The sequence below is a fragment of the Quercus lobata genome, chromosome 2 (assembly GCF_001633185.2).
Source record: "Quercus lobata isolate SW786 chromosome 2, ValleyOak3.0 Primary Assembly, whole genome shotgun sequence".
NCBI classification, from domain to species: Eukaryota; Viridiplantae; Streptophyta; class Magnoliopsida; order Fagales; family Fagaceae; genus Quercus; species Quercus lobata.
The window spans coordinates 15,080,269-15,150,629 of NC_044905.1; the positions used below are offsets into that span (position 1 = coordinate 15,080,269).

General features: G+C 35.9%; 8 protein-coding genes across 10 annotated transcripts in view; 6 read left to right on the top strand and 2 right to left on the bottom strand.

Annotated features, from left to right (window-relative positions):
• The first annotated feature begins 2,169 nt into the window (after positions 1-2,169).
• LOC115959948 lies at positions 2,170-3,612 on the top strand. Its single transcript, XM_031078632.1, has one exon. It carries the CDS (start codon positions 2,170-2,172, stop codon positions 3,610-3,612), a length of 1,443 nt encoding a protein of 480 aa, XP_030934492.1.
• A 12,896-nt stretch (positions 3,613-16,508) lies between these two features.
• On the top strand, positions 16,509-21,442 carry LOC115974666 (putative pentatricopeptide repeat-containing protein At5g43820). The gene is given in 7 exon segments (XM_031095127.1): positions 16,509-17,618; positions 17,621-18,334; positions 18,549-18,795; positions 19,415-19,499; positions 20,272-20,326; positions 20,488-20,626; positions 21,030-21,442. Coding segments are annotated over 2 exon segments (1,689 nt in total). The 5' UTR covers positions 16,509-16,543; the 3' UTR covers positions 18,235-18,334; positions 18,549-18,795; positions 19,415-19,499; positions 20,272-20,326; positions 20,488-20,626; positions 21,030-21,442.
• A 396-nt stretch (positions 21,443-21,838) lies between these two features.
• Positions 21,839-36,173, top strand: LOC115974665 (epidermal growth factor receptor substrate 15-like 1). Its single transcript, XM_031095125.1, has 13 exons — positions 21,839-22,417; positions 23,529-24,627; positions 27,606-27,824; positions 27,919-28,136; positions 30,595-30,663; positions 31,377-31,448; positions 31,536-31,634; positions 32,243-32,314; positions 32,397-32,511; positions 33,422-33,490; positions 33,676-33,994; positions 34,132-34,216; positions 35,109-36,173. Exons 1-13 carry the CDS (start codon positions 22,280-22,282, stop codon positions 35,817-35,819), a joined length of 3,285 nt encoding a protein of 1,094 aa, XP_030950985.1. The 5' UTR covers positions 21,839-22,279; the 3' UTR covers positions 35,820-36,173.
• Positions 36,174-38,269: 2,096 nt separating this feature from the next.
• Positions 38,270-41,310, bottom strand: LOC115974667 (coiled-coil domain-containing protein 115). Its single transcript, XM_031095128.1, has 7 exons — positions 41,026-41,310; positions 40,576-40,693; positions 39,782-39,934; positions 39,587-39,630; positions 39,258-39,345; positions 38,942-39,044; positions 38,270-38,547 (listed from the first exon to the last, which is right to left on the bottom strand). Exons 1-7 carry the CDS (start codon positions 41,176-41,178, stop codon positions 38,517-38,519), a joined length of 690 nt encoding a protein of 229 aa, XP_030950988.1. The 5' UTR covers positions 41,179-41,310; the 3' UTR covers positions 38,270-38,516.
• A 33-nt stretch (positions 41,311-41,343) lies between these two features.
• LOC115974668 (uncharacterized protein At5g43822) lies at positions 41,344-44,296 on the top strand. Of its 2 annotated transcripts, none has more exons than XM_031095129.1 (7): positions 41,344-41,428; positions 41,755-41,888; positions 42,076-42,194; positions 42,310-42,489; positions 42,858-42,914; positions 43,489-43,553; positions 43,896-44,296. In XM_031095129.1, the coding sequence occupies exons 2-7, from the start codon at positions 41,757-41,759 to the stop codon at positions 43,937-43,939; spliced, it is 597 nt and encodes a 198-aa protein (XP_030950989.1). In that variant the 5' UTR covers positions 41,344-41,428; positions 41,755-41,756; the 3' UTR covers positions 43,940-44,296. The 2 variants fall into 2 exon arrangements, with proteins under 2 accessions (XP_030950989.1, XP_030950990.1); XM_031095130.1 differs by having other exon boundaries at positions 41,395-41,481.
• A 1,930-nt stretch (positions 44,297-46,226) lies between these two features.
• Positions 46,227-52,227, top strand: LOC115974669 (U-box domain-containing protein 44). Its single transcript, XM_031095131.1, has 4 exons — positions 46,227-46,733; positions 47,868-48,439; positions 48,540-48,849; positions 50,420-52,227. The coding sequence occupies exons 2-4, from the start codon at positions 47,885-47,887 to the stop codon at positions 51,994-51,996; spliced, it is 2,442 nt and encodes an 813-aa protein (XP_030950991.1). The 5' UTR covers positions 46,227-46,733; positions 47,868-47,884; the 3' UTR covers positions 51,997-52,227.
• Positions 52,228-54,532: 2,305 nt separating this feature from the next.
• On the bottom strand, positions 54,533-57,911 carry LOC115974670 (F-box/kelch-repeat protein At5g42350-like). 2 transcript variants are annotated; one of them, XM_031095132.1, is made up of 2 exons: positions 57,568-57,911; positions 54,533-56,766 (listed from the first exon to the last, which is right to left on the bottom strand). In XM_031095132.1, exon 2 carries the CDS (start codon positions 56,664-56,666, stop codon positions 54,933-54,935), a length of 1,734 nt encoding a protein of 577 aa, XP_030950992.1. In that variant the 5' UTR covers positions 56,667-56,766; positions 57,568-57,911; the 3' UTR covers positions 54,533-54,932. The 2 variants fall into 2 exon arrangements, with proteins under 2 accessions (XP_030950992.1, XP_030950993.1); XM_031095133.1 differs by lacking the exon at positions 57,568-57,911 and adding an exon at positions 56,877-57,078.
• A 10,115-nt stretch (positions 57,912-68,026) lies between these two features.
• The window catches only part of LOC115974671 (protein canopy-1), a 3,657-nt gene continuing 1,322 nt past the window's right edge, over positions 68,027-70,361 (top strand). The window contains exons 1-6 of the mRNA XM_031095134.1: positions 68,027-68,239; positions 68,342-68,368; positions 68,469-68,548; positions 68,962-69,034; positions 69,445-69,502; positions 70,152-70,203. Coding sequence (XP_030950994.1) covers positions 68,063-68,239; positions 68,342-68,368; positions 68,469-68,548; positions 68,962-69,034; positions 69,445-69,502; positions 70,152-70,203 — 467 coding nt within the window. The 5' untranslated portion in view covers positions 68,027-68,062. The remainder of the gene's footprint in view (positions 68,240-68,341; positions 68,369-68,468; positions 68,549-68,961; positions 69,035-69,444; positions 69,503-70,151; positions 70,204-70,361) is intronic.

Here is a 70,361-nt window from a genome sequence, read left to right on the forward strand (position 1 = left end):
ATAATATTTAACATACAAAAATTTAATTTAGATAATATTTATCATCTAAATTTTCAAAATTTCAATATTATTAAATTAATATTATTTTATCTAAATATCAAGCTACAAAACTTGATTATTAAGGGATAAGCACAATCCAAATTCTTTAAGAGGTGATTAATATAAATCTATCCCAAGAAATAGTATATATTTCCAATAATTTGATAATCTCTATCTATCCCAAAAAACAATATATATCTCCATTAATTTGATAATTTTTAAGTTGATGACATTTAAAAAAAATATATATATAAATATATATATCAAAATTCCTTATATCTATCAACCACGTTCTCTTTCTCTCTCTTTTTTAAATTTATTATTATTATTATCATTATTATTTTCATTTTGCTTATTTTCTTTAGTGTTATTATTGGTTTTTTATCTTCATGTGATTTTAATTAATGAATTCAAAACATTTGAAATATTGTCATGTTTCTAAAGGCTTCTTCTTTGTTTTTGTATTTTGTTTTTATTAAATTGATTAGGTTTTGTGTATTGGTTGCCTTTTGTTTAAACTAATTTTCTTAGCTTTGATATAATTTATATGCTTAGGGTTAGGGTCTTAGAATTAATGATAAAATATTATTAGAATTAATAGATTAATTTTAACAATTTTTTTATTTGATTTTTATGTTACATCAAATTATCAAGATGTTCTACAAATGTATTCTTGAATTATCAACTTTAATTTTAATTTATAATATTATCAAAATTATATTAATTTTAGATTTATCAATTTTTTAGTACGTTTTCTTTAAATAATTATCAATTTAAAATTCAATTTTAGTATTATCAATTTAATTTAGTTTTAGGAAGAAATCTTACCCCTTATTTTAGTGAGATAATTATTTACACTTGATAATTTTTTCTTTTTTCTTTATTGAATTTATTAAAATATATAATTATTTATACATTTATTTTATAAGCTTTTTCATAAAACCATACAATGCACGGGTCTATAACTAATATATAGAGATATATATATATATATATATATATATTTTTAAAGAGAGCCTTTCCTAGTAGTTTATCAAAAAGTTTGTCAAAAATAGCGGACACACGTCAGAAAATAATGGATATACGTCAATTCACTAGAGTTCGTCAAAAATAATGGATATATACGTCAATCGTGTAGCTGATCATTTTCCTGGTAGTTTGTCGAAAATGATTGAAAGCAACCTCAATTCTCTGTAGGTGATCCATTTGCAAAGGATCAAATTTATGGGTAGAACTTATTTTTGTACCTAGCCGAGTACCAGGCATGCATTAAAGACCCTGAGGAAGCCACGTAGTGTCCTGCCTGCATTTTGGAAGCCGCCACCTTTGAATAAATTCAAAATCACTATTGACGGGGCTGTGTTTGCTTCTCAAAAAGCTGCTGGGGTGGGTGTTTTGGTTCGTGATGCAGATGGCAAGACCATTGGCGCTCTGAGCAAGAAGATATGGGCCCCTCTTAAAGCTGTAGAAGTAGAAGTAAAGGCTGTGGAGACTGGACTGCAATTTGCGAAAGACCTCCTCATTCACGACTTTATTCTTGAAAGTTGAAGGGGCAAAATTTAGCGCAATAGACTTTCACGACATTGGGCCTGACGGATCCGAGCCCATGGGCCGGCAATGGTAGAGCCCAGTGGCCTAAAGCAGTTCCATACTCTTGGCACGCACATATGATCTCCAAGGAAACCAGAAACCTAGCGCAAAGAGCATTCCAGAAGATACGCGCGTTATTCCTCTCTACAAGGAAATGTTTTGTCCATCACGTTTGGGATTACTTAAGATGACTCCTATAAGGAAAAGACTTCCATGTCAAGGAAGAAGGGTGAACCTACTACTATAAAAACCTCAATACCCTCGCAAATCAAGGTACGCATAATTTAACCTCTCTAGTACTCTAGAGTGGAGAACAATTCTAACTTGACCGTCGGAGGGTATTTGGTCGACACCATACCGGTGCCCTCGGCGAGATCACTTATTTCTTCTTGCAGGTTGTTAGCTTGAGCGAGCGTGGACCCTGTAGCTCACTGGTGATTTTACGGCATCATCAGCTGGCACCATCTGTGGGAAACGCGAAGAATTTAAGCCAGATTATCGCCTCCCGGACATAAGAGTCACATGATATTCACTCGCTCGATGGCTACCACCAACAACGCTCAAGAAGACGAGCCACCGAGATCTACTGCGTTAGAAAGGCAGGTCCAGACTCTCATGACAGCAGTAGAACGACTCACAAAGCAGAACCATGATCTGGAGGAGCAGCTACGCCAAAGGGACGCAGGACCTAACCTTCAGGAGCAAAACCAGGAAGGTAACAGTGCCGAGCGAAGGGAGCAGGAGAAGCCAGAAGGCAGCAATGCCCCAAGCCGACTGGAGCGGCAAAACGTGAGCCTTCCGTCTCTCATGGATTTTGCTCCCCCGCCTATCATCGCAGAGATGCAGGCGATGAAAGAACAGATGGAGGTCATGATGAACGCTCTTAAAGGGCGAGTATCTTCTGATCTCGACGATTTAGTGAACAGAACCGATTCACCATTCACCGCGCCCGTCAACTCATTCCCCCTGCCACCAAAGTTCCGGATGCCTCAGATTGAAAGTTACGACGGGGTCAAGGACCCTCTCGATCATCTAGAGACTTTCAAGACCCTGATGCACTTTCAGGGTGTACCAGACGAGATCATGTGCAGGGCGTTCTCGACCATGCTGAAGGGGCCTGCGAGGGTTTGGTTCAGTAGGTTGACACCAAACTCCATCAATACTTTCAAGGAGTTGAGCGCCCTGTTCACCTCACACTTCATAGGCAGACATCGATACAAAAGGTCCACCGCGTGCTTAATGAGCATCAAGCAGCGAGAAGACGAGACACTGGGAGCCTACATAACTCGTTTCAACAAAGAAGCCCTTTCGATTGACGAAGCTGACGATAAGATACTCGTAGCCGCATTCACTAGCAGGCTACGGAAGGGTAAGTTCTTGTTTTCCTTGTACAAGAATGACCCAAAAACCATGACAGACGTTCTCTATAGGGCTACCAAGTACATGAATGCAGAAGACGCGCTGCTGGCCCGCGAGGAAAAGCCTAAGAAGAGGGAAAGGCAGGAGTACACGAGACAAGATAGGGGGCGAAAGATCGCTAGAACCGGGGATCAACGTGATGAAAAGCGCTCCAGACCCCCCACTGGAAGATTCACCAATTTCACCTCATTAACAGCCCCGATCGACCAAGTATTGATGCAAATCAAAGATGAAGGAGCATTGACTTTCCTTGGAAAGTTGAAGGGAGACCCCAACAAAAGACTGAGAGACAAGTATTGTCGCTTTCACCGGGACCACGGGCACGACACAGCTAACTGCTACGACCTGAAGCAGCAGATTGAGGCCCTAATCAGGCAGGGGAAGTTACAGAGGTTCGTCAGCAGGGAAAGAACTGATACACCGGAGGAACAGGCCCCACGACGGGAGAACGAGCGCCCGAGACCACCCATAGGAGACATACGAATGATCGTAGGGGGCACAGCTACAGCCGGATCTTCCAAGAAAGCCCGCAAAACCTACCTTAGGATGGTCCATAGCGTCTAACTCACAGGATCCGTACCAAAGATGCCGCGAATAGATAACCCCGTCATAAACTTTTCAGAGGATGACACTCGGAGACTTCACCATCCCTATGACGACGCGCTAGTAGTCAGCCTGCAGATTGGGGATTATAATATGCACTGGGTCCTCATCAACAACGGTAGCTCAGCAGACATCTTGTACTATCCAGCATTCCAGCAGATGAGGATTGACAGGGAACGATTGTCCCCAACGAATGCCCCACTCGTAGGATTTGGGGGTACAAAGGTGTTCCCTTTGGGCGCAATAACGCTAGCTGTGACAGCGGGTGACTATCCTCAGCAGATCACTAAGGAGATAACGTTTCTCGTAGTCAACTGCTCGTCCGCCTACAACGCCATCCTCGGGCGACCCACTCTCAATTCCTGGAAAGCGGTAACTTCAACATACCACCTAATGATCAAATTTCCGATGGAATATGGGGTAGGAGAACTGCGGGGAAATCAAGTAGCAACACGAGAATGCTATATCGCCATGTTAGAGATGGAGGATTAGCAGCAGACAATGTGTATTGGGAAGCAGCAAGCATTAGCAGAGCCAGTTGAAGAGCTAGAAGAAGTAAGACTTGACGACACACGGCCTGAACGAACGACTAAAATTGGCACACTAGCCAGTTGGCCAGTACGACAGACGATCACGACTTTTCTAAGAAATAACCAAGACATCTTCGCCTGGAACCATGAAGACATGTCGAGAATCGACCCTTCGGTCATGGTCCACAGGTTGAATGTGTCGCCCTCCTTCCCTCCAGTCCGACAAAAGAAACGAGTCTTCGCTCAGGAGCGGGATAAGGCCATAGCCGAGGAAGTTCGGAAGTTACTGGAGGCAGGTTTCATCCAGGAAGTATACTATCCCGACTGGCTGGCGAATGTCGTTATGGTTAAAAAGGCCAACGGAAGTTGGAGGATGTGTGTAGACTTCACAGACCTCAACAAGGCTTGCCCCAAAGACAGCTACCCACTCCTACGGATAGATACCCTTGTGGATTCGACTACAAGACACCAGCTCCTAAGTTTTATGGACGCTTTATCTGGTTACAACCAGATCAGGATTGACGAATCTGATCAGGAGAAGACCTCTTTCGTCATGAGCCAGGGGTTATTCTGCTACAAAGTGATGCCTTTTGGACTCAAAAATGCTGGAGCAACATACCAAAGGCTAATAAACAAGATGTTTGCGCATCAGATCGGCAGAAACGTTAAGGTTTATGTTGACGACATGTTGGTTAAAAGCATGCACGAAGTGGATCACCTAGACGACCTCAGAGAGACATTCGATAGACTTCGATCGTTCAACATGAAGCTGAATCCGAACAAGTATGCATTCGGAGTAACGGCGGGAAAATTCTTGGGTTACATGGTATCCCAAAGAGGAATAGAGGTCAACCCGGAGAAGGTGTGGGCCATAATGGAGTTGGAACCACCAAGGACGGTCAAGGAGGTCTAAAGTCTAAATAGAAAGATCGCAGCTCTAAACAAGTTCGTCTCAAGGGCGACGGACAGGTGTTTGCCATTCTTTTGCACTCTGAGAAAGTCATTTGAGTGGACGGATGAATGCCAAACGGCCTTCAACGACTTAAAGACGTATCTCTCGTCTCCACCACTGCTCAGTCCGTCCGTACAAGGCGAGGAACTCTACCTTTATTTGGCAGTCTCGCATGCCGCAGTAAGCGTAGCCTTGGTGAGGGAGGAGGACGGGATACAGAAACCCGTTTACTTTACTAGCCGTGCACTCCGTGGAGCGGAAGAGAGGTACCCTCATATGGAAAAGTTGGCTTTCGCGTTAGTAATTGCTGCGCGGAGACTTAAGCCATACTTCCAAGCACATACAATCATTGTCTTAATGGACAAGCCACTGAGAAAAGCCATGAATAGCCCAAAAGCAGCAGGAAGAATGGCCTTGTGGGCAATCGAGTTAAGCGAATTCGACATCCAGTACCGCTCGCGGACGGCCATAAAAGGGTAGGCAGTAGCTGACTTCATCGCCGAGTTCACACTCGGGGAGGACCAGTTGGTAGAAGAGAAGGAACAGTGAAGTATCTACATAGACGGATCCTCAAACAGACGAGCCGGAGGAGCCGGAATAGTGATCTAAACTCCGCTGGGGGACACGATACAACGCATGATCCGACTGGATTTCCCAACAACCAACAACGAGGCAGAGTATGAAGCCTTGGTCGCAGGGTTAGACCTTGCAAAGGCCGCGGGAGCAGAAAACATAATTGCTCACTGCGATTCACAAGTGGTAACGAGTCAGATCAATGGCGACTACGAATGCAATAACGATAGAATGAAGAGGTATTTAGAAGAAGTGAAGTACCGAACCAACAGCCTCGAAGTTGAATTCATTCAGATCGCAAGAAAAGAGAACGAATGGGCTGACCACCTGCAAAAGCCGCATCAGCCAAATTCATGCTGGTTCCTGATCAAGTATTATCATTCGTCCAAATATCCTCACTTATTGATGACGGAACAAATATGCAGGTGGTAAACTCTGAATATAACTGGACCACGCCATTGATCTCCTACCTAAGGGCTGGGGTGTTACCAGAGGAAAAGGGCGCCGCAAGAAAGCTGAAGGTCCAGGCATCACGGTTCGTGCTGATAAAGGACGTCCTATATAAAAGGGGTTTCTCTCGACCGTACCTGAGGTGTTTGTGCCAAGAGGAAGCAGATTACGTGATGAGAGAAGTACACGAGGGTATCTGTGGGAACCACTCGGGCGCACGATCAATAGTACACAAATTGATCCGAGCAGGATACTATTGGCCTACAATGATGAAGGATGCATAAGCCTATATCTAATCTTGCGACAAATGCCAGAGGTTTAGCAATCTCATCAGACAGCCGTCCGAAGAACTGACACCTATGACGGCACCCTGACCGTTCGCACAATGTGGACTTGATATCATGGGCCCATTCCCGACGGCTATCCGACAGCTGAAATTCTTGGTCGTCGGCATAGACTACTTCACTAAGTGGGTCGAGGCGGAAACTTTAGCCACAATCACGGAGAAAAACATTCGGAGTTTTGTCTGGAGAAATATCGTATGCAGGTACGGGATACCCAGGGTACTGGTCTCTGACAACGGTAAGCAATTTGACAACAGCGCATTCAGAGACTTCTGCTCAGAGTTAGGGATCAAGAATCACTACTCGTCACCCGCACACCCATAGGCGAACGGGCAAGTTGAGGTCACAAACCGGTCCCTGCTCAAAATAGTCAAGACCCATCTTGAGGGGGCAAAGGGCATCTGGCCAGATGAACTACCTAGTGTCCTATGGGCATATAGAACCACAGCAAGAACTCCCATTAGGGAAACACCGTTCTGACTTGCATATGGAACCAAAGCTGTCATTCCCGCAAAAGTGGGTCTCACGAGCTACCGAGTGAAGAGCTACAACGAAGATAAGAACAAAGAAGCTATGCGCCTCCAGCTCGATCTAGTGGACGAAGTCAGAGCAGCAGCAAAACAGAGGTTGGCACGCTATCAGGATATCATGGCGAAACACTACAACAATAAAGTGAGGCACAGGGACTTCCAGGTCGGGGACCTCATACTACGGAAAGTAATGGGTGCCGCTAAAGATCCTTCACAAGGAAAACTCGGCCCCAACTGGGAAGGACCCTACAGGATCGCGTCATGGCAAAGGAAGGGCACCTACCACCTCGAGACGATGGACGGACAAAAGCTGCAGCACCCTTAGAACACGGAGCATCTTCGGAAATACTACCAGTAGAGAATATGGGGAACCGGCGATTTCCAAGCTTATTTTATTCTTTTAGCTACAATTTACTAGTTTTTTTTTTTTTTTTTTTTTCACTTTTGCTACGATCTTTTTGTGCCTTTTTAAGCCCAAGGGGGCAGGTACTTTTTTTACAAACGCATTTTCTTTAAAGAAGAATATTCAGACACAACTTTGATTTTCCACATGGATGTTTATTACGAATGGATATACTATATAGGAAACAAAGTCCACAAAGTGGACGGTCACTAAGATGGTGAAAAAACTGCCCACAAAGTGGACGGATCACCAAAATGGTGAACTTATTTACAAGTCCACAAAGTTGACGGATCACTAAGATGGTGAAAAAATTGCCCACAAAGTGGATGGATCACCAAAACGGTAAACTTATTTATAAGTCCACAAAGTGGACGGATCATCCAAAGTGTGAAATAACTGCCCACAAAGTGGACGGATCACCAAAACGGTGAACTTATTGACAAGCCCACAAAGTGGGCGGATCACCCTAAGCATGAAATAACTGCCCACAAAGTGGACGGATCACCAAAACGGTGAACTTATTTACAAATCCACAAAGTGGACGGATCACCCAAAGTATGAAATAACTGCCTACAAAGTGGACGGATTACTAAGATGGTGAAAAAACTGCCCACAAAGTGGACGGATCACCAAAACGGTGAACTAATTTACAAGTCCACAAAGTGGACGGCTCACCTAAAGGGTGAAATAATCACCCACAAAGCGGACGGATCAGCATAATGGAAAAATAACTTAGTCCACAAAGTGGACGGATCACACGAAATATAATTGAACTCCACAAAGTGGACGGATTGAACGTTGGCTAGAAATACTCTCGGATAGATGAGTATTTTCTTAATCTCCCCTTCATAAGGAGGACGGATATTTAGGAAAGTTCCAAACAGTAACAGAAAGTATAAAAATAAAGTAAAGCATTAATAACGGATAAAAAGCCCAGGGGGCAACTGTCTAATACAAAAAAGGATGGATTGTTCTCATAATAAATTACAAAAGAGACAAGTAATATCAATCTACTTTTTTGGGTCGGCATCTTGGACATCCTTCGATGGGACTGATTCTCCGTCACCCTGAACCGCATCGTCACCAAAGAGGTCGTTTGTATTCTCTGAAGCGACGGGCAAAGCAGACATCTGATCTTGATCATTGACGTTTATCATTGATACATCTAGTTCAGGGTAGGCTTTTTTAAGCTGACGGAGTGTATCGTCGAAGCCTTGAAGGAACGAACCCCCCAGCTCTCTCAACAAAGCGTCGGAGTCTCGATACTCACGGACCGCATCCTCCTTGGCTTGACGGAGCTTTTCCTTCAAGTCCTTTACTTCCTTGTCTTTGGCTTCCAAGGCCTTCCCAGCTTCCTCCGTCCTCTGCTCAAGCTCTTTTCTCGTCTGCTTTGACAGATCAAACTTCTTCTCCATTGTAGACTTCCACTTATGAAGTTGACTGAGTTCATCCTCCGTCTGCTCTGCCTTTGCCCATACATGTTCCAGAGCTGCCTCACGGTTTAGGCACCGGTCCATTAGGCCCTTCATCATAACCAAGGACTGAAATAAACAAGTTAAAAGGTATTAAACAGAAAGCTGAGAAAAATAGACGGACTTAAACCGATGGATAAAGTTACCTGTGCAACGGCGAATAAACCCGTCTCCCCCATTTCCTCCGTCAAATGATTGCCCAGGTCCTCGTAGTCCTCCAAGGAAATTATTGACGAAAGTCTCTCCAAGGCAAATTTGGAGTCGTCACGGAAAAGTGGAGGAGGCTTCTCCTGGCTGGTGGACGGGGCCTTCATTAAGCCCTTGCCAGATCCTTATTTTGCTGGGGTGACGGTCTTCACACCCTCAGCCATCAACCCTACGACGGGTTCCAAAGGGACCTTCTGCTGCTTATGTGGACGGTCAGACTTGGACGGCTGCTTCCTCTTCGCTGACGACATCGTCCCCTTAGGAACCATAACCTCGCCCGTCTCCTTTTGCTTGGCGGCCTATGATTTTATCAGTGCCCTCCTCTTTGCGTCGTCCATTTCTGTAATACAGGACGGATGAAGTTATCTACATAAATTAAAACTATTTACGCAAAGTAAAAATTGACGGACTTACGTTGGTGAACTCTTTCGTCGTATCTGATGGCTTCACGGGTAGGTTTGGGACCGTCACAATACCAATGGATTGTTCGAGGATTTACCAACTTCGCCCAAGTCCGTTCTTCCGGCTTCGTCTTTTGGAAAATCCTTTCTAGGAAGCCAAACTCTTCAACGCTGACTTGGGGGCGCCGTCTACCTGCAGATGAAATAGACGGTTAAAGAAAACGACTAAAGATGACAAATGTAAAATATCAAGCAAAATGTGACAGATTCATACGAGATGAATGTAAAACCCCCCAAGTTGTGTCGACGAGCAAAAACTTCGTCTCTCCTGGATGGCTCATCCATCTGTCACCCTCTAGGAAGAAATAACGACTCTTCCAATCTCTATTTGAGTCAGGTGTTTCAAAAATAACTTTCAGCAACGGGCTCCTACTGGCAAAACTATAAATTCCCCTTGACCTATCAATCTCATCTGGATGGTAGCAATGAAGGAATTCACGCACCGTCAGCCTCCGTGCTCTGTCAGTCATCGCACCATAGAGTATCTCCATGGCTATGAAGACCTTCCAGGCATTTGGGGATATCTGGTTGATGGACAGACCCAGATATTTTAAAAGCTCTCTATGCAGTGTACTTAGCGAAAATCTAAGTCCCGCCTTCAGCATCTGTTCATACACTCCGACACCTTCCACCCCGTCGTAATAGCATTTCTCTGATACGTAGGGTAGACGGATTGGAATATAGTCAGGAATTTGAAAGTTGACCCTAAATGTGTTGAAGTGTTTCTCCTTAATGACGGAAGTGAATTTGTGCACCGTCCACTCTGGTAGCATGATGAACTCCCTAAGTCCATCAGCACAGACGACGGGTCCCGACAGTAGATCCTCGCCGTCATCAAACGATTCTTCTACTTCGACCATCTCCATATCCTCATTTATTGAGGACGAGGAAGAGGCGGACGGACTCCTCTCTTCGCCAGGACTCTCTTGGTCTTTATGACCAGATGGGTATACTTCCTCGTATTCCGTCCCGTCACGAACCATTGACTGATTACTTGACGCACTAGACATTTCCTACAATGATGGCAAAACCTAAGACCGACGGATCTAAGAGTATTGACGGTTGTATGGATCTAGCTAAATATAACTACCAAATACAAAAACTTGTACATAAGAATAGCAATACTCATCGTTCTTTGAAGTAACTGGAAGTCGACGGTTGTATGATCGACGGATTTGTATGGGCGACGGACTGTTTTGACAAAGTTGACGGTTGCGCTTTGACAATGTGTTTTGGCTGTAAAATGAAGAAATGAGGATTGAGGAGTGTTATATATATACCTGGAGTGCACGAAAGACGAAGCGACGCTTCGATCCGATATAAAATCCAATCAAAATGAGACACGTGGCATGCTCATAAATGCTTTACAATCTGCCATCAAAATAGTCGCAATCCGTCTTCTCCTGGGGAACCATCAACTTCAGTAATCATATGCCACCGTCCTAAATTTTCTTTGACCGAAAAATCCAAACAATATCAAACCGTCACCGTAAGGGTCCGTCCATATAAGACGTGACGGACCCATATGGTGAAGGGGGCAGCTGAAGGGGCAAAATTTAGCGCAATGAACTTTCACGATATTGAGCCTGACGGATCCGAGCCCATGGGCCGGCAATGGTAGAGCGCAGTGGCCTAAAGCAGTTCCATACTCTTGGCGCGCACGTATGATCTCCAAGGAAACCAGAAATCTAGCGCAAAGAGCATTCCGGAAGATACGCACGTTAATCCCCTCTACAAAGAAATGTCTTGTCCATCACGTTTGGGATTACTCAAGAGGACTCCTATAAGGAAAAGACTTCCATGTCAAGGAGGAAGGGTGAACCTACTACTATAAAAGCCTCAATACCCTCGCAAATCAAAGTACGCATAATTTAACCTCTCTAGCACTTTAGAGTGGAGAACAATTCTAACTTGACCGTCAGAGGGTATTTGGCCGACACCACACCGATGCCCTCGGCGAGATCACTTATTTCTTCTTGTAGGTTGTTAGCTTGAGCGAGCGTGGACCCTATAGCTCACTGGTGATTTTACGGCATCATCAAAAGTGATTCTCTGCTTGTGATCAATGCTCTGAAGGAACTCTCTCCTCCTCCCTTCTGTGGCTGCCATTGTATACTGTTCTTTATCAGTTTCTAGGGAGTTTAGACAAGTTGAGTTTTCCCATGTTCGCAGGCAAGGAAATAAAACGGCTCACTTACTAGCAAAATATGCCCATGGCATAGATGACTTTTCAATTTGGTTAGAAGAGAATCCTTGTTTCATTTGACAAGCTCTTCTACAAGATGTAAACAATATTTCTATGGTTTAATAAAAGTTTTCAGTATTTCCCATAAAAAAAAAAAAAGAAAAAAAAAGAGAAAAAAAAGAAGAAGGATAGTGACATCAAGTGTAAAGAGCATTGTACATTTAACACAATTAAAAGTATGTAATTAAATGATTAAATTTATCATTTTCTAATAGTTTAAAATTTTGAGACAATCGATTATTTGAGAGAGGATAATCACATCAATTCTACTTTGTGCACAAACTTTGTGCATTTGAGGAACAAAGTTTAAAGATGGCAAGATCAACCCAGAAGAATCAAAAACTGCTAATTCATATATAGCCATTGAGCTCATTGGATAAGAGCTGCTGAATCAATATTTGTTATATCCCTTTTATTGATAATAGAAGAATTCGAAAGAATTAAGTTTGTTCCATTAGTTCTTATAGAAGCAACTAGGCTAACATGTGCATTTGCACCTTTCGCCTAAAACAAGTAGCAAAATGCCCATATTCTGAAACTATTTAACAAAATTCCCTTATTTTAAAACTCGATTTTTAAAAAATCGAGTTTCAATGAAAAACTCGATTTAAAGAAAATCGAGTTACTTGCAAAATGTTACATGGAACTCGAGTTCCATGTATTTTTTTTTTTTAAGTTTTTTGCCTATAACTCGATTTTCTAAAAATTGAGTTTTTCATTGAAACTCAATTTTTAGAAAATAGAGTTTAAAACAGGGGCATATGGCTAAATAGTTTCAGAACAGGAATATTTTGCTACTTGTCTTGAGCGAAAGGGACAAATGTCCATTTTGGCCAAAGCAACTAGAATTAACTAGCCTCTGAGCACGCGCTCACGCGCGTGCTCAGAGGCTCTTCTATTTTTTGGGTAAGGGTTAATTTAGAGTATTTATTATAATTTAGGATTACTACATTTTCCAATAACAAAAAAAAAAAAAAAACCAAATTATTTCACCACACATAATACTCATCACACCCTAGTTTTTTTTTTTTTTTTTTGTGATTGGAAAATGTAGTATTCCCAAATTATAATAAATGCTCTAAATTAACTCTTACCCAAAAAATAGAAGAGCCTCTGAGAGTGCTCAGAGGTTAGTTCTTCTTAATCTTTTAGATCAACCTGCTGGAAATTTATAAAAAAAAAATAAAAACTCATAAAAAAAAGAATTACAATTTTTTTTCCTCACGAAATCCAACAAAGAATATAAGTCAACAACAATAGATGAAGATATAAAAATAAAAAAAATAAGAAATTAGATGTCTCATACTCCTTTGCATTTATCGGGGCTCTTTAATACGGGCTTATGTAATATTGTGTCTCCGATTCATCACCATTGTCAACTATTCCGCAATCAATCTAATCACTCAATGATAATCTCTTTCAATATGCGTCTTCTCTCTATCAAAATACATAAATAAAAAAATAAGCTTTAAAAAATTATATCAATATGACTCAAGAAATAAATATTAAAAAAAACTAAAAATGAAATTAAAAGTAAGAGAGCGTGAGAGGAAAAAGAGTTACCTAATTGTGATTTGTGAGAGGGTGGATTAATTGTAGAGTACCATTTAATCTCTTTCAAAATGTGTCTTTTTGAATTCTCCCTGTCAAAATGCATCAATAAAAAATATCCTTAAGAAAAATGCATCAACTTTTATAACTATAAGAAAATTTTATCAAAATGAATAAAGAAAAAAAAAAAACCTGAAAATGAAATTGAAAGGAAGAGAGTGCAAGAGGAGAGAGAGTTACCTAATTGTGATTTGTGAGAGGGTGGATTAACTATGGAGTACCATTTTTCTCTTTTTTCAAATTAATCAGTTTTGGCACTTTCTGTTGAAAAAAATGATGAATATAAATGGTCAGTTTTTAGTAGTTATTTTAAATAATAACTACTGAGTTTAGTAGGAGGTGAAAGAGAGGGAAATGGATAAATAAATTAGTAGGATAAAAGAGAGGGAAACTGAGAAGTTTTAATTATTATTTTTTTTTTTCGGATAGGATATAGCAGACATTTGAATACTGGTAAGGTGAACAGCCTTTTTCTTTTTCTTTTTTCTTTTTTAACTTTTATACGTGATGCAGTGGGTTTTTGGTGGAATGTTTGTTATTATTAGCAATAATTTCGGTTTTTTTTTGAATTTGGTAGTGTTTGACATTGAGCCTACTTTTAAAAAAATGCTAAATTTTAGGGAATAAAAAGATGAACGTGAAGAAAAAAATTCCAATTTTTAGGAGTGCTCTGTTTGTCTATTTTCCAAATTATCCTTTAGTTTTGTCTCTACTTAAACCTAGGAAAATAGGGGTACTTTGGAACTAAAAAAATCCAGTCCAAATAGGTGCAGCCCCTTAAATAGTAGTATAGATAATATTTGTTCATTTATTTCTAGTATCAACTGCTAAGCCAAACTTTTCTACATTCAAGGGAAAAACAAAACTACTAAGCCAAACTGAAAAGGTAGTTATAAACACATTAACTCTCATTCATCCGTTATCAATGTGGCTCAGGTAATTGTGGTAAAAATAAAACCATGTACATATCACTTGATAGATCTATTAATTTTTTATAGAAAATATTAAGAAAAATATTTGATTTGTTATAAATTTAGAATTAAATGAGTTAATTTTTCAATTCAAAAATGCAAGTATCAAAATTGACACTGTCAAACTATAAGGTAGATATTTGACGTCGTACGAGATAAATTGATTTTTATATCGTATATTTATTTGCCGTAAAAATGTTACTTGTGAGAGGGATGAATTTTTCCCCAATTAGGTATTGTCCGCTTTGGAAATGGGCCGAGGGCCGATGCCATTCTCATGGATTTGTTCGATTCCACATTGGGGAGAGACACCTCCCACCATTGTCTTATAAGCATTGAGCCTAAGGAAGATCGTACCAATCATGTGTCAAACCATAATATATCAAAATAAAATAAAATATTATACTAAGATTCACCACAACTTAAAGTTATTGTTAAAATGTTATATCCCTAAGCTTTCTCTACTTAATTATCATGCCTTTACGTAATTCAATTAAAAAAAAAAAAAAACAAAAACAAAAACAAAACAGTTGAAAAGCCCGTTTGGAGATTGTAGACCAAGGAGGAAAAGCAAAAGCCGTTGACAAGCCCAACACTAATAAGCTCCGTTTGGTTTGATAGAAATTAATTTTTGAAAAATATTTTCCCCATTTACAAGTGTTTGGGATAATGAAAAATATTGATTAACCGGAAATGGTTTTCCACGTGTTTGTAAAATAAAGATATTTATGATGGAAATTAGTTTACATTTTCATTTTTTGTAAACTATTTTCCATATCACTCAAAACTTATTAATATAACCTCTACCTCCACCTCTTATTGTTAGCCACCCAACTACCACCCCCACTAAACCATTTTTCCACCACCCACACAATAGTTGAAAAGTATTTTCCATTGAACCAAACACACTATAAAAAACAATACACAACCTTCTTCACACGAGGACTTGTTCAAAAGAAAAAAAAAATGGTATGAAGCCCAGTGCACAATATTTTAAAGCTCCTAAATAATATTTTGGCTAAGTTGCAAAATCCTTCTTTTAAGTTTTAATATAATTCATTTCAATTTTCTATCTGTACTTTTGTTCATTTTAGTTATCTAAGTTTCAAGATTATTGGTTTATTCAATCAATGACTCTCTCACTCTTAGTCAATTTATGTTAATTTTTTTAAAAAATAGATTATATTTTTCAATCATTGTTTGACTTTTTTAAATTAAAAAAATTATGAAGAACAAAATTAAAAATTTAGACAATTAACCTCAACATTAACAAAAAGTTGATGAAGATATCTTTTTGTTGAGCAAATTGATAAAGATATCTTATTTGAATAAACTTGAAACTAGTGCCGGCTCTACGGTATATGTAGTTGATGCAGTCACCTAAGACCCCAAGTAGAAAAAAGGCCTCCAAATTTTTACCAATAGGATTATTTTTTTAATTAATTAAGCCCAAATATTATTTAACAAATAAAATAAATTTTTTTATCAAATGAAAGACAAGAAAAAAAGAGAGAGAAATGTTACATCCACAACATTTTTACAAAAAATCCTAAATAGCAAGTTATTACAGGCTGTTATTGATGGCAAAAAAATAATTATAGTAGTAGGTTCAAATTAGAATCAGTAATAATTTAACATCTAGGATTTGTTGTGAAAAATATTGTAAATGTAGCACTTCTCAAAAATAAAAAGAGTGCAATAAGAAAAAGTTCAGAACATTTTTCACAATAGTTAAGTTGGTAAACTTTTACTGATTTTTAACTAGGTCTACCATTAACATTATTCTTTTACTTACCACTATTAATCTATCATATCAATAGGTGTGAAAAATTTTGTTAATTTTTTTGTGCGTATATATATATATACACATGGCCTTAATATAAACAAATGCAGCTAGCTGCACTTGCTTCAAATTTATATAAACAAAACATACTAAACTAAACTAAAGTTAGAGATATAAATAAATGAAGAAATTTGATTTTAGCTTAACATTTTTGTGGAAAAGGTAAGCAAAGCTCCCAAATAATAAAATTTTGCTTACCAAAAAAAAAAAAAAAATAGCAAAATTTTGTGCATTTTTTCTTTATAACATAACATATGCCTCCCTTGTTCTCAGACCGTCAAAGCTTTCGAAGGACTTTTCATGGCGTTTCAATCCCGACGATTTATCGGGTTTCTCGAGCGCTTCAACAGAACCAGGTACCATTCCCACTACCTCTCTTCACCTACTTCATTTTTTCCATTTTCATTTCCATTTTCAACTCTAGATGACCAGCCATCACCGGTTCACATCAAGAACGAAATAAATCCCAAGGAACGTTTCGTTCTTGACCAGCTCTCTGAGCTTTTACCAATCCCTCGTAACTCTTCAGCACCAGACCCATTTAGATATCCTGAAAATCCCACAAAACAAGTAGCTGAATTTAGAGCGGTTGATGGTTTTTTATTGCCCGAAGAGAAATTACGAGGGGTTTTCCTTCAGAAACTGAAGGGTAAAACTGCAATCGAGCAGGCTTTAACGAATGTTGGTATTGAATTGAGTCTTGACATTGTTGCTAGAGTAGTGGACACAGGGAATTTAGGTGGTGAAGCAATGGTTATGTTTTTCAATTGGGCGATTAAGAACCCGGCTATAACTAAGGACATTAATAGTTACCGTGTGATTATCAAAGCGTTAGGAAGAAGAAAATTCTTTAAGTTTGTGATGGAAATATTGCGTGACATGAGGACGGAAGGCGTGAGCCTTGATTTAGAGACTCTATCAATTGTATTGGACAGTTTTGCTAGAGCTCATAGAGTGTCGAAAGCAATACAAATGTTTGGAAATGTAGAAGAGTTTGGGTTGAAATGTAATACCGAGTGTTTGAATGTGCTCTTACAATGTATGTGTCATAGATCCCATGTCGGTGCTGCAAATTCGTTTTTGAATTCAGTTAAAGGGAAGATACCGTTTGATGTTATGACATATAATATTGTTATTGGTGGGTGGTCAAAATTGGGTAGAGTTAGTGAAGTTGAGAGTGTTTTGAAAGCAATGTTAGTGGATGGGTTTAGTCCTGATTGCTCGACTTTCAGTTACCTTATTGAGGGTTTAGGGAGGGCTGGTCGGATTGATGATGCAGTTGAGATTTTTGAGCACATGAAGGATAAAGGTTGTGTGCCAGATACTGGAACCTACAATGCAATGATATTTAACTCTATATCCGTTGGAGATTTTGAGGGTGTATGAAGTATTATAAGAGTATGTTGAGTAATAACTCTGACCCAGACGTTATTACTTATACCAAATTAATTTCTGCCTTGCTTAAAGCCCGTAAAGTGGCTGATGCACTTGAGTTGTTTGATGAGATGTTGAGTCGTGGTCTTATTCCCTGCACCGGAACTGTAACCTCCTTCCTTGAACCCTTGTGTAGCTATGGTCCGCCCCATGCTGCTATGATGATTTACAAAAAAGCAAGAAAAGTTGGATGTAGAATATCGTTGAGTGCTTATAAGCTATTGCTTATGCGGCTTTCTAGGTTTGGTAAATGCGGAATGTTGTTAAACATGTGGGATGAGATGCAAGAATGCGGTTATTCTTCAGATATGGAAGTTTATGAGCATGTCATCAACGGACTTTGCAACATAGGGCAGCTTGAAAATGCAGTACTTGTTATGGAAGAGTCTTTGCGGAAGGGTTTTTGCCCTAGCAGGCTTATATATAGCAAACTAAATAACAAATTATTGGCTTTGAATAAAGTAGAAAGGGCTTACAAGCTATATTTGAAGATCAAAGATGCTCGTCATGATGAAAATGCTAGGAGATATTGGCGTGCTAATGGGTGGCACTTCTGAAGTGGCAAGCTTATCAGCAGCAACTGCAGTTTTTTCATCCTTGCTTTGCAATTCCTGCAGCAAATTTCAAACTTGCTTGCAGTATGAAATGATTCTTCTTGTAAGTTCTTTTAATTGTCTACAGTAGCACTTGGTGCATACTTTAAACAAATCTTTCATGCAATCACTTTAGGTATTTTGAGAAAATGTTTTCTGGTATAGTATCATTCTTTTTTTTGTTTGTTCATTTATATTTGTGTTGCTACAATAGCTGTTGTAGTGTTATGTTTATTTTCATCATATAAGGTTGGCTTATACTGTTTTATTATGTGCAGGTGCTTCCTTTGGTTGGACCATATGAGCAAATGCAGTTCATCTTAATAAGTTGTCAGCTTGAAGCTCAAAATGACTAAAATCCAACTTGCTAATTTGCAATATTTGTATAAGCGTGATGACTGGGAAGGGCCTCATCCACTGGACACTCACCATATTGTCATCCAATGGAATTCTGCACGGATTTTCCTTGTCCACCTCTTTGCTCTTTTGCTGTTCATAAACGCCATCTATCTCTGCTTATTAAATGTAATATCTTTTACTTTGTTTCATTTTAATTCTTTAGCATTCTACGCTTTTCCCTTGGTTTTGCTGCTTGGCTAGAACTAGGAAAAATTGCAGCTTACTTTAGATTTCAGAATATCAGTTGTTCATCATATAGTATATTAGTAACTATTAGTATTAACTGCCGATGAGTTATTGGCATTATGATTTGTCAGGTTACTGTAAACAGTAGCAGTAGATCTTCCAAGTGGTTGGTATGTAAATCGTTGACGGGTGGGCTTTGAATGGTCTACCTTCAGCTACCTGTGTTAGAAAGGATCTAATCAAATTTGTATCTCATGTATCTGATGTGTATGTGTGTGCGATACTTTCAAATTTCAACCTTCTGTTATCCCAGTTCTGCATGTCTGATTTGTGTTGTACTTTTTAATATCTAGGAATTTCTCAAAGAATATAATACACATGCATATACATTTTAATAACACCTATACTTAACCGTGATTTTTTTTTGTTTGTTTGTTTGTTTGTGTGTTTGATGTTGGGGGGATCAGTTGCAATTTAATGCTTTCATAACAAACACAATTTGTTGTAAAAGTTTAGATAGATAAATACGAATTTAACTTGATGGCATATCTGGTGACAGGGAACATTAGGTACCATTTTCCTTCTGAGCATGCTTTCCAGTGCTTGCCTTGTCAAATCATATTATGGGACACTTATTGAGAAAGGTGAAAACTAAAGACTGCTCCTTTATATATACTTAGTTCTTATTTTTAGGACTATAATATAAAGAGAGGAGTAGAACCTCAAGTTTTAGAATGACAATTACTGCATTGCTGCCTGCTTTGAATAAATTATTTTAGAGAATATTAACTTATATCTCTGATTGATTTTAAGTTTTCTATGGCGACATATGACCATTTGAAATTAATGTAAGGAGGACGGGGAGACGGTGAATCACTTGCTTATGCATTGTCTTGTAGCTAGAGATTTATGGGATATGGTTTTTGCTCTCTTTGGAGTACAATGACAATTTGAAATTAATGCAAGGAGGACGGGGAGAGTCGGGAGACAGTGAATCACTTGCTTATGCATTGTCTTGTAGCTAGAGATATATGGGATATGGTTTTTGCTCTCTTTGGAGTACAATGGGTGATGCCTAAAGGGTTTAGAATTGCTAGCTTCTTGGCAGGGATGATTTGGCCCATTTGGGAGACATAGAAACATTTCAATATGGAAGGCTGTTCCACATTGTTTGATGTGGTGTCTTTGGCAAGAAAGAAATGCTAGAACTTTTGAGGGGTGTTTTTGATTTGAAGATGCAATTTTTCAAAATGTTGTTTGGGTAGATGCTGGCTTCAGGGACGTATCCTTTCTCTAAATTCTTAGGAGTCAAGAATCATTGTACTTGATGCATTATTTTTGTTGATCAATAAAACTTATTATATATATATATATTTTTCCCCATGTACTCGTTGCTTATTTTTTGTTCAAATGCAGAGTCTGTTGTAATTATACCTTCACTCGGAGTGCAACTTAAGGCTCACTATTGGAGGTAATTCTTTCATCTCACATGATTACAATTGGCATTATAACATTAATCCATTGATGTTATCAATGTGTGATTTCCATTACATCATCAAAGAAACATAAATAGATAGTGGCATAGCTCATTCTTTCTTAATTGATAAATTTTCATTCTGCATTTTTATACAGTGGGAGAGTTGTTCGTAGCTTTATTCCTATTGACAAAATACTGAAGCCAGTCCTGAATGAGAATGTGACTCCATTTACTTGTTACTGGAGCTTGGTTTTGCTCGTCTGTGGCAAAAAAGAACTAATTTTGGCATTCAAGGTAAGACATGTTGGTGCATGTCCATTATATGTTGCCACTGGATATAATTATCGTTGAACTTAACTAAAATGAGCACAAGATATCTCATGTTAAGAAATTGAAGAACTTGTGATGCCACTCAGGCAGCTGAATCAACAAGGAGCCAATTGCGATGAGAAATTTGGGTAGAATTGTGAAGGAGAAATACATAATGGGTAAAAGTAGTAGGGTGTGGGTTTGGTTGTTGGTCTTGAATTAGTTGGGCACTAATGATTTGTTAAATATTTGGCTTACATGCCCATCCAAAAGATCACAAAGAATAATTAAGATTAAAAGTCTTACATATTCTTCATTTGTTTTTGTTTTAATTTGGTAAATTTTGTCACAATATTACCTTACTGGAACTTGAAAAGTTGTTCTGCAGGTAGTAAAACCGCCAGTGAAACTGTTGGTTCCATCTGGAAGGCATTGTGTGGTGCTACTTATTGTGGAGAAACCACAGATTCCTGCAGAAGATAAATAAACATGCCTGTTTTTGGCTTTCTGATCTGTACCTCACTGTAAATGGAAGCTGTTCACTGCTGTTTTAATTTCAAGGTCATGATGGCAAGCTCATAATTAGTCAGACAATGTGAATCGAGTACTGAGGGTTTCCCAGTGGCAATAATTGTCAAATGTGAATCATCTGCAAATCATTGTAGCTTAGTGGGAGTAAATAGGTTTACAATAGGTGCTTATCTATGTCTATAGAGATTCCTTCTTGGTCTGTATAATTTGCCCCTGATGTCTTATCTATGGTTTTTCTATTTAATCTTAATCAGCCTGTAATGTCATGAATCTCACGCTGTTATCTTTGCCACAAATTTCTTTGCATTACTTTTTTCCTTTTTGATGGAACAGCCGAGTGTATGTTAAGGCTTCATGACATGATGATTATTATAGTGTCTTTATGTTTCACCAACAACAAGCCTTGGACCTTGAAGAGTTTATTAATTTGATTTGTGACCCAAAAAGGTCTTTTTCCTGTCGGTATTGTACATCTTTGAATTCACCGAATCCACCTCCAAAAAAAAAAAATCAAAATCAAAATCTACACCAATTAACATTTTTTTAAAAGAAAGTAAAAAAATTATTTGACTCAAATAATAAACTCATAGCATGGAATAGAAGTACTTAGGAAACTCCTAAGTTCCAGGCCCGTGTTACGGCGTTACCCACACCCAAAATGTACTACTATTCGTTGTTAATAATAAAAAGTATTGCTGTATTTCCTGTTACAACCTCCGTTTCTGTCGATGAAGATATAGACAGAGAGACAATACGCTATATCCTTTAAGCACATTTGGCAAGAAAACCAGAAGGCTGTCTCTCACTTTTCATTTTTTTTTTCACGCTTCAAATCTCCAAAAATTTCATTCTAATTTAACTGACACACTCGTCTTTCTCTCTCCCTCTCTCTCTCTCTCTCTTTCTCTCTCTTCTATACCTAACCAATCCCTCGATCCCAAACACGAATCCCCCAATTTTTTTCCGTACACTTATTCCTTTTTTTTCACCATTTTCTGATATCTTGATTGAATTTGAAAATTTTGATTTTGATTCGGCGGTTGTGATCTGTGGGGGGATTTGAATTGAAAAAGCGTCGGAGAAGAATCGTAATGAGATAAGAAGGAAATGGCGGGGCAAAATCCAATGGATCAGTTTGAAGCGTACTTTAGGAGAGCCGATTTGGATGGCGATGGCAGGATCAGCGGAGCTGAGGCTGTTTCTTTCTTTCAAGGATCCAATTTGACCAAACAAGTCCTTGCTCAGGTTCTTAATTTTTTTGCTTTTTCACCACAAATTATCCATTTTTACAATTCATCTTTGTTTCTTATTCCCAATATGTTTCATTATAATGAATTTAATCAAGCTGCCTCTTGTTGATGAAATTTTGGTTCTGAATTTGGTCAATGCTCTATTTCTTATGATATAATTGAGGAATTCTGGTCTTTCATAGTGAGATTTGTTAGTGTTAATTATTGTTGTGTCAAGGTAAGCAAAGAAAGAAATTTGAAAAAAAAAAGTTGTCACCTTTTTTATCTGAGATATTTCATAAAGGTTATTACTTGCTGAGAGAGTGCAATGGATTACTGTTTTGTACTCTCCATTTATAATGGTCTGACTAATACATGTTCGGAAATAGAAGAGGGGATCAGAGGGTAGGGCCTCTCAGACCTTTGAGTTTGAGATTTTTTGATAGGTTTCTTAAGTCAAAATTTGGGTTTTTGTGTAAGTTTAAACAATATACCCTAAATTTAATCATGAAGAGGTTGGACCTTGGTATGAAGCAATGTGTCGCGGGTTCAAGTATGAGAATCCTGTTGATGCAGGAATATTTTGAATTTCATTGGATTATATCATATTTTAAGTTTTTATTTGTTTAGTTTGAGTTGAGATAGGGATTAAATTTCATGTTCTTAAACAGGGATTAGTTTCCTATTTGGATCAGTTAGGATTAGTATTTGAGTTCAAATTAGGATTCGTTTCAGGGATGTTTATCTTGTTCATTTCTTATTTTCTTGGAAGCTCTATAAAGGTTTCAGATGGTCTCTTTTGTATTCAAACTATTAGACTATTATTATTATCAATCAAAGATTATTCAACTGTCTAGCGGGGGCCTTGTGCGCTGGGTACGACCTTTATTCCCCATTTGACTGGGAAGTTTGGCAATGTAATGTATTAAAAATAAAAACATAAAAGGATTTATATTATGTACTTTGTTAATATGTTTTTGCACAGCGTAGAAGTTGTATTCTAGTGAATGTATCTTTTATAGTAATTTTATCTATTTATCTGTTTTTTATTTTTTTGGAAGGAATTTTAAGACTGGTATGTACTGATTTGGCTGCATGGTGATCAAAATGTTCTATATGACTTGCAGATTTGGATGCATGCTGATCAGAGCAAAACTGGTTTCCTTGGTCGTGCAGAATTTTATAATGCTCTCAGACTTGTAACTGTGGCACAAAGTAAGCGAGAATTAACCCCAGATATTGTCAAGGCAGCCCTATATGGTCCAGCTGCTGCAAAAATTCCTCCACCTAAAATCAATATTCCAGCCACACCTACACCCCAAATGAATTCAATGGTTGCTGCGCCTGCTCCACAGATGGGTCCAGTTGCACCAACATCCTCTCAAAATCTTGGCTTTAGAGCACAAGGAGTTCCAAACCCAAGTATGAACCAGCATTACTTTCCTCAGCAAAATCAGGCCGTTAGACCACCTCAAGTCATGCCTCCTGGTACCGCTTCCCTTCCACCACAGAGTATTGCTGGTCTGGAACCAAATAGGGGAGGTAATATGTTAGGTACCAATGTTCCCAACTCAAACATCTCGAACGATTGGCTTGGTGGAAGAACAAGTGCAGTTCCTAATGGGCCTAGAGGGGTTAGCCCGTCAATGCCCTTGCCTACTTCACAGCTGCAAGCTCCTGTCTCTATGGCTTCCCCAGTCTCCATGGGTTCCCAGCCTACAGCTAATGCCTCTAAAGCATTAGCTGTTACAGGAAATGGGTTTGCTTCTGACCCCATTTCTGGAGTTGATATGTTTTCTGCAATCTCATCTGGAACAAAAAAAGAACCTTCTGGGCCAAGTTACTCTTCTAGTGGTGCTCCTGCCTCTTCAGCCATCTCTCCTGTTTCTAGTGGGCCTCAACCTTTGGCTAAACAGAGCTCACTTGATTCATTGCAAAGTGCATTCTCAATGCAACCTGCTGGCGGTCAGATTCCGCGGACCCAGTCATCATTCAGCCCAAGTCAACAGGTTTCAGCTCAAGGTTCTTCACCACTTGCATCTTCTGGGATTTCAGTTGGACCTGGAAATTCTACTCCTGATAATTCACAGCTTTCTTGGCCAAAGATGAAACCATCTGATGTTCAGAAGTATACGAAAGTGTTTATGGAAGTAGACACTGACAGAGATGGGAAAATCACTGGTGAGCAGGCACGGAATCTCTTCTTGAGTTGGAGATTACCAAGAGGTAAGGGTTCTTCTGTATGGGTGTTTTCCTGTAATCTTATGCATTTTATGTATATTAAGTTGGCTGATTCTGAAACTGCACTCTCAAGCTTTCTTTTTTTTTTGGTTGAAGCATTGTCATTATGCATGGTGAAGTCAACCATATTCAATGTTGCAGATGCACTCTATGCCTATTTGTTTTTATCAGAAAAGGAAGGGGGAACCCTGAACACGAAAGAGCAATATAATTTTTTAACAAGACCCACTATCTAATTAAGATGACACCTAATGCATGGAGTCCAGAATATAAACGAGTTGAAAAACAACATGCCTACAACCACAAATATGTAGATGTTATAAGAACATTCTTCCATCTCTAACAAGCTGCTCTTTACTCTTAAGTGTCTATAATCCTTAAATTCTGTTCCAAACATACTTCAATCGTTGAACCATATTTTTTTCACCCCATCGCCCTGGTCATAATGCTTTTTTTTACAAATAGTGATATTTTTGGGTAGTTACATAATGAAGTAAAATGGTGTTCTTGTTTGGAATATAGCATCCAAAGTGATAAATACAACAACCACAAAACCTTACTCCCAAGGTCAGCCATACCATATGTATTCCTTTCTATATGAAGTCATACTCTCTGTTACTTTCTCAATTGACTTTTTTTTTTTTTTTTTTTTTACTTCTATTAATGTTATTTTTGGTCTTTATCCACCTTTTTTTGTCTTCAACTTGAATAAGCTCACTATTTCTCACCAGTGCATTAATCGCTTTCCTTTGGACATGACCAAACCATCTCAATCGACTCCCTTATCTTTTCACCAATAGGATCCACCTCTACCTTTAATTGATTTTCCTCATTTCTAATTTTTCCTTGTATTTATACTTATCTATCTTAACATTCTTATTTAAGCTATACTCACTTTATGAATATATTGCTTCTTAAAAATTCAACATTCAGTACCATAAAGCATAGCTAGTCTTATAAGATTAAGCTTTCCCCTTATAGGTATTCTATGATCATCTAACTCTTGATGCGTTGCTCTACTTTAGCTACCCAGCTCTTATCCTATTATTCATATCCTATTCAATCTCTCTATCCTTATGAATTATTGATTCAAGATATCAAAATCTCTTAGTGTGTGGTATCTCTTGGCCATTTAGTCTTACAACCTCTCCATCTTTGTTTATACTTTTCTTTAACTAAACTTACATTCCTTATAGTCTGTTTTAGTCCTACTTAGCCAAAAGCCTTTAGACCCTAAAGCATCTCTCTAAATTTCTTACTTGAAATTAACTCCATATCTACTTTTATCCGCTAAAACTATATTATCTACAAAAAGCATAAACTGACTTCATTTTGAATCAATCTAGTGAGTTCATCATCAGTAGTGCAAAGTTATATGGATTTGATGTTCATCCCTAGCCTCCATGAACTCTTTCAAATCACCTACTATCTTTTCCAGCATGACCATTCAGGTTCCTTCAATAAAAATCATTCTCCATTTGATAACTCTTGAATTAATTCATCCATGTCCTACTTATCAAAAAAAAAAAAATTCATCCATTTCCTCTCAAAATTTTTACGTAAAAGATTCTTCCAATTCTATTTAATGGTCTCTTCTCCCAAGACAGGTTTTATTAACATACTTCAATCCTCTATTCCTAACTTCAACAACTTCTTTTCTAAGACTAATAGCTATTATTATCTCTACCCATTTTTATTTTTATTTTATCCTGTATACCATTACTTATGTATGAGTGTTAATAAATTATAAGTACTTATCAAGAAATAAAAATTTATGTTATGAATGTTCAATTTCTCTAGATTTCTCACCTACTCACTCAGTCCTCTAAAGACATATTATGTTTATTTTCCTTCTAGTCATTGTATCTACTAGTTCTATTAGTTTTCCTGTTAAAGACCCTATATTCCAAGTGCCTATGCGAACCTATTTTCTTGGACTAACTTTGTTACCCATACACCCATCCTTCAAAGTGCCAGAAATCTTGCTCATTTTTCAGTACACCTGAGTGCCAATGAAGTGTGTTGCTTATAGGGAATGCCCTACCAACAGTTGCCCACTTTCACTACATCCAGGGTTCAATGCAGCGCGTTGCTAGTAGGGACTCCCCACCTTGTATGCATAGTGGAGTTATATTGTGTACCAGTTTTACAGTAGGATAATCTTATTTGATTGATCTGCCTTTGTGGTTAATATCTCTTTATTTAACAGAAGGTTATTGGGCTTTGTCACTGTGTTCCCTGCATTCAGGTCCAGGATAAGCATAGGTTTCTGTGGACCTAATTGTGTCACTCCAAACTTTCTTTAGTCCACCTTAAGGTCATGGTGTAGGAGAATCTAAAGCACTAAAATGTAGGTGACGAATCTTTGAAAAAAGTGATTTGGATGAAATTATAATAGACAAATAATAACTTTTTCTTGAGTAATCCCTGAAGTAATAATTGCATCAAATTGTATTGTTAGAATTCTTACATTTGAAAGTGGAGAGAATTTGTGAATATCTATGGAGATTTAGTTTCCATTTTCCTGGGATTTGGTTAGCAAAATTTTCTTCCCTATTATCTTTTAGCAATTAAATACTGCAGTTTCATCAATATATAGCTTGGCAATGAAACATTTCCTTTACGAAGTTATAATTTTTTATTGTGAAGGGAGATTTAGGAATGACCAAATACCATCTTTTTGCTAAGAGATCTGTCACTCGTTTAGGATGATGGTAACTAGAATGTATTCTTTATGATTTTTTTTTTTTTTAAATAATTGTTTTCTTTAATCTTTATGATTTTATTAGATGAATTCTTCTTTGCTGCGCTTTGTGTGTTATGTTATTGTTATGGATGTACTGTGTGCTCCTGTGTTTCTGGAGTATTTTTTTTTCATCCTTTTTGGACAAGCTTCCTGGGGGCTTTTGTCTTGTTCTACAATTACATATGCCAAATAATGTCATTGTTGGACCTTTTTTCAGAGGTTTTAAAGCAGGTGTGGGACTTATCTGACCAGGATAATGATAGTATGCTTTCTTTGAGGGAATTTTGCTGTGCTCTCTATATGATGGAAAGATATAGGGAAGGTCGCCCACTTCCAGCTGCGTTACCAAGTAATATCATGTATGATGAGACGCTGCTCTCTTTGACTGGTCAACCCAAAGTGACTTATGCAAATGCAGCTTGGGGCCCCGGTCCTGGTATTGATTTGAATTTCTTTTAATATCTTTAATTTCCTTCCTCTTTCCACCTAGATGTTTCCTGATGAAGCGTTTGATCTCTCTTTATGATTAGGCTTTGGACAGCAGCAAGCGATGCCAGGTGCTGGACCAGTGGCGCCTGGAACTAATTTGAGGCCACCAATGCAGGTAAGTGGCCCCCGTGCAATCCAACCGAATCAGCAAAAGCCAGGAGCGCCTGCATTGGAGGATTCCTTTCTCAACCAACATGGTACTGGAGGACAGAATGCAGCAAATTCAAAGCCTCGAGAGGCAACAACTGCTGGGGAAAAGGCATTTTCTTTGTCCTTTTGTTTCACTTAACATAGTATTGATTGAACTGAATAAATTTTTGGTAAAAGATTATTCTTAACTTAGCTAATCAGCTTTAGCTCAAATGGCTTCTGCTCCCCTTGTAAGAGTAGGGTCTAGGGTGAGGTTGTGGTTCAAAACCCACTAGGTGCATGGGTAACTTAATAACTAAAAAATGAAAAATGAAAATCCTTACCTTATAGGAATATCCTTTGTTGAAATAAATAATGATTGTACCTTCTAAGTGTTGGAATGATGTATAATTGATTAATTCGTATTTTGGTATACACCCTGTTTTATCAGTTTATCCCAAAAAAATTTCTCTAACTTTCTTCCTTGTTCCCCAATTTTAACACAAAATTTGTCAAAAAGATGTCCATAGATTTTCTTTAAAGTTTTTAAGACAGTTGCAATATCTCACTATTCTGGCCTATTAAGAGCTAATGTTGTATATCACTAATCTTTATTTTATTCATTTCTTAATATAAATATGTCAACCCTATTTTATATATATATATATATATATATGTATAAAATAGGGTTGAAAACACTTACACCTTACACCAAGTATATATATATATATATATATATACACACACTTTGTGTAAGTGTTTTCAACGATACACAAGTTAATAACTTTTTATTGGAAGAATTTTTTTGACAAATCAACCATTGGATTACATTGTCTCTTTATACCCTTCATGCTTGCAAAATATCAAGGTGATTAGAGATTAATAACTATTTCATCTATAAAATTTTCAAATTTCAAGTTCTTAAAAAAAAAAAAAAAAATTATATACAAAACTTGAGTTTATGGATCAAATTGTAAAAAAGAATTTGGTTGGTACAAAATTTGGCCCTCAAATATCTAGGAATTAGGCTTCACATTTTGGAATTAAGAAACGAAACAACAATATTGGAGAATCAATTTGGTTTCATCACTTTCATGTCAAGGTGATTCACCATGGAAGCTATTTTCATTTTTAGATGTCTAATGGAAAAATATAGCAAAGCCCGTAAAGATCTCCGTATGATTTTTATTGACCTAGAGCATATGGTAGGGTACCTATAGAGATTATGTGGTAGGTTTTAGAACAGAAATAAGTTCTTATAAATTATGTTAAGTTGATTAAGGATGGAGGCACATGTGATAAGTGGGAGAAAAAATGGAGGCACATGTGAGTTTCCTATTGCTATAGGTTTGCATCAAGTCCATATCTCTTTGCCATAGGGATGGATGAGTTTATTGGATCGATTCAAAATGAAGTTCCTTAGTGTATAATTTTTTGCGGATGATATAGTTTTGAATCTCCTTAGTGTATGATTTTTGTGGATGATATAGTTTTAGTGGATGAAATTAGACTTGGAGTCAATTTTGGAGAGATGTGCCAATGAGAAATAGCTCAACTAGCACTTTTTCTTTCTATAATAATGGGATGGAGGTTGAGGTCGTGGGTTCAAGACCCATTGGGTGTGTGTGTATCCTACTAATCAAAAAAAGAAATTTGGAGAGATGCTTTAAGGTCTAAAGGCTTTCGGCTAAATATAACAGATTACATGGAAGTATGTTTAGTTATTTCAGAAACAAAGAGGAATGGGTTGTAAGATTTTATGGTTAGGGGTGATAGCCTTTGGACCCTGCAACTGGTTTTGGAGGGTGTGGCTAGTTGCCCGTAGGTTTTATTGGCTAGAGGCTAGCCCAAAACACTTTTCTTTGGAAAGGTTTTCTATGTTATCAAAAAATAAAAAATAAAAAGACTTGATGGTCAAGAGATCATAAAGAGTAAGAGCTTTAGGTATCTTGGGTCAGTAATTCATGAGGATGGAGAGATTGACAAGGGTGTGAATTATAGGATAAGAGTAGGATTGATAAAGTGAAGGAGCGCATCTGGAGTTTGTGTGATTTTGTAGAATAAATTTTATAAGACTGCTATAAGATTAACTATAAGAGGCCGGGCCTTGGTATGAGGGCAAGTGCCTTATACTAAAAGCGAAAAGTTGAAAATACTAATCCTATAAAAATTTATTAAGTGGTGTAACATTGACAAAAAATTACACCAAATGTAACTTGAACCCAACTTATATATATATGTGTGTGTGTTTACATTTTATTCTCTAATTTAGAGTCTTAATTTAGCTTTTGTATAGCAATTAATTTTGATTTATCCAATTGAAGATTGACATTTCTTTGGCTGAAAGAGAACAAAAATGAGAAGGTTCAGTTCATTTCGTATTAGAATTTTTTTTACTATTATCCTTTCTAACTTTCTAGCAAGATGGTTGAGATCTAGATAATCATTTAGGGAGTAAATGTGATTTTTATTGCCATTCTTTTGTCTTTTATGTTTCTGAGGGCTGTTAATATCAAGTTTTTATATTCAGTGTTCTTGTACTCTTCTGAGGGATATAGAAGCATAAATTTTCTTTTTTTTCATGGTAGGTTCAAGAAACTGAAATACTGGATTCTAAAGAGAAGCTTGAGTTCTACCGCACAAAAATGCAGGAACTTGTGAGTAGTTTCTTTCTCCTATTCTTTTGCTTCTAGTTTTTTCATAATATTCAACCTTGTTAAGATTTTGTCCTATACGGGGGGTCATAGCTGGTTTAGGTCAGGCCTGCATTGTATTGGAAAGGCATGTTGCTTTCTTTTTTTGTGGGGTGATTAGTGATGCTAGAATGTTGGTGTAGGGTAAATACAGAAGTTCATTAATGATCACTCAACCAATTTACAGCCCATGGGTTCTGTACCGAATTGGAGGATTTATTTTGAATTCAATGGGGATAATGAAAACAAAATGATCTGATAATAAATAAAGGAATTAATCAACCAGCCTAGTTTGCTTAGGGCTTTGAGTTGCTCCAGGTTCCAAAGACTGCATGTAATACAGAGTGATTTTGATGATTGCACTATGACTACCTGCTGCTAACCTTTGTAGAAACTTGAGTCTGCACAGTAGCATATTCGCTAAACAGGCTAGTTGGCCGCAATAACCCATTTGCTAAAATAATCAGTTAATCATGAAATGGCTACTCTGTCATGAAAGCATTATTGGGTGTGTCGATATGTTCATCTAATTTGATCTTGTGTCATAACTAACTACAGTTAGGTTTTCTTTTTAACCAGGGTAACCTTGAAGCTCAAAGTGAATCTTATGCAGGTCATTGTTCATTTTTATTCGCTGCCTTAGTTGTCATTGTTCATTTTTATTCTCTTGTTATTAGGTTCTCTATAAAAGAAGATGTGATAATAAACTCAACGAGATCACAGAAAGGGCATCTGCTGATAAGCGTGAGGTATTTCCTAAGATGTAAAGAATTGTGTTACTGTTGGTTGTAAGAAATAGAATTTCATTGTATTTACGTTCACATTTTGGATTTCAGGCAGAGTCATTGATTAAGAAATATGAGGAGAAGCACAAGCAAGTGGCAGAAATTGCATCTAAATTAACTATTGAAGAGGCTAGATTTCGTGATATTCAGGTACTAGGTGTTCTTTATTTTCATGTAACAATGGCCTGGAGTTGCTTTCAAGAGGGTGAGGCTGTGAGCTTGTAGAACGTCCAGCAAAATTGTACTCCTTACATTTGAGATTTGGTTGATCCAACTGAACCCAGTAAAGTGTAGTTACGAACTTATGGGACACAACACTGCTTCTTTTTTCCCTCATTGCTCAATTGGAGCCATGGCTTCTTATACATCAATGGTTCTTGTAGTTTTTCCTCCACCCATGGCCTTGTGGGCCCTCCACTTGTTATCATAGTTTCTTCAATTAGCATGAACTGTCTTTCAATTCCCTCTAATTTTGTTTTGGAGTGTTTTTCTAGTGCTAGTCAAGACATTAATATCTTGCCAAAATGGAAGTCAACTCATTGCTCAATTATCAATCATTGATGTGATGATTTTTTGTTTGACTTTCTTCTTCCTCTAGCTGCTGATTCATCACAGCATCTTTTTTTCTTACTCGTTCCCTTTTTTTTTTTTTGAAGGGGGGGGGGGGGGGGAGATGTGTTTCTCATCATCATATCATTTATTATGCTCTTTTTCCTTTTTGGGCACATTTCTTTAAGTTTACTTGATTATATTTTTAGGAGAGGAAAAAGGAGTTGCATCAAGCAATTGTTAACATGGAACATGGAGGCAGTTCAGATGGTATTCTTCAGGTACATCTAACTAATTTGTGATGATGAGTCAATGGAGATTCCATGTAATATTTCTAACACTGTTGCATTGCCAATTCTATAGGTTCGAGCTGATCGTCTTCAATCAGATCTTGAGGAGCTACTGAAGGCTTTAACTGAACGTTGCAAGAAACATGGATTAGATGTTAAGTCAACTGCATTAATTGAGCTTCCAATTGGTACCTTGTTGACCCTTTGTTCAATTCTTCCATGTGGCTTACTATTATATACACTTCCATGTCCTTTTCATTGTCTTGCTTTATGATTTTCTAACACACACATGCTGTGTTGGGATATGCAATTCTTTTTCTATGTAAAAGCATTGTGATCAAGTTTCTGCAAATCCATTATGTCATTCATGTTTCATTTTCAAGCTGAATCTTTTCCAAATAGAAGTATTGGATGGGTTGTGGCGTGCTACAACTGTCATTTATGGTCAAACTTGACAGACCTTGAAGGAGACCATGTCAATCAAAAGTGGTTATTAATAATCAGCAACTGTATACTGGGGTGGAGCTTTTTTTTTTTTTTTAAAAGAGTGAAAATGTGATTTCGTTGTTGTGGAATAAGAAGCCTTTCATATCTTAATGCATGCATTTAATTTAATCAGACCTAGTTGAGCAGTATCTACTTTTTAGGGAATATGAGTTGAAGCAATAACAAGAATATTTCTAGCAGAACGTCTTTCACAATCCTTGGAGAGATAGTTCATTAATAGAGGTCTCAATTCACATTTGCTTTTATTTTTTGGTAAAATACTATTTTGGTCCCTAAACTTTAGAAGTTTCTTTTTTCATCCCTAAAACTTGAAGAAGTTCTTTTTTCATCCTTAATTTTGTCTCTAAATTATTAGAGGAAAAAAAAAAAAAAACTCTTTACAAAGTTTAAGGATGAAAAAATAACTTTTTGAAGTTTAAGGACAAAAAAAAAATTTGGTAAAGTTTAGGGACCAAAATAGTACTTTACCTTCTTTTTTTTTTTTTGTACTAGTCAGATTTCCTTATCATCATATTGGAAAGACTTATTATTATTATTATTATTTATAAACTATCAAATATATATGATCATTTTGCACGATTGATTTTAAAGGTTGGGAACCTGGAATTCAAGAGGAAGCGGCTGTTTGGGATGAAGAGTGGGATAAGTTTGAAGATGAAGGTATGCCCTATGGTTCCTTGCCTTTCTTTTCCCCCCTCTGCTTTTGAATGCTTAATGCTTCCTTTTGGTTATCTTCTCCACTTACTGTTGTCAGTCAAAATATGCATCTAAAGAAATAGAGTAATCTGACAGTCATTGAAAATTTTAGTTAATTATTTATGTAGATATGCTTTTTGAACTTTCAGGTTTTGCTAATGATCTCACTCTTGATGCAAAAAATGTTTCTGGCCCTTCAAAACCACAATCTGCATCTGTTCACAAAGAAAAAGTTTCTGGAAATGGTAGTTCAACCCCCAATTTCTATGCTAATGGAAAGGCAGGGAATCTTCCAGGTATTAGTGAACATGGCTTTGAGAGTGAATCTGCATATTCCCACAGTGAAGATGAATGGGCAAGAAGCCCTCATGACAGTCCTGCTGGAAGGACTGCTTTGGAGAGTCCATCTCAAGAATTTTCAGATACTCCGTTTGGAAAAGGTTCTGAAGCAGATGCAGAAATGCATAGGTACAGGGGTTGATTTGTGTCGTTGTTTTGCCTACTTTGCAGTTTCTCCCCCCCCCCCCCCTCTCTCTCTCTCTCTCTCTCGTACTAATTGTGTTCTACTTCCTAATGACGCTGAAATTATTTATTTATGGTAACAGAAGTTTTGATGAATCAACTTGGGGTGCCTTCGACAATAATGATGATGTGGACTCAGTGTGGGGATTTAACCCTAACCATACCAAGGTGAGCCAAAGCTTCCTTAAGCACATGGAATGTGTTGGACATTTAACCAATAATTGTAATAGAAACAAAAGTTGAAAATATGTTTATTGAACATAAGTTCCCTGGGACTTGTGTTCATTTTTGCTAAATTTACATTGAATTTATGTAATAGCATAATATTTCCCATTAAGGCATGCAACATCCATTAGAAGATCGGTTCCACCTTAGCATATTGAAGAACTTGGACAGCTACAACAGAATTAGCCATGCCCTGTGTCCTAATATTCGAGCTCAGATGGATCAGGATCTCATGCCTAGATTGTACTTGACACACAAGACAGTCAACATAACATATGCTACACTCTAATTAATCATACATCTGAAGAACTTAGAACACGTTTAGATCCAAAGTATTTAATGGTATATCAGGATGTTTACATGCAATTTGAGATGGGTAGAAAATTATACCTTGCTGTATATTGTTACCATGGGATTCAACCTGACTTATTAGAGATTTTTTTTTTTTTTGGCTGAATTCTTAGAATTTGAATTCGGTTGTGTTCATGATTTGACCCAACTTATAGGCTGATTAAGATCAAGATTCCACCTAGGGAAATTGTTTGCACTCGATGAAAACTAACCATTTGATATGTGCATTTGACTGAGCCTTTTTATTGGTGTAACCTGTAGAATTGTTTCAACATTTTTGATTCCTTTAGATTAGGGAGAGAAGATGCTTCTTTTATCATGACCATCAGAGATTAAGAAAATATTTGTTGAACGTTTTTTTCCCCAAAGCTTTATGATGCTGGGCTAAGGTTTCTGTGATCCTGTTGTTTATATAATGCTTCATTGCGCATGGCATCTTGTTAATGCGTTGTGTTTAATTTTGTGTCCACGATGTCATCTGCAGGACTCAGATACTGAGAAGCACAAAGATGTCTTTGGATCTAGTGACTTTGGTGTAAGCCCAGTAAGAACAGGATTTTCACATACAGAAAGTACCTTTCAGACGAAGAGCCCTTTTAGTTTTGAAGATTCTGTACCTGGCACTCCAATGTCCAAGTTTAGCAATTCCCCAAGGTACAGTGACGTAGGGGATCACTTCTTTGACAACTCCTCAAGGTTTGATTCCTTCAGCATGCACGATGGAGGTTTTTCCCCACGGGATAAGCTTACAAGGTTCGATTCCATGAACAGCACCAAAGATTTTGGCAGGTTCGATTCCATGAACACCTCTAAAGACTATGGCAGGTTCGATTACACGAACACCTCTAAAGACTTTAGCAGGTTCGATTCCATGAACTCCTCTAAGGACTTTGGCAGGTTTGATTCCACGAACACCTCCAAAGACTTTAGCAGGTTTGATTCCATGAATACCTCCAAAGACTTTGGCTACGGTGGTAAGCATACAAGGTTTGATTCCATGAGCAGCACACAAGACTTTGGCTACGGTGGTGAGAAGCATACAAGGTTTGATTCCATGAGCAGCACGAAAGACTTCGGCCACAGTAGTGCATTTTCTTTTGATGAAGCAGACCCCTTCGGCTCCTCTGGCCCATTTAAGGTCTCATCAGAAAGTCAAACTCAAAAGAGGGGTTCAGATAATTGGAGTGCTTTCTAGCTTGGCAGTTTACCTTGTGTTTCTACTCTACACTTCCTTTTCCCCCATTTTCTTCCGGGGTCGTTAATGTTAGCCATTTTTTTATTGTGCTGTATAGCTTGTAACAAAATCTCGACGATTGTATTGTTGTATGGTATGGCCTTGAATTATTTTGAGGATAATCTGCTTTTGTCTTTTGGGAACATGCGGTTGAAATAGTAACACAAGTAAAAGGGGTTAAAAAAAAGCTTGATCTTTAAATAAAAAACCCCGAATTTTTTGTATTATTCTGACCAGCACTATTATGCTGTGCCAGTCAACTTTGCTTGTTTGTGGCAGTTATTTAAGTTGTTTCAGTCCAACTATTTCTATGTACATGCTTCCTTTCAAGTTTTGGTGAGTGGAGTTCGCGCTTGATTGTTTCCAAAATTTGGCACACAACCTGTAGACTAAGAAATGGTATCTTGGTGGCCAATATATTCAGATGAATTGATTTTTGTTGTTTCTATGATGCCTACCATTGTAATTGAGATATTTCTTGCTTAACATGCTTATCTTACGAGGAACATGTAATAAGCATAAAAAGCATCCCCCACAATATTGTTTGTAGACCATAAAAGCGCTTAAATGGGATAACCCTCTCAAACTTTTCTTCCCCTAATTGTAAGGCCAACGTCTCAAAATAAAGCTGCAAATTTGCTCCGCTTGAAAAAATAAAAATAAAAATAAAAGCCACTGCATTGAATGTGTATGGTAGCAAGGATATATATATATATATATATATATAGAGAGAGAGAGAGAGAGAGAGAGAGAGGAGACTCAAAGGCATCAACTCTATCCCTTGTTAGGCTCTTGTAAATACTGGTGAATTGGTTCCTTAATATCCCTTTCTCTTTTTCAATTATCCTTATTTACCCAAATATAGACAGTCGACAAGATGCATATAGCCATATAAGGTAATTGTATGGTTGCTGGTAACACGAGCAAGTCCACTTCTGTCCAATTGGTTTATTTTGGTCCAGTTCGGTCATTTTGGTCCACTTCAGTCCGAATCTTTCATATTGTTACACAAATTAATAGATATATGTGAATATATATATGGACTTAAAAAGTGACATCGATAAACCTATATTAGAATTAATAATAGCTTGTCTGCAAAGATTTTTTGAAATACTGTTTTTGCCTCTTTGGTAATCCCCCCCCCCCCTTTTTTTTTTTCAAATTTGAGTAGTCTTAGAGTTGGGTATATGTTTTGGGTTGGGTATACTTTGATTATATTTTATATTCAATTGAATGAAATCACTTGATTAAAACTATTTTGGGCTAAATTGATTATGGAATTAATTAAGTGTTGTTTGTTGTGAATGTATCACCTTTTCAATTTAGGCATGATCCTGGAGTTTGTCGTGAATGTATTACTTTTTCAATTTAGGCATGATTTTGGGCTAAACACCAACCATTGGTAACATAGCAATGACTAAGAGGTTCATTGGTAGCATAAAGAGCAATGACATCCATGTCATTATAGAGAATGACAATCATGTATTCTCTACGATCCATTTTATTTTCTAGCCTTTAGGTTCCAAAGTTTGTACTGGTAGAAAGTTTAAGTGTATTAACTCATCATCTATTGTAGATTATGAAATGTATATATATGACTAACCATCAAACTATTATAAGGTTTATCTTTGCCTCCAATTAGAATTAATGCCTTTTTACATAACCATAGGAACCTAACAATGAAGGAGTCGCATTCACTGATGGAGACCACTAATAAAGACTCTGATCCACAAATGAACAATACTTTGGGGCCTTTCCTAGTCAAGGATTCTCCGTCTAAGACATTGCCTTTTGCCAAGGATGAATTCACCATTCACCAACAAGAAAACTAACACTCTTTTAAGTAATGAAAAATATAGTAGAGACAAGTAGAAGTTTTAGATTTCTAAGAGAAAATTGTAGCAATTATCGGATATGCTCACATTGAGAGCTAATTATAAAGTTTACTCCATGTATAGATTTGAGATCCATGGTATGATTTTTTAATTTTTTTTTTAATTTTTAATTTTAAATTTGCTCTAGAACAAATTGGGTGTCATGTTCTAAATGGATTTTTACCTTGTAATAATAGATCTTTTTTGTATTCATTCATAACATCTTTTTGGATTTCTAATATTTTGGATAGTGAAAAAATGTTATTTAATTATAGTGTATATGTATTATTACATTAATGCAAAACTCCTACTTGTTGTGCAAGTTAGCGACTAGTTAATAGTTACTACTAATAACTCACACTCCTCGAAAGTGCACACATTCCTTTCTTTTCAAACTATTTGAATGCTCTTAGTGTTGACAATATGGGAAGAATTAAGCTGAGATGTCAGAACAAGATCAAGCATTGTAATTAACCAAAAATGAGCTAGTGTTACTATGCATAAAATAGATAGTTCAATGAGCTAACCCAAGTGGCAGAGGAAAAGACAAAATAATATTTTTCATTCACTTAGAGGACGGGTTCAATTTTATTAGTAAAAACTAATGTTTTAATACATGGAGACTACACAATATTAAATAACTAACCACCAAAAATGGGAGTGCAAAAAGATAATTTTTACATCACAATTGGAGGAAGAGAGCACTATAAGGAACCCTGCACTGCTATTTAGTAAAAACTCATATGGAATCTTGAGTCTGCACCAAATTGATCGAATGAAACATTCAGTCACAAACCTCTTCAGCAATACAATACCTGTTGGCACCAAATAACTAAAAATTATACAAAATGCCCAATCTCGACTGAGAGAAGCACTATAATTGATCTTTTATCTAATTTTATACTATGGACTATAATGAACCAAAGAAACAAAGAACAACATAATATAAGGCAAAACCTCCCCACAGCTGAAAAAGTCAATTTATTCTTGATTTCAATTTTCGTATTTGAGCTCCAAGGCTTGATCCAAAGATTTAAAGCACAATAATCATGTTATAGGGTTCGCTTATAACCACTCTGATGCTCTGCTCATTGGGTAAAATATTACCATTTTATGTGTTATTCACAGTTATGGCCTAGCTAGGTCTTTCTGAAGAGTTTTTTTTTTTTTTTTTGGCATCTGACTTTCAAGCAATAGGGTTATATATACCTTTTGTTGTCATCCCTTGGTCCTGCCATTTCTTTTCGGATTTGATCAGAAGTAGAAAACATTGTTGAACGCATATTTGCTATTTCTACGAGTGTCTCCAGGGCTGCATGACAGCAATTTTTGGAATGAGTCATTTCTTTCCCTCTAGCCAAATTGAAATCAAAACCCAAACTGGTATATAAGTAGCATAAATTCAATGGGGTTAACACATGGTTATTGCACTCACAAACACACGAAGAGAGAGAGAGAGAGAGAGAGAGAGAGAGAGAGAGAGAGATTTGTTTATCTTGATGAGAAACTGTGTCGGGCTATGCACCTGTCTCAAATGAAAGTTGGGCAGATCGAAGCTTTGGAGAAACTAAAGTCCCAAACATTGATAGTGATTTAGATCGCTCCTTTTGAACCTAGATGGCATGGACAAGATTTAATCAGTTACTCCATTTTACGCTTCCTTTATTAGAATTTCATAGATTGCACATTTGAAGATTTTACTGAGAATCATTCTAAATTCAGTTGCTTAAAATTTTTTCACCAACTGAACTTAATACAATGTGGTTCACAATAAGGTTTCTAGTGCATGAAAACAAATGCTAGAATACAAATCTCTTTGTTATAAGAAAACATTAATGCTTGTGATACACTTACTTGATCATCAACTATAAGAGGAGCTCCAATTGTTGCTGGAGTTCCTTCACAAAAATACAAATGGCAAAAGTTATAACAGCATACACTCCATTCATAATCAATCAAGACAGAAGTAGTTGACTAATGCAAAATTCTTAAGTTTTTAAGGTCAAATAATTACTGTATCTTCCTTGTACAGGGGCAACAAAACTATACCAGAAAACTGGGAGCGGTGTCTTAGCTGTGGACTATCAGATTTTGTCTGCAACTTGTCCTCCCTAATTTTTTCTTCTCCAGAGCAGCAGTTTTCATTACTAGAGGATGCCCATTTGCTCAATTTAAAATGCGGTTGTCCCACCATGTAGTCAACTACAACAGATCATATATCACAAAAGTTACTTTGGCATGACTACAAAGCAATGCAAATAAGTCAATCATTCATATGTCTGTGTGAGTGTGTGCATGTATAAATGAAAACTCATAAAAGTTGAGGCTGTTGTAAACCTAGAATTTTCTGTTGGTATTCTATCTTAAACCCATTTGGATGATGTAAAATGCAGTTGCCTCACCTGTGAATTCAAACAAAGTACAGATTTTTTTAAGCTTCCTTTTTATCTAGGTATAGCTCTTTGAAACAACCCCATTTTCAAAAAGCTGAAAAATAAGTTGTAGCAAGCAGGCACACTGTTACATGCAAGAATATCTTCCTTGCCATTTTGAATACTAGTGTAAAATTTTAAGATTCCATGTCCTTTCTCATTCTTTGCTAAGAATTTGGCGTCCATGAGTAAATACTAAATATTGGTAGAAGTTCAACTAAAACTAGAAATGTGTCTCAGTTCGGTTTATGGACGACTTGAATAGCAGGAATTTCTCACTTGGTTATAGATGTTAGGATTATGGTTAAATGATTAAATTCACAATTTCCTAATAACTTAAAGCTTTTGGGACAATCAGTAATTTATCAATAGAAACGACCTTAATGGACAAAAGGGTAGAAACAAAATTACCATCAGGTTCAGATACTTGCAATGTTGTAGCAGCAGAATGGGGTTTCAGGTCCAGCAAAGTACCGTTAATTCGGGACACACCCATGGAATGTCGAGCACTCGCCAATTCCAGCCATCCCTATCAATATTCAAGAAAAAAAAAATGTCACAACAACAACCACCCTATACCTGATAGAACCAAAGTGAATCAACAGGCTTCTTAATAACCACTTCAGAAGGCTAATTAATTAGGAATAAAGCAAATAACAGTATCTAAGAAACACATTCTGTGCTTTCCAAATATATATATATATATATATGATCCAAAAATTTTCCATTGGACGATTAAATTCCCAAACAATCATGGAAGTGAATTTTTTTCAATCTCATAAATTTTTATCAATTCCAACCATTCTAAACTAAAAAAAAAAAAAAAAAAATTGGAATGGAAGTGAGTTAGAGTGAGGTGACCTGGCGCAGTGTCGAAGACAAAGAATCGAATAAGGTTAAATAGGAATCCAAGGAATCGAGAAATTGCACAACATTCTCTTCCTCGGATCCTCGTTGTCCTTGTTCTTCAACTACTTCAGAGAAGCTTAAACTTTGGTCTTCTTCTTCTTCCATCACGCACTCACGCTACACATTCATCATTCACTTCTCTTCTCTACAACACTAAATTAAATTAAATTTGCGTTTTTTAACCACCCCAAATACCTAAAATACCCTCATCTTTTTTCCTTATTCACGAAAATATCAACCCCTCTCATTTTTCTTTCATATTCGATTTTTATTTTTTATTTTATTTTATTTCTGGTTCTACAGAACTTCTAGGCTATTATTCCCTCTGCCTCCCAAGCCATTCTCTCAGTTTCAGGCACGGTTTCTTCTCATGGGTTTTGATTTTTGGGCTTGTTTGTTTGTTTAATTGTAAGAATCTTCAGGGTTTTTATGGACACAATTAGGAGGGTTTAAGAGAAAATAGAAACAATTAAAATTAATTATTGTGCTAATTAATTAGTCAATTTCAACTTCATGAATTTTGTTGTGGCTCAAGGAAGGAAGCTTCAGTTATTACTGTCGTACTGCCCATGATTATACGACCAGTCGTTTAAGAACCAACAATAATACAACGTAGTTGTTTAATTCATGTATACTAGTAATCATAAAGGGGCTGAGTGACTCTGATTCTTTGTGTTATAGTGATGGAGGCAATGGTGAAGAAATATCAGCAAAAGTTCAGAAAAGTTAGGGACGAAATGAGCCGTTGGGACGAGCTTCAGTCTCGCTTAATTTCACAGTTCAATAGTGCCTCTTCTATCATCCAGAGGTTGCAGGTACTTTATTTCTAACTCATATTTCTTTCACATTATATAAAACCCAATTTTGTTTTCTTCTTATATTTTTATTTATTTGTTTATATTGTATTGTACATGTAGCCGAACCTAAAATTTTGGGACTAGAGCTTGATTGTTGTTGTATTTATTTGTTTGTATTGGATTTGGCATTGTGGGTTGTGTACAGGTACTTCAAGACTCCAAAAATTATGGTTCTTTGAATTGTGTTGCTGGAATTGGAGATGGTTTGCTGAGAAAGCAATTGGAGTCTTTGGAGGTTATTTTCCTTTCTTTGAAAAGAACCATGTAAGCAAAAGATGCATATTTGTTGTTTGATAAATGTATTGTGAGAGCGTAGGAATTGAGTTCAAGTTATCACTATATATGTTATGGGCTTATGGGTGTTCAATGATTGTTGCAGGGAAGAATTTCATGGTATTGTTTTTTCGATTGAGAAGATTCATCGAGATAGTAGACAACAAGTTAAAGGTGGGTCTAATCAGCCTAGTGCGAAACAACTGCAGCTACGAGTTGGTGTAAAACCCACTCTTGCTGATTGCTTGGATGGGCTTATGGTTCTTTATGACATGCACCACTCAGAGTATGGAGCTTTTTCTATGTCTGGAAAATCTACGATATTTCCTTATGCTTGTGTTTTTGTAGTTTTCTATAACCGTCAGAGAAGATAGATTATAAGCTATTCCAGAGTCTGATGTCCGAGGCATTTTGGATGCTTAAATGCTCCCCAATTAATACACACAAATAAGGGCATACCCTATATTATGTCATATAAATATGTCACTGAATTTGATAATGATATCAGTTCTAATTATACGAAGTGAGAACATTGCTTGTCAGTGGTAATTTCTTGCTGCTAGATAAGGTTAATTTTATGGATCAAATTATAGTTAAGTCAAAAATCAATTTAGTTTAGATTATTAATGACTTTGCTACCTTTTTGCTTGGTAGGTACCTTCTTAAAGCCTCAGTGGTTTCAGCGCTATCAACACTTACGTTAAAACCCAGGTGTGCGAGATTTTTTTTTTTATAAAAAAATAAATTTTTTGTATCTGTTTCATTTGCATAGAAACTCTGTTGTTCAAACCCAATCCAAGTCTAAGTGGGGCTGTTATTTGCAGTCATACATCTCCTTCATGTATCTCTGAAGTATTGTATGCTACAAAATCTGACTTTTTGCATATTCTTTGAAGTTGATTAGGCTTTTGCATAGGATTTCGAAATCAAAGCCAGAAGAGAAGGGGTTTCTGACCTTCTCTCTCTTTAAACATTTTGTTTCCTTTCTTTCTTTCTGCTTTACTTTGGCTTTTTTTACAACTCTGCCACCGCGCGGTGGGGGGGGGGGGGGGGGTGGGGGGTTTTATTGTCTTTCATGATTTCAATTAATTTATGGGGAAAAAAACCTACTTGTTTGAGTATTCTGCCGAGTTATACCCATTCAAATGTCACCTGATCTCAATAATTAGATCTGCCACATATTTTCTCAACTCTTCTTTATTGCAATTTTGTCTTTGTGTTTCTGTTAGCATGTAACTTGACTCCTATTTTGTTCCATGCTTATCTTGAATTATCTACATTGCAGTGCCAGTGACCTATGTGCTCTCCAGCAGCTCTTAATTGATCAGCCTAACATTCCCAAAGACGAAGGTAGGCAAGAGCAATGTTCTTCTAGTTTAATGTGCAACATAACATGCAAATTTGGTAAAATTCAAATAAATCAAAGAAACATATGGACAGCATAGGTGGGAAAAGAGAAATACTGGTTCTTAGCCATTGATGGGTTCTGCAACTGTGTTTGATGGGTTGTTGACATTGATTTATACAATTTTCCGTATAGCTGAAGACTACATTTGCTCAGGGTAAAAAGTATAGTTATGCTTTTACTTCACCAAATTTTGTAGTTTATTTATATTGTCTTTGCTTTTATTTAATTATAAATATTTGTTGATTATATACATTTATCATCTGATTGTGGCATTTCCCTTGCAGTTCAATCCATCTTTGATATCATATTTGCAGAAGAAATCTGTTGATTTCACCATATGGTTGAGTACAAAACTTTGTATTTTGGATACATGGAGCAGTGTGCAAAATGGAACAGTGGTGGCTTTTATGAGAGTCATCATCCAGCTTGCTTGTTGGCTGGTGAGGAGACACCATAAGCTGCCTGCACAGTGAGTGTTTGAAAATTTGATGTTCGACAGCTCTTAAAGGCCCTTAAAATGTGCTTTCCATGGATGGGCAAATTTGTTTCTGCCAAAACGTACATTGACCTGCAGAAGATTTGTGCCAAGTTTGGCGAATAAAATACACATTTACTGTACTTCTAGAATATTTTACAACTACCCAAGAGGGAGACTAATTTGAAAGTGCTGTGTCCTGTAACTGTATATTTCATGTCTTTATTCTTAGACTTTTAGTCTATTTTTGCTTTCTGGTTTTCTTAAATTCGACTACTTGGCTGCCATCTTTTCTTTGCCTTTTTGTCTTTTGGGGCTGAACGCGGCGTCATGGCCGCCTTCTTTGTTGCAGACTAACCCTTCAAACGATCATATGCATCAACTAGGACCAACTGGTAGAACCGGGGCAGGTTTAACGTGGTGTTTGACAGGTTTGAACTCAGAGCCGCATGTACGACCAGCCGAAATAAAGATTGAAACTAGACTTTCAAAATTGGGTTTTTATTTTTTTATTTTTATAATGTTAAGTTGCATACACCTGTGCATCTTATAGATTCTACCTCATATTCATCCAACTCAACTCGTAAGTTTTATAAGGAGTTTGGATGCTGATCAAGACACCATAATTCAAAAAGACTTTTCTATACAATCTAATCTATTGTTGTAAGACTTTTCTGTACCTCTTTTATCAAAAAGGACTTTCCTTTACGCTTCTGATCAAGACACCATAATTCAACGCCATGTATCTAGCTATTCAAAATGAACCTTCTTAAAAAATTTATATTTGCCAAAGGACTAGGTAGTGATCCATCTGTACAATTTCAAGATGTGGTAAAGTTCTGGAATTAAGCCTCTTCTGTCTCTCTCTAAGGTTTGGATTTTAGTAGGCATCAATTGGTCATGAGGATGGTAAAATAAAAAAAAGACATTTTTTTTTTAAGAAACTGTAATACTTGTTAGAACACACAACTACGAAAGTAGTATATAGAATTTTTTAAACAGACAAAGTTTTGGTTGTAGTTGGTTGTGGCCCATTACTATTATTGACACTAAAAAAAAAAAATGACTACATAATTTGAAAATTTTAACCATTGGATTGATTTTTTTTTAATTTTAATATGCATATCAAATTTTGTGTCAATCGAATGTTTCTTATTATTTAATCATAAATTTATTTTATATACATAATTTTAAATATTTGATTGATGAAAAATTTATGATCAAATGATATATATTTCCTATTACCATTTTATTAATAAAAAAATAAAATACATATAAAAAAAATTACCTTTTATCATTTTTACAGTTATTTCTCTCTCTCTCTCTCTCTCTCTCATATGAAAAAAATGCTTTCCATCGCTAAAAGGGATAAAGTACCTACGATTCATTGATATATAGGTCCTACTTCATCCCACTTCGTTACTATCCCTAATTAGTAGTGTCCACTTAACAAAAAGAAACATAATGTTTTAAGGTTTCATTTCCATATGAGATCATGCCTGTGACCTTTGCATACAAATTCAACCTAGTTTAATAATGAGCATTGAAATATACTACAGTATTTTAGAATCTTTTATACAGTCAATTCAATCTTTACTTCAAGCATCTACTACTATATTATAAAATATAACAGTTTTGGTAGAAGATCAATTATCCAAGCAACCCATCATCATCTTTAAGCTTAATGATGATCACACAATTATAGATTTGTATAATTTATTAGAATAGAAAAAATATTGTATATACACAATAATATAAGACACACTAATAAAAAAATATCTAAAGCTACATTAATAAAAACTCTATTAGTCATCAAAAAGTTATTCCAATAAAATTCTATTGGCTAAAAGAAAAAGAACGAAAAAAAAAACATCCAACTACCCTGACAGAGTGACCCAGCTCAAGAAAGACAACAAGTGCTTTTGTTTCTCACTCTTTTCTGACAGGGGAGAAGAACTGGTGGTTGGTAGCACTTGACTACTTTGGTACACGGCTACGTGGAACTATCAACTATGTTTAATCCCACCATGTCTCTGTTTACATATGATACTTCTGTTGAAAAGCAATATAGCCAAAACCAAACCAAAGCCAGCCAGTGAGCCAACCAAGCCAGCCTGGTTTTTTTTTTGAAGCCTTTTGTCGGGTCAACGGATGGTGAAGCTGCTCTCTCTTTCTTCACTCTCTCTCTCTCTCTCTCTTCTCTCTCTCTCTCTGAGATATTTGGTTTGTGAATTGTGATGGGTTTTGCTTGGCTTTGTTAGATAGATGACTATTCTCGTTGAGTCAACATTTTCTTTCTTCCACGATATTTACCTCTTACTATTACTACTACTTTCTTCTTTTGTTTTTTCTGCTTGTTCCTTTTCTCAACCACATAAAGCCCTCTTCTTTTTTTCTTCTTCTTTTTATTTTTATGTTTTTCTATCTATATCTCAAAACTAAAAGTTTCCCACTTCCTCATACTAGGAAAAAGCCTATTATAAATTCTAATTCTTATTCTTCATTGGGTTTAATTCATTATCCATGGAACAACAGCTTTGTACTACAATCTTCTCTGCCTCAAGAGTCCACCTTGATTTTATTGCCAAGCTGTCAAATTAACTACAATTAGGGTTTTCTTCAAGGTCTTCCAAGAATTAAGAGACAGGTAATGGTTCTTGATGATCCCTTCTTATTGGTGTTTTTGTTTTGTAATACTCTCTGTATTTTGCTCAGGTTGTTCATGATCACTTTGAAAGCATTGGGGCTTTTGGGATTGTTCGAGATTAGTAAGATGCTATTTGGGATTAACTAAATTTGGAAATTTTTGAATTTTTTTTTTTAAGGACTAAAATTGGGTCATCATTTTGATGATGAATTTTTTGAGGGGGGGTTAATTAAATTTTGAAAATTTTGGATTTAGTTTAGAATGGGTTTTTAAGGGTGTGGTTGAATGTGTCATTTTGATGGACGATTAATGAAGGTTGAGTATCACTTTGAAAGCATTGGGGCTTTTGGGATTGCTTGAGATTAGTAAGATGCTATTTGGGATTAACTAAATTTGGAAAATTTTGAATTTTTTTTGTAAGGACTAAAATTGGGTCATCATTTGGATGATGAATTTTTTGAGGGGGGTTAATTAAATTTTGAAAATTTTGGATTTAGTTTAGAATGGGTTTTTAAGGGTGTGGTTGAAGGTGTCATTTTGATAAACGATTAATGAAGGTTGAGTTGGTGTAATAACTTGGACAGAGTTTGGCTCACTTTTAGTAATGTTCATAGAGTTGAATTGATTCTTACAATTAATTCAGGGTACTATAAGATTTGTTTTCAGTTTGAATCATTTGCCACTTATATCTCTTATAATTCAGTGCAGATTTGGATTGGTTGATTGCATGTTTCCAATTTTTGGTTCAAAGTGGTTTTAGTGCCCATCTAAAAGAACATTGACCCTTCCATATATGCCTTTGTCTACAAAGTTTTTCTTTTTGTGACATGTTGCAGCATTAGAACAATCTACAACTAATACTTGTCATTATATCTAAAAATTCTGTGTCTCCCCTCAATCCCCTCAACAACGAGAGGGAGTGTGAACACTGTTATTTTTTCACACGCACTGATGCTTTGGTAAACACTAAACAATTAAGCATGCTCTTTTTATTATTGTCAAGCACCTTCATCTTTTATTTATTTATTTTTATCTCAGATTGATTTAGTTTTTATCTTTTTGTATTACTTCCCTGACCACTGTAAAGCTATTGGCACAATGGTTTATCTTTTCTGAAATACTACTTTGTTGCAGGGAGTAATTTAAATCAGATGGCTGATAGCTGGGATGGGAGTTCTGAAATTGGCAGCCAGTCAGATGAGAGCTTTCATTTTGAAAGAGTGCACCTTGAGCCTATATATGATGCATTTGTCTGCCCATTGACAAAGCAAGTTATGTCTGATCCTGTTACCTTAGAAAATGGGCAAACTTTCGAACGTGAAGCAATTGAAAAGTGGTTCAGGGAATGCAAGGAGAGTGGAAGAAAGATGGTATGTCCTTTAACGCTTAAAGAATTAAAAAGCACAGATATGAACCCTAGCTTAGCTTTGCGGAACACCATTGAAGAGTGGACTGCTAGGAATGAAGCAGTTCAGCTTGATATGGCTCGTAGGTCATTGAATCTGGGCAGCTCAGAAACTGAAATTCTTCATGCTTTAAAGTATGTTGAGCACATCTGCCAAAAGAGCCGATCAAACAAGCATATTGCACGTAGTGCAGGGTTGATACCCTTGATTGTTGACATGTTGAAGAGCGGCAGCCGTAGAGTTCGATGTAAAGCTTTGGAAACTCTCCGAATTGTGGTGGAGGAAGATGCTGAGAATAAGGTAGGATGTCACAGGTTTTGTGATTCCTCATAGCTTTTATGGAATCACTAGCGTGGTTGGGCTTAGCACCTCTTTTTAATGGTTTCATTTTGTTTTGCAGGAAATGTTGGCTGAGGGGGACATTGTGCGCACTATAGTAAAGTTCTTATCTCATGAGCTCTCCAAAGAGAGGGAGGAAGCTGTCTCTTTGCTGTATGAGCTCTCCAAATCTGAAACATTGTGTGAGAAGATTGGTTCAGTCAATGGAGCAATTCTTATATTGGTTGGGATGACAAGCAGTAAATCCGAAAATCTTCTTACTGTTGAGAGGGCTGAGAAAACATTGGAGAATCTGGAGAAGTGTGAGAACAATGTGCGGCAGATGGCTGAAAATGGAAGATTGCAGCCTCTTCTGACACAAATCCTTGAAGGTGCTTGCACTCACTACTATTTTATCCTTGCTTAATTTGTTGCAAACATAACTGAACTCCTTGGCCAATTTCTTTCTCATCAAAACATGGTTGCAAAAATGATTCTCGTTATGTTTGTTTGAATTTGAAGTTATATTGAACCATGTTGAAAGTCATACTGCCAATGTATTTATCACTGTGCTCCCTTATTTCTCTGAAATCTAGTTATATCTGGAACTTTTGTTACAAATTATGTTAGTTTGATTTGTGCAATATCTATATTTTGGTCCTGAGATTTCATAATTTTAAGAGATTGAGAAGTACAGTTTTTGTTCTGCCTTTTCCTTGGCCATCATAAGCTGGTATTCCCTGTGGTCTTGCTAAAGTTAATTGTTAAGACTGTGCATTGGAAGTGTAAGTTAATAATAACTTGATTTATTTAAGTCAAACTTGTATGCATTGCCAAGTCAATAGCTAAATTAGAAAGCTCAAGTTTTTAACTTCTCAATTTGCTATTTTCAATCCAAGATGGATTAGTGCCTATTTGGTACCACTTATTTTTACATCAAAAAAAAAAAAAAAATAGGCACAAAAAAAGGCTCTACTTAGAAAAATGTGGGAATTTATAAAGCTATACTTTGAAAAAATACAGTTTTAAACTGTCCTCCCAAACGGGCACTTATTTCATTGGTTTTATTTACTTAAAAAAAAAAAATTCTAGGTAAAAAAGTACAGATGTATCAATAAAAAGTAAGACTTTGAAAATTTGTGACAGTGAAGATAAGCTGGATTTCACATTCAATTTTGTTGTAGAAAAGATTCTATCAATACACAAGGGTCTTGCATTTTGCAGGTGAGGAAAAAGCATCTCATGAAATCTCTCTCTCACAACATGTGTGGGTCCCACATGAGGTGAGAGGGTGGTCTCATAAGATACCCTCTCCTAGGTGAGATGGTTTGTTGTATCACATTATAAAACATAATTTCTTTTGTCTTTCTGTCCTTTTCTTTTAATATTTTTTATGTAGAGATTTTTAATATATGGTTTGAAAACTTTGGCACACATTCCAAATGAAAACATGATGTTCTAAAAGAAAATTTAAGGTTTTCTTGTATGAGATCTATGATGCCTATTCCTATAATCATCATTGGTCATCATTGATTGATGAGTTTTTATAGACATAATATTCTGTTTTCTTAGGGAATAAAAGGGGAATTGGGGGCTGGGGAAAGAAAGCATTTTGTAGAGGCATGGGCCCTCCTTAACAATGTAAGGATTTGAAAATAGTAGAACTATTTTTGGTCATGTAATAAGTTAGAACATTAGCTACTTCTACAGTGAGTTCTAACTTTAATGGAACCCTCATAAGAATGGGCGGACAGTGAAGTTGGGTTCAAGACCCATAGGGTCGAAGTAAAATGTGAATGTGTCACTGGGTTTGTTATATAGGTTTGAGCTGTACTTCTCTTTGATTTTGTTTTCTTTCATATTTAAATGTAGATATTATTGTTCTCACTCCTTGAAGAAAAGCTATATTCCTCCCATGAATGTCATGCAATTAACTCTGTTCCCTCAATGTGATGGTTGCAGGCCGACCAGAAACCAAACTTTCCATGGCTTCATACCTTGGCGAGCTGGTCTTGAACAATGATGTAAAAGTCATTGTGGCTAAAACTGTGGGTTCATCTTTGATTAATATCATGAGAAGTGGTACTATGGAGTCAAGAGAATCTGCTTTAAAAGCTCTAAACCAGATCTCCTCTTATGAGGCAAGTGCCAAAGTGCTGATAGAGGCTGGAATACTTCCCCCCCTTGTGAAGGACCTTTTCACTGTCGGTTCCAATCAGCTTCCCATGAGACTAAAAGAGGTCTCTGCAACAATTCTTGCTAATGTTGTGAACTCAGGTTATGACTTCGATTCTATCCTAGTTGGATCTGACGACCAGACACTGGTCTCAGAAGACATAGTCCATAACCTACTACATCTTATTAGCAACACAGGTCCAGCAATTGAGTGCAAGCTTCTCCAGGTTCTTGTTGGACTCACTAGTTCTAAAACAACAGTTCTTAATGTTGTTGCTGCCATCAAAAGCTCTGGTGCTACTATTAGTTTGGTTCAGTTTATTGAGGCTCCACAGAAAGATTTGCGTGTAGCTTCCATCAAACTTCTCCAGAACCTCTCCCCACTCATGGGCCAGGAACTGGCTGATGCCCTACGTGGCTCAGTTGGCCAGCTCAGCAGCCTAATTAAAGTCATATCAGAAAATATAGGAATCACTGAAGAGCAGGCTGCAGCTGTTGGCCTTTTAGCTGATCTCCCTGAGAGGGACTTGGGCCTTACCAGGCAGATGCTAGATGAGTCTGCCTTTCAGATGATCATCAATAGAGTGGCTAGGATCCGGCAAGGGGAGACAAGGGGCACTCGCTTTGTCACACCATTTTTAGAAGGGCTCGTACGAGTCCTTGCAAGGGTTACATTTGTCTTAGCTGATGAACCTGATTGCGTTGCACTGTGCCGTGAGAACAATCTTGCTCAATTGTTTACTGACATGCTTCAGGCGAATGGACTAGACAATGTACAGATGATCTCTGCCACAGCATTGGAGAACTTATCACTAGAATCTAAAAATTTGACAAGATTGCCTGAGTTGCCACCACCTGGTCTTTGTGGCTCAATCTTTCCATGTTTTAGCAAACCGCCTACTATATCTGGATTGTGTAAGCTTCACCGGGGTACATGTACACAGAGGGAATCCTTTTGTCTTCTAGAAGGACAGGCCGTGGAGAAGTTAGTAGCACTTTTAGACCACACAAATGAGAGGGTGGTTGAGGCCGCACTTGCTGCACTATCTACTTTGTTGGATGATGGGGTTGATATCGAACAAGGGGTAACAGTGCTGTGTGAGGCAGAGGGAATCAAACCTATACTTGACGTTTTACTCGAGAAACGGACAGACAATCTGAGGAGGAGGGCAGTTTGGGTTGTTGAGAGAATTTTGCGTACAGATGATATAGCCTATGAAGTTTCAGGAGATCCAAACGTGAGTACAGCACTTGTTGATGCTTTTCAGCATGGTGACTATCGAACCAGGCAGATTGCTGAGCGTGCCTTGAAGCATGTTGATAAAATACCAAACTTTTCTGGAATCTTTCCAAACATGGGCTAGGCCTCTTCTCAATGATTATTTGCTCCTTAAGTTGTCTAGTGCAAGGACCTGTATGTAATCCTTCTTTCGTCCCCAAGCAGTTTGTAGCATCAAGTTGAAAGTAGATATTGTTGTATACAGATTTTCCATTTGTAGAGGGTTTTGAGAGCTGTTGATTTGTTTTTAATAATTCTGTTTCAATCGATTTTCATTTCTTTACTTGAAAGTCTTAAACTGCAAATCCAGTATTTATTCATTGAAGGGCGGGAAATTGTTAGATTTTCTATTGCTCAATCCTGGTAGAAGATCTTGGGTTCTTTCTATACAGGCTTGGTTTCCTAATGATCTAGCATGCAGTTAATTTATTCTGATGCAGCCTGTGCCTCTGCACGATGTATGTACATCTTCAACCATGTTACATTAGCAACAAGACATCAGCTGAAAAATATCAATTGTAACCTTGTGAACACCTTGGGCCCAAAATACTGAATTATTTAATTAAAAGATTCATTATGCCATCTTCATGCTCAATACTCCTAGACCTTGCCTTGTTGCAAAAAAAACATGCTGATGGAGAAGGAAGACTTCATTTTAAAAGAATTGTCCGCTGAATCTGAAATTTACCAATAATTTTGTTGTAAAGAGTTTCTTTTATAATTTTCCCCGATGAGATTCTTTTGTTGTCCTTCATTCTTGTTGTAAACCGAAAATTGTGATCATTTTATAATTTAGGAGTGTGCTGTAGTATATGTATATCCTTAAAACTCACATTCATATTTCCCACTATCACATCTTGAAAATAAATATACTCCTTAAGAGTAAAACAAATAGGAAAAAAGTGAATGAGTTCTAATTCAAATAGTATTACATTCCATTTGCTGGAGTGTGAGATCATGTGTTCGAATCTCACCAAGTGTGTGCAATTTACCAAGAGAGGAAACAAAATAATTGGTCATGACGCATATCCATGAACCATGATCATTCTCTAATGAAATAACTGGATATAACTATATAAGATTAGTGGTTGTACCCTAGAACTAATTATAGCTTTAAAAATTTGGGTTTGATAGTTTCATATGATAGTAGTTTTGCCACAATGAAATAACTGGATATAACTACATAAAGATCAGTGCCCTAGAACTAGTTAACAGCTTTAAAATTTTGGGTTTGAGAGTTTCATATGAGGTTTTGAAGTTGAGCAGAGGTTGATTTATAATAAAGGGACAAGTATGAATTTGGATCATGAAAGATAACGTTGTTTGTAACCATACTTGACTAAATACACTACATATTTCACCAGTAATGTGATCAATTTCTTGATTGTTAGGAAATTTTTTAGGGAAATATTATGTTTTTTTCCTCTTCCTTCAATTTTGAAGGGAAAACAAATTCTAGCCTACTAAGCTCTTTTGTTTTTTTTTTTTTTTTGATTACTTGGGAAAGTAATTGTTCGAGAAAGCTTGCTGGATATATATATATATATATATAATATTTTTCCCTTCATGAAAAAAAAACAGTTAATATATATATTTTTTCAAAAAATATATATTATTAATTTTTGGGTTTTTTATTAATTTTTTTTATTTACTGTGAGAAACTCATAGATACCCAAAACAACGGTGTTTAATGACGCTTTTTTAAAGTCCGTTATTTAAGGACTATATTAAATAGCATTTAAAGTTTGAAGATTAAAATGATTAAATCGAATATTGTAGGACTAAATTGAATTTTGATCAAAGTTAAAAAGTGGAACTTATAATTTTTTTTTTTAATTTTAATGAAAGATTGTTGAACATACATATTTGCATCATATCATTCCCATTTGCAATTTAGGACCGATCTAATTGAGTTTTGTACTAATTTACTACTTTCCTTAAACACGAGCTCAAAAAAAATAAAAAAGTCGCGAGTATGAATTAGGATCAAGAAAGATAATATTGTTTTGTGATTAACAGTTAGGATCAAGAAAGTAAATAAGTTTAGAAATCATTTAAAAAGGGAGGGGGAGGGGGGTTGGGTTTGCACTTTGCATCAACAAACCCATGTTTAAAAAGAGAGAGAGAGAGAGAGAGAAGAAGAAAACAAGATAAAATGCATTCACAATTAGTCAACTACAAGATTTTTTTTGGGGGATGAAGTTAGTTAAATGTCGTTGAAACTGATTATATGAGCCAAAAACAGTTTATGACTGCTTCACACCATGATTGATTCGCAAACACAAAAAATGATACATTCTAGATATCTCCTATAGCAATTGTTTGTGACCGAATGAGATATCAATTTAATACATTTTCTAATTTCTTTACAAATCACAACCGAAGAAAAAAAAAAAAAAAAAAAAAAAAAAAAGCTAATTCAATGCTTAGGAAGATAATAAATTCTAAAATTTTAACAAAACATCAACTTCTTGAGATCTCAAATGAGTCAAATTAAGAACCAATCAGAGGTATAGCGTATTTTGTGGGGACTTGAAATGTGCCTAACGAGGCGACCAAGTCTTATGTTCAAGAAAGACTGAGTTTAAAGTCAAACATTCAAAAAGAGAGGCTGTAAAACATTCCAAAATTTATGCAACTATGTTCCTTATTCAATATCAGCTCAAAAGAACCCACACGAGGAACGGGTGTGATGGGTTACAACTCAAGCTAATAACAAAAGCCACAAATTGGACGTTTAAACAAGAAAGAGGATATTGGTGCAAAATATGTGAAAGTAGTACAGAATCAATTTTATGAATGGTGATGAATAAATTACATCAAAAGATACATGAACCAACCTTACCTTTAATAGCACTGGGAATAAGAAACCGAAATCAGAGGTAGTCGCCAGGATACAATTTGTTTTTTTGTCCAACTAATAGAGAACAGAATTTTGCCAGTTGCGAAAATCTGCTCCAAATGATGAGGGAGAAATGAATGTATTTGATTTTCTGCATGAGAGTCGGTCTGCAATGTACTTCACAAATGTAGCACTGCCAGTGTTTTAGTCATGCACGAAGAAGCATCCAGTTCATGAGTTACATGATTCCTAGAAATATGCCTCCAGCTAGCCCCCAGATCAGATACATCACAGACAGTCAAGAAATCCAGTATCTGACCAAATATTTTGAACATTTCAACCCCAAATATCAGGTTTCTATCACCAACAAATGCGGCATTCCAGTCCATTGGAGCATCAGGATGTACAGAAGCCTCAGACCACGTAAGATACATGAGATCTAGCTCCCACAGCTTTCTAACAGCCTTGTTTCTCCGGCCTATTTGACCATCTCCTTCACACCAGGAGACAGAAAGCATGAACAGCCGGCCATTACAACATACAAGTTTCGGGTGATACTCATGAACACGGGATGGGAATGGGGTCGTTTGGATTCCAATCCAGTATCCCCTTTCTATGTCATATCCTGCAAGTCTGTCGGTCTCAGAATATACATAAAACATTCCATTACAAACAACACCAGAACAAACAATTCCAAAATCTACAGGCATCTTCTGGATTTCTGTCCATTTATTTGATGCTGAGTCATAGATTTCTCCAGAATCCAAAGGCTCGTCCCAAGATCCAAGACCTCCTACAGAAATCAGCACAAACCTTCTACAGCCTTTTGCGCTTGACTGATCACTTTTTTGTCTCGTAAATTTGTACGACTTTCTATTGGGCAACAATGAAGCCTCATTTTCATCAAATGCGTTTCTGTATTGTCGTCTTAGTGAAAGCCTGTGAGGATCCTCATAAACATCCGACACCCCACCAACCCGAGATCTGTAAAAGCGTCTATCTAGACGATTTTGATTCAATGTAAAATCTGAACTGACCTCAGAAACCCCTAAAATAGGCATCGACCTTGCATGCTTCATAGATGAGACTTTACGCCAAGATTTAGTCAATGGACTAAACACTAACACCCCTTTGTGCGTCTTATATGAGCTCCTATCCACCCTCCCGAAGCTGGTCAAGCTAGAACAACCTCCAACAACATATATATCATCCTGGATACTGGCAATAGAGAACATGAACCTTCCTTTGAGAATATCAGCATTTATCCTATGCCATTGGCCTTGAGAAACATCTAATGCATGTATCTCACCAGAACAAAAGCCACCTTTAACAACACCAAATAGAAACGCCCATGGTTTCTGATGTGGACCATCCCGTCTCATCTGTAGAAACCGATGAGTGGTAGTCAAGTGTCGCCACTTCTTGCAGACAAGCCGGGCAGTCATAAGACTAGTCATCGGGAGTTTCACCAAGCACATTTCCAGAATGTCATCCGGAAGAAATATGTGCATTCTACTGTTTCTTACTGATTCTTCAAGCTCAAAATCCTTCCTATTATTTTTCCTCCAAAACCTTTCCTTCACCCCGTGTGAGAAGCAATCCACTGCAGTTTCTTCAGTGCCGCAAATCATTTTGTACCCTTTGCCTTCTTCACTGGAACTCGACCTCCTTCTACTACTTGTATCCCCAAATTCATCACTAGTATCAGCACCCACTTTGCAACCTCCGCCTCTACCATACAAAGTAAGACACCTCAAAGAAACCCCTCGTGTATCATCCACTTCCTCTCCCCTGCCACCTTTGTACTTCTTCTTCAACTTCTGGCTCACACTTCTGACGAGACGTTTCGACACACTCAAAGCCTCGAAATCTTGACCAAGTGATTGTTCTCCACTCAGTCTCTCAGAAAACATTCTGTGTTCTCTACTTTTTCACCAGCAAAATCACGTACCTAATCACAATCGCACAAATCACACTAATCCTCATCCCCAAAACTCCTCTTCCATCATTCATCTAAAAAAACAAAACAACCAAAACACATTAAAGCCCGAACGACCAAACACAAAAAAAACATAGCCAAAAAAAAAACATATAAACATGAAGCTACTTATTGAAATCATTACCTAAAAATTAACATCTTCACGCAGACCAAACCACATTTCTACTTTATGCTAAAATGCAAGTAAAGTCAAAACCTTGTCTTCAAAGCGAAACTAACCGGTCCAAATTGAATTGAAATTCATTCAAAATTCATCATTTTCTATTCACAATTTTCACCGAAACCACGCAAACATAGAGTCAACAATTTCACCAAATTTCAAGAAACCTCAAGCCAAAAAAAAAAATTACTAAAACGAAAGTCTGTTACAACAATTTACTAGCAGAATGGACCATTGATTTATATATATATTTACAAAGCTAATTAAAAAAAAAAAAACGGAAAGCTTTATCAAATTAATTACTTTTACCATTCACCAGATCCACAAAAATTAAGTTATAGTTAAAGCGCAAAATCCGTTATTTACGAGACACTCATGACCGTTTATATTACACTAGTAATTCTAAATCACTCAATTTTCAATACAGTTTTTTTTTTTTTTTTAATTTAAGAAAAAGAGAGAAGAAGCAATATTCAAGAATATAAATATAGAAAATAAAGCTCAGAAATCCATTTCCCCTATATATATCAATCTAACGCGCAGTTTGGTTTGTTGAGAAATCAAGAATCAAGGAAAACGAGCTTCAACTAGAAATCCTCAGTAAACAAACACAAAATTAACAGGAAAAAAATGGAAAAAGGTAAAAAGAGCTTACAAGTTAGGAAAATGTGAAGCTGAGCTGAGAAAATCCATAATGTGTGCAAATCTGAGATGAGATTTGATCATTTTGAGCTGAGAAGAAGAATGGGTGAGTGAATGTGTTTTTTTTTCTTTTCTGGGATTAAATTAAATATGGAAAGCCAAACATAGATCGAACATAAAGACCTGAAAGTTCTTTTTAAATTTATTTTATAAATAAAATAAATACAAAAATTTTGTGGGTTTGGTTTGGTCTCTCACTCAGCTTGTATCTCGAGGCTGGAATTTTTAGTAAAGCGATTGAAGCACTGATTAAAAAGCGACCCATCAGCTTCACTTACTTTTCTTTTTTCCATTTTAAAAAAAACATTTGGGCATTATTGTTGTTTTTTCTCACTTTGTTTTTTCTTTTTTCCACTGGGTTTTTATTTGATGCGAGCGTGATCTTAAAGCTTAATTTTGGTATCTTTGTTTTGCAGCCGTTGGATTTTGATTTGATGATCTCGAGGGTGCGGTCACGTTTTTCAAATGGTGGGGCCAGGTCTCGACGAACTTTTTGTTTCTTTTTTGCATAAATTTAGTGCTTTACTTGGCACGAGTGGGGTACACGTGTGAAGATTGCCGGAGGAGCGAGGGCAGTGAGTGATAGGATGAGAAATGAATCCGAAATGGTTGGCAAATGGCAACAGTGGCGGTGAAATTTTCTTTGGGGGTAGTTAGGAATGGTGGGGGGTGGGGCCATCAACTGTGTACGAGTCCAGGGGTACGACTATGCAATCCAACCACTTTATTTCAGATTGGCTAACTGTTTCCACAGTCTTTTGCGGTGAAGTACTTGTCGCCCGTGTTTGTTTTAAGACCGTGACAAAACTTTACAATAGATATTATATGTGGATGAGATTGAAATTGATTATTTATTACTTCCATATAAAATACTAATGTAGACTTAGAATTATTGCTTTTTTTTTTTATAAGTGTTATTTTTATTTGTATTTTTTATGGGTATATGTTTTTTTTTTTTTTTAATTAGACTAATAACATAAAGAATCTCATTAACAATGATTTTCAAATTTATAACCTATTGTGAAAGTTACAAGTTGATGTGTTAAAAGTATGGATGGACAATAATAGGCCAAACATTTTTGGTTTTATATATATATATATATATATATATTTATATATATTCACATTATTAATATTATAGATAAGTTCTTTGACCCTTCCTTATCTTTCTTTCATTTGGGTTTAAGTAAAAAATATTTAGGATACGATTGATACATTGTAACAACTCTTGTAATGGAAAAATTATTTTATGTGTAATAGTTTAAGTTATTCAGTTTATTTATTTTTTTTTTGTTTGAAGAAACAACAATACTTATAAGAACACATAAACACGAAAGTAATATATAGAGTTTTTTAAACAAACTTATAATACATTATGATAGTTCCTTGGAAATCAGTAGGTTGATAAGTCTCGGGCGCTAATGATCTTAGGGCTTGATCCTGAAAACAAATATTAAGTCAGAGGGGACTAATGGGGACTGGCCAAAAGTCCTCTGATGATGAAGTCAGTGAATTTGTAATTCCCAGTAAGAAGGAAGTGATTTCTGAAATAAATGTCTGAATTAATCCTTACCTTCTCATCAAAGAATGCTTATATAGCATGTGTGAAACGGTTATCTATTTAATAACCGTTCCTATTGTCGATGAGTCCAAAAGATTTGGAGGTAACTTCCATAATCGCTATGGAAGTTACCTCAGTTGGACTTGTGTTCCATAGTAGTTAATGAAGAACTTGGCACATAGTAGTCCAACCCAATGGACTCGTCCATCCTTTATTAAGGACGGACGAGGCTATTAGGGACGACTTTTCCTTGTGTATTTACTTTTCCAAATTTCATGTGGAGCTCGTCCGTCCAAACGATTATGAGGATGGACAAGCTTCTCATGGGACCTCGTCTGTCCAAAGACGAACAAGGTCATTAAGGACACTTGGGATGATCACCTCATGTGCTTGGTTGGTCCTAATTGGTCTTTCAATGGACGAGTTTAGGAGTTGGTGCTTTTTTGTAACACCATCACATTACATAACAAGAAATAGTTATTATATAGAAATAACTATTCATTAAATTGAGGGATTAATATACCTCTTTAAAATTGTTGTAATAGATATTCTTCGATGCATGTAATTTTTTTTTTTTTAAATTAATATATTTCTAACAAAAAGAAATTCTTGTGCATAATTTACTACAAACTTTTCATATGTAACAACCAAATTTGTTGAATAGTAATAATAATTCCATTACAACATGTTTTATTTTCAGTAATAAAGAATAATTTTTCTAATGTAATCTTCATTTCATGTATCAAATGTGCCTTCAGAAAAGTTGATAATAACAATGATAAATAGAAAATAAAAATAGATATTCCTAACTAGTACTACATACATTTCACCTGAAATTGTATAAATTGATTTCGATTAAGTTTGAGGTATTTTTGGATTGTTGGGTTTTATCAAGCCTAATTAAAAAATTGAGTTTTGATTCAACCGTCTAAACTCATTATTTAATGAATATTGCAATTTACATAATTGGGTCTACTATTTTAATTTTATCAAAACTAAATCTCAAAATATTATAATGAATCAAAATAATAAAAAATTTAAACTAAATCTAAAACCCCAAAAAGATGTCAACCGCAATTCATGGGAGTGTTGGAACACCCGAATAACACTCTATACACCTGTAGCCTTTGAAGTACATGATGGAAATTAATAACTAATAAGACATGTGAATACATGATTAATTTCGGACACACATATATCAAACAAGAGCAATAAATGTTTCCCTTATGTTAAGGAATGGACCACATCACCTTTAATTATGGGCCTATATGGGATGGTCGTGGTCCTAAAACCAATTAATGCATGCTAGACTAGATAATAGATATAACTAGCTTTTTGTGCCGAATTTCTTTCAACTTCAACAACTAAATCTTACTCGTTTTTGTTTGACTCTATCTATTCCAAAGAATTCATAAATCTTCTTAGAAAATTTGGAAATAGACCTTCAACTTCAACACCTTGGAAATTGTACACAAATCATTATCCAAGAGACGTAGATATTGGAGGGGTTCAAATTCTTCTAGTTTAGTACCATATATGTACTATGTAATAGTTTGGAGTTTGGACATAAAACCCATGCAGTTGCATAGAATTTTTTTCCCCCTAGCAAAAATCATGATGATTAAGTTTGACATTACAATTTTCGTAATCATTATGCATTGAGAATTCACCAAAACTTGATCTCCATTGCGGCTGTTTATTTAAATCATAAACTGATAAACAAGAGCCAATGTATTTCATTTCCAAATAAATCATTTAAAACTCATATACAAGGATGAGGAGATGATGATGATGATGGTGTAGCGCATGCGTGAACGTATTTTACTTGCTCTTTGCTCCTATTTGAGGAGCCAAAACCAATGAGAAGCCTCTGACCGCCGCATATATATATATATATATATATATGTGTGTTTTTATAACATACCACTAATATAATTTTATTAGTTTCATTTTTTTTAATGATTCCATATATATAATAATGAAGAAAGAATAATTTGAACTGTATAAGTAAAAGAGAGGAGACAATCCTTTCAAAAAAAAAAAAAAAAAGAGAGGAGACAATACTATTAACTATAAGGCTCTAAGCTATTAATCTCTATATGTTAAGAGGATTCAAAATTTTAGTTACCTCTATTGTTCGTTTAAAAAAAAAAAAAAAAGGTTAGTTATAGCTTCATAAAATGTCAAAAATGCCCCTAATATAATTAAATGATTTTTTTTTCTTAAAAAAAAATATATATATATATATGGTTAAAATTGTAATTCAACAAATTTAAAAAAAAATACTAGAGATATTTCTTTCCTAAAAATTAGCACACTCTCTATTTAAATATATCTCATGCACGTTTAATACATTTTTTTTCCTAAAAACTAGCACATACTAAATCCAGCAGTTTACTCCATTTCAAATCCTAAATTTTAGTTTCTTAAAAATCTCTTCTCATGTAACCTCACTAAATGTAGATAAATTCAAATTGAAAAAAGATATTAATCTCAAAAAAAAAAAAAAAAAAGAGCCTCATCGCACGTGCGGAGGCTCTTTTTGTGTCATTGTGTGGTATGATAAATATTTTTTTTTTTAATAAAAAAACTACAGTTGTTTTTTGACCTTAAAACACTCACAGCAATGGTGCTATATTGCTATAGTGCTATAATTTAACTCCACTGATATCAAAATTACACTCCAGCAGTGGAGCTATATCCATTTTTTTTAGCTCCATATGAACAGTACACATCTATAGATAGATGTGCATTGTTCATGAGAGCTAAACAAAAATAATAATATTTAATTCTGGCCAGGGGATTAAAATAATACCGTTCCTTTTTTTTTTTTTTTCATTCTTTTATCTCTTTCTCACTCTGTGCCTCTCTCTCACTCCGTGCCTCCGTCTGAAGTCTCATCCTCTCCCCAGAACTCTCTCAAGCTCTCATCCTCTCTGTCACTGTGCAATCTCACCGTCCCGACCAGCCGTCCTAAAGCTCTCATCCTCTTTCTCACTCGGGCCTGACCAGCTGTCCCAAGCCGCTCTCAAAACTCACCGTCACTCTCCTCTCTCACCATCACTCTCTCAAGCTCCCTCATTCCCTGCCGTCGGCTCAACCCAGCCATCCCAAGCCGCCGATCGCCTCAGACCCACACCGCCGATCGCCTATTACAGAGATTTGGGTTTTTTTTTTTTTTTTTTTTTTTTTTGCTGCTGTGGACTGTTGGTGCTGCTACTGTTGGTGGTGTTGGTGGTGGTTGTGGTTGTGGCTGTGGCTGAGGAAAAAGATTGGAGATTTGGGTTTTTTTTTTTTTTTTTTTTTTTTTTTTTTTTTTTTTTTTTTGCTGTGGACTGGTGGTGGTGGTGGTGGTTGTGGTTGTGGCGGTGGTTGAGGAAAAAGATTGGAGATTTGGGTTTATTTATTTATTTCCTGCTGTGGACTAGTGGTAGTGGTGTTGGTGGTGGTTGTGGCTGTGGCTGATGATAGAGGTAGTTGTGGTTGGTGCTGTGGATGTTTTTTTGGGTAGTCGGATATATTATTTTATTGTAGTGGTTATAATATTTTATTGTGATATTTATATTATTTTATTGTGTTGAAAGCTAAAATAGATCCACTGCTGCAGCATATGTATGGGTAAAATAGATAAAGTAAGTTTTAGTGGAGCTAAATAGCTAAATATTTAGCTCCACTGCTGTAAATGCTCTTATGCTAATTATAATTGAAATGAACAAATATCAAAAAAGATGATGTTGAATTTTAAATTTTCTTTATGACGAATTTGCTTAAAAGAGTGTTTTTCTGGATGAAATTATGTAACATATCAATTTGGGATGTTAAAGCCAATAACAACAACAAAAATGAAAAATAATAATAAAACAAAAACCAAGGATGTTCAGGTATAAAAATAAGTATTGGTCACCATCACACCAAATCACCAATAGCTTTAAAGAATATCTAAATCAATGTTAGTAATATACGAAATGGAATTTAGGCAATACGGAATATCAAATATGTATACATTTAATTTGGTTTAATGTTTGAGAAAAAAAAAAAACAAATTGACTGGTTTTATTATATTTCAATTTAGTAACATATTTAAGTAATCTTCCTTTAGTCATAAAATAGAAACCAAATAATTAAGTATTGGTTATATTTAGTACATTTTCTTAATTTTTGGATGTGTTTTCAAACAAAATATTAAATAAGTGAATGAAAGAAAAGATTGCTTAATTCTTTTATTCATTTACTTATCAAAAAAGCAAATTAATTACTAAATCATAAGACTCTTGACAATTTTACACTCCATTATATCACAAATAAAAATAATATAGGCGTCAATTAATATATGCATTTTCCAAGATTAAGGCCATCATTTCAATTATTTGAATCGTTTAGGGCTTAAGGCTTTTTTTTTCTTTTTCTTTTTTTAAATATTAGGTATTTTTAATACACACAGGGAGAAGGGAAAAATATTTTAAAGAAAATAACAGTATATTCAAGAATGTTTGACTTTTAAATACACAGCACAATTAAAGCTATCACTTTACAGGACAAATACCGCACAATGAGCTATTTTGCATAGACTTTTCTTTCCAACGAGACCTTTGTTTATCCCCATCATCATAACCAGTGGCATTGATTTTTCTTGCTTTTAACTTACAATAATGTAAGGATTTAAATTTAGAGGGTTGAATAATGCAAGGGGAATTTATTGGTGGATTCATTACTTCACCAACCTTTTGGAAGTCTCGCTGGAACCTACCTTTAACGGTGATGAATTGTTGATCCATCGATGACCTTCATAGGCCTATAATAAAATAAATAAATAAATAAACCATGTCTAACATATATTTGACTTTTCAAGTAGAGGATGGAGAGAAGAATAACCAGACAATCATCATGAAATTCCGAAAGAGATTAGCGTATGAGAAAAAGGTCGCATGTGAATACATTATGAAATTAGGAGCAAAGAATCTTAGCTTAATTAAGAGAATGATGGACTACTTCGGTTCGGACCACATGATCTTTTTCTTTTTTTCTTTTTTTGAGAAAGAGACCACATGATCTTTAATTATGGATTTTTTTTTTTTTTTTTTGGCTAAACTCTTTAATTATGGATTTGAGTATGATTTGGCCCAAAACTATCATATACTATAGTCTAATTGTGTGCCTTTTCTTTTTATTTTTTATTTTGTGTAAATAGTGTATCCTTCTTAATAGCGAATTCTTCCAATTGTATAAAATATTCATACACCATTATGTATAGGATGGGTACAAGCGATTTTTTTTTTTTTTACTGTATTTACCTTTTTTTCAATATATGTGAAATGATATAATAAACCTTCAAATATAACTATGTTGATATAGTTTGACTGTTTAAGAAATAATTTTATTTTCTTCTAATTCATAGAATTTAGTCCATAATGTTTAAGAGATAGTAATGATATTGTAACTATATATTGTTTTGCCAACAGTTATATAATTCAGTGATGTTGTCGATCTAATTCTTCTTACAAGAAAAACCTAGATCTTTCTCACTTATTATTCATCTATTATTTTCTTCTCTTGTATTTTATATACATATATATAATTCAATTATCACTTGGGGGATCAATCTCATGTTCTTTATGCAAATATGGTCATGTGATACTACTGAGCTGCAAGACTTTTTATATAATACCCATACTATTTATGATAGCACGTACAAAAGATTTGCATTTTTTTTTTGCTTTATTTTATTATTTTTTTTTTATACAAGATAGAATTCTACTCTAGTTTAATCTAAGTGTAAATGTGTGTGAAGCTCCCTCCTGAAGACTTGAACCCCGACTCTTACCCCCCACATCCCACAAACACTTATACTTATGGAGTGACCATTGTACCAAGGGTGTGCAGTGGTTTTTTTCTCTAAAACAAGAAGGCAAAATATTATTTTCAAGTACTAGCTTGTGGGTCTTGAGGATATCATGTGCATAACATCTCACAAAAAGATATTATACAACAAAATTGGTAGGCTTTTTATAGAAGTATAATTCTTCGTAGTCCACTTTGTGTGTCGCTAGTTGGTTTGCACAAAAGTTGGCATCTTGAAAAAAATGATTACTCTCAACTTTCCAGTTTATAAGACTATACAAGTAACTTCCTACAATCAGAGATAAAAATATAACTATATATGCATGTAGGAGGCAAAATTTTAAGCCAATTATAAAATGCTATGTCAAAATTTAGTAGCAAATTCTAAATTAATGTCATTAAATTAATTAAATTAGATGATGACATGTGTCATCCAAATTGATATCACATTGGCATATTAAAATTTGCCACATGTCATTTGGCCTACAAGACAAAGATAAATTTCCTATTCAAAATATATAGATAATTATCTTTATTAAAATAAATAAATAAAATAAAGATAAATTTTCTATTCAAAATTGATAAATAATTATCTTTATTAAAATAAATTAAATAGAGATAATTATCGTAGGGTCTCGATTTACAGTCCAAACCCAAAACGTATAGGATATTGGCATAATGAGCCCAATATAATAAATTTGTAGAGAGTGAATTGAAGAACTAGGCCTTAATGAATTGAACAACGGCTACTTTTAATTTGAATGACAGTCAAACACAAGTAAGAAATTCTAATCTTAATATACTTTCAGTCCAAGGAGGTCCCCTTTATATAAATTAATCACATATGGATATAAAGATAATTTAGATTGCTACAGTGTTTTATCTCTATTTTTCCAATCTTTCTCTCATGTAGGGTCTCTCACATTATATAGCTCCCTTTGAGTTATCTCGGTTTTACACCTGTTGATCATCTGAGCCTCTACTTGAGTACTCGTCTCATCAAACATTCTCTTTGACTTTCTGTGAGTTGTGGTGGCCAAGAAAATACTGTTTGAAGGTCTTCTCCACATAAATGCAGCCAGAAAAGTAGCTGCATTATATTTAATGCGGTGGTAGTAGTTTTCCCTTAGATATTTTTGGGTTTCGTTCTTTCTAATATGTTCGTAAGACATGTTCCTATCATGGTAGCTTCTTGGAGGGTCAATTTAATTGTTGGAATATATATCTGAGCTGCATTCATCATATCCGAGGGGGAGTTCCTCCTTGGATCATCCTCCACTTGTCCTCTACTTATAAGACTTTAACTGGGAACTCCTAATAGCTGTTTGTTCTTCCTCGGTCCTATTAATATCCTCGGACAAAACCCAAGGCCTAATATATGGTCTTGAGCCTTTATCCCTACAATTATTTATCTTTGTTGATTATTATCTTTATCAAAATAGATAAATAGAGATAATTATCTCTAAGAAAAATATGAGTCAATCAAAAGTCTACTACATATTTTCAAGTATATCAATTCAAAATCGAGTTTATCTTCTAAAATCACTATAAATAGTGGACATCCCCTCTCATTTGGAGGACCAAGTTTTCAAGAGGTCCAAACTTTGGAGAAATTATGTCTTAAGAATATTTGAAGAACTTGAAGCATCTTTAAAGAACTTGAAGCATCTTTAAAGAACTTGAAGAACATTCAAAGGACTTGAAGAACTTGAAGGATAACAAATCTCTAACAAGCTCAAGGTTAGAGATTCATTGTGAAGACCGTTCAATCCATCTTCTAACCAAAGTCAAGAAGATCTCTTGTTTGAGTTCTTTGAAGTTATATTGGAATTAAGCTAAAAAACCTCCATAAACCCCAACAAACCCAAATCTTTGAAGTTCAACGGATCAAGCCTCTAAAGCTCCGAAGAACTTAAACCTAAGAGCCTTCATATTTGAAGGCTTGAAGAATAATAAATCTCTAACAAGCTCAAAACTAGAGATTTGTTGTGAAGACCATTCAATCCATCTTCCAACCAAAGTCAAGAAGATCTCTTACTTGAGTCAAGTTCAAAGAAGATAGAATTAAAGGGTATTCATTTGTAAATGAATCAAAATAGAAATTATATTCATTATTCATCAATACAAATTTATATTTGCAAACCATATTTCTTTTTAATTGTTTGATTTTCTGCAATTGAGAAATTTTGTGTTTACAATTTAATAAGTATATATACTCATAGTGGGGTTGTGAGCTCATTACATAAATAATGTTGAACTAAGAAAGAGTTCACATTAAGGATAACAATTTTATAAGTTTTGAATTTATGTTACATTGCATACTAATAAACTCACCATCCACTTTATAACCTCTACAACAATAGTCTCAGCTCATAGCGTAATAATCATTTAGATACTACTGTGTGTTTGGTTTCCACTTAAAGCTGTGTTGCGTTTCAGCTGCGTTGCGTTTCTGAATTGCGTTTTTGTTCTTTTTTTTTTTTTTTCACGCGTTTTGTTTTGGAGTAATGCGGTTACTGTTCATTGAACAGTAACCGCAAATGTTGACTTTCTGTAGTGAACAGTGCACATATGTATTGTTCACGAATCCACAAATTACACTTTTTCATTAAAAATGGGTCCCATGGTACTATTCACACATTTAAAAATTATTTTGTTACAATGTTTTCAGTTTTCAGTTTTCAGTTTCAGTAAAATAAATTCTATCCAAACACACCCTACACCCAAAAAAAAAAAAGTCATTAGCTATTGCATTTCACAATAGTTTTTTAAAGAGTTGAGATTGAAATTCAAATTTTCGATTTTAATCTAGCCGTTGGATAAAAAAATTAAACTTTGTATGTTTTTACTTTTTACCTTTTACCTTTTTCACTTTTTAAAATTCTCTCTCATATTTATTAGGGGGTAATTGCACAGTGTCGGATCCAAATTCCAAAAAAAATAAAGATAAAAATAGAAAGCAGTGGGGTTTTAATTTGGAAATGGGCCGGCGTCGAGTCCAAGGCCCAGTACAGGAAAAAAAGAGAAAAATACAGGCAAGTGAGAAAAAATGGTTGCCAATACTGACGGAGTTGTTCTGAGTTTTGACTTGAGACTTGAGAGAGAGAGAGAGAGGCGAAATCGGAAGATGGGAAGGTCGGCGGCGTGGCTGGTTCTGACGATTTTCGCCGTTATCTCCGTTGCTTACTGCATCGATGACAAATGCGCAGCCTGCAATGCCGTCGCGGTATTCTTTCTTCTTCTTCACCGTCCCTTTTTTCCAACTCACCAATTTGATCTCTCTCCCTCTCTTTTTGCGATCTGATTTAATAGCTAAATTATTTTACAGGAGGAGCTAGAGTATGGCCTTTCCAATGTAAGAATGATTTTTTTTTTTTTTTTTTTAAATAAACAAAAAATTGGGGGATTATTAATTATAATCATCTCTGCTAAGCTTAAAATGTTAAATTTGACAGGAAAAACCAAGGAATCATTTAGATATGAGACACCGACTTGACTCTAAAGGACAACGTAAAGGAAAGGTAATTGATTACAGGTATGGCCTCAATTATCTTCTCTCTTTTTATTGGTTGAATTGTCAGTATCATATAGGTTATAGGGTATATTCATATTTAGTCATTTGGATTTCGTATAACTCAAAAAAAAAAAATTATACCTTTTTAGGGTTTTAGTGCGAGTTAGATTATAATGTACGTTATATCAGAATTGGGGGGGAATGGAAAGCAATGTACTATTAGATCTAGATTAAGATGTTCAAGCTAATCATTTGGGGGGTTTTGAGAGGTTTTAATATATATTCTGATGTGATGGGTGATTTATCTATGGCTATTAAGTGTAAGTGCTGTACATACGGTCTCCGGCATATATGATCATTTTCGAAAGTGATTGTTGTTTTGTAGTTTGGTTTACGAGTGGCTGATTTCATGGTTGTGCAATTCTTTCCAATAGAGTCAGTGAGCTCAGAGTAGTTGAACTTCTTGATGGGCTTTGCGACAAGATGCAAGATTACACTCTTGAGCAGGTAGTTTCTTCTTTGATTTGTTCTCTTTGTTGTGTCACTGTCTCCATGTTTTTTGGGGGGCTCAAATAATACTGTTCTGTTGGTCCCTAAACTTTTAGTTCATGAGCAATTTTAGTCCTTGAAATTTAAAGTGGTTGCTTTTAGTCCCTAACAAACTTAAAGTGATCACTTTTAGTACCTAAAAAGCTTTAAATGATTGATTTTTGTCCCTATCAGTCATGAGCTAACGTTTGGGGACCAACCCTGTATTAGGACTTTTGTCAAATGCATTGGCATTGTGATGTGATGGCTGCATCACAATGTTCAACTTCTGTGGCAGCCATTCTATGGCCGGTCAATATCTTGTGGCATTATGACATGTTTAGATATGCTGCTGTGGGTATATTCAATTCCATCTCTTCATTTTGTAGATAGATTCAACCACGCAAGAGTGGGTCAGAGTGGATGATTGGAATAACCTCACAACAAGTAAGTATTATTTTACAATGACTTGGATTAGCTAAGCTCAAATTTCGCTCTTGCAAATAATGCTAGCCATAGTTTGTGCTTAGGTTGTCATGGTGATTTTCTTTTAATCAAGATTGATATTTGAATTAAATAAGTTATTTGCCAGCTAGTTTATAAAGAGTAGGCTAATTGTCTTGTCCTGTTCTCCTTTAGTAAAAATAGAACATAGCTTATTGTCTTTATAGTTCATGTAGCAAAATGGGGGACACGAGACCTTTTAGATTCTGACATATATTCTGTCTTCTTGAGAAATTTGTGATGATTATTACTCTTCAATCTAAGACAAACTTTATGACCTCAATTATACAAGATGACAAAATGTTAATTTATGCTAACATCTTCACTTGACATATTGACATTTGAATCTTGATGTGCTTAAATGACTTGATATTTTATTAATCCTTTTTACAATGCAAAGGTCTTAGAAAATAATTAAGTTGGAGAAGGGAGAATATGGAATTTTTCTGTGATGCTTTTATTTTTGTATTTTTTACTGGAAGAGCACTTACAAACACTCCAGAAAATCTGCCTTTTTGTAGTGTCCAAAATTTATTTGCGTTTTGAAAAACTGTGATGCCTTTTAACAATTGTTTGTTTTCTTTTGTGGTAGATAAACAAGAAGCTCGAGCATATTCAAAAGCTATATCATCTTATTGTGGAAGGTGAGATATCAAACAGTTCTGGTATACCTCCTCTTGTGGCCAGAATTCAATCTTGAACTTCTATGCCTGTTGCCTTTTTGTTATTTGTATCTCAGTTTTACCTATAAAAAAAAAAACCAAAAAATGCCTGTTGCCTTTTTGCTCCCATTACAAATGAG

Bases quoted from the DNA above. Each gene is read 5' to 3' on its own strand.
- LOC115959948 (XM_031078632.1), top strand. From the start codon at position 2,170: ATGGCTACCACCAACAACGCTCAAGAAGACGAGCCACCGAGATCTACT.
- LOC115974665 (XM_031095125.1), top strand. From the start codon at position 22,280: ATGGCGGGGCAAAATCCAATGGATCAGTTTGAAGCGTACTTTAGGAGA. The intron at 28,137-30,594 runs GCATTTTCTTTG...TTTTCATGGTAG, and splicing joins CAACAACTGCTGGGGAAAAG to GTTCAAGAAACTGAAATACT. The intron at 34,217-35,108 runs GTGAGCCAAAGC...TGTCATCTGCAG, and splicing joins TTAACCCTAACCATACCAAG to GACTCAGATACTGAGAAGCA.
- LOC115974667 (XM_031095128.1), bottom strand. From the start codon at position 41,178: ATGGAAGAAGAAGAAGACCAAAGTTTAAGCTTCTCTGAAGTAGTTGAA. The intron at 39,346-39,586 runs GTAAGTGTATCA...CATGCCATCTAG, and splicing joins CTCTTATAGTTGATGATCAA to GTTCAAAAGGAGCGATCTAA. The intron at 38,548-38,941 runs GTATATATAACC...TGGTGCCAACAG, and splicing joins CCAAGGGATGACAACAAAAG to GTATTGTATTGCTGAAGAGG.
- LOC115974668 (XM_031095129.1), top strand. From the start codon at position 41,757: ATGGAGGCAATGGTGAAGAAATATCAGCAAAAGTTCAGAAAAGTTAGG. The intron at 41,889-42,075 runs GTACTTTATTTC...GGTTGTGTACAG, and splicing joins CTATCATCCAGAGGTTGCAG to GTACTTCAAGACTCCAAAAA. The intron at 43,554-43,895 runs GTAGGCAAGAGC...TTTCCCTTGCAG, and splicing joins TAACATTCCCAAAGACGAAG to TTCAATCCATCTTTGATATC.
- LOC115974669 (XM_031095131.1), top strand. From the start codon at position 47,885: ATGGCTGATAGCTGGGATGGGAGTTCTGAAATTGGCAGCCAGTCAGAT. The intron at 48,440-48,539 runs GTAGGATGTCAC...TTTGTTTTGCAG, and splicing joins AGGAAGATGCTGAGAATAAG to GAAATGTTGGCTGAGGGGGA. The intron at 48,850-50,419 runs GTGCTTGCACTC...TGATGGTTGCAG, and splicing joins TCTGACACAAATCCTTGAAG to GCCGACCAGAAACCAAACTT.
- LOC115974670 (XM_031095132.1), bottom strand. From the start codon at position 56,666: ATGTTTTCTGAGAGACTGAGTGGAGAACAATCACTTGGTCAAGATTTC.